General features: G+C 46.1%; 1 protein-coding gene across 1 annotated transcript; it reads left to right on the forward strand.

Moving 5' to 3' along the window:
- Nucleotides 1–23033: 23033 nt before the first annotated feature.
- On the forward strand, nucleotides 23034–41878 carry LOC144819650 (alveolar macrophage chemotactic factor-like). The gene is made up of 4 exons (XM_078677460.1): nucleotides 23034–23129; nucleotides 24507–24660; nucleotides 36325–36408; nucleotides 41450–41878. The coding sequence occupies exons 1-4, from the start codon at nucleotides 23063–23065 to the stop codon at nucleotides 41472–41474; spliced, it is 330 nt and encodes a 109-aa protein (XP_078533586.1). The 5' UTR covers nucleotides 23034–23062; the 3' UTR covers nucleotides 41475–41878.
- Nucleotides 41879–72089: the final 30211 nt, after the last annotated feature.

Raw genomic sequence — 72089 nt, forward strand, 5'->3', positions numbered from 1 at the left:
CATTGCAATACGTTTTTTTGTCATTTCCCCTGGTCCCAATCTGTACCTGAGGGGTCCCCCTATACTTTCTTTACATATTTACCCAGCTTGTTAGCTGAGGGGGCACTAATTGGTGCATATCTGCCTCAATTGATCGCACTAACCTATCCTTAATCAATATGGAAGGTATTAAAACATTGTCCTATTCTGAAGATCAGTTTAATAGAATTATTAATGGAACTGCATCAAAAAACGTATCATGTACACGTATAGATAAGACAGACGAAGAACAATGGCGTGTACTATGGAACCTTAAGAAAAAGGTAGTACGAGCCGAATTACATGCTGAATTCTTAGTCCATTATTGTAAACAGGGCATCATACCAAAAGGGTTGCAGGTAACGAACGAACCCGGGGTATTCGTAGATAACAGGAAGTTTATTGAGAACTGGACACTCATCGCGAACCGGTGCAGTCGCGATTGGATGCTTCTAATAATAGAGACGGCATTCGATATCTTAGTGGTAGAGCGCAAAGATATTGAAGAAATGGAAGCCAAATTTATGGATGACACAGCACTTACAGATGCCAAACAAAAACTAGAAGAAATCCAAAGAGATGTGTCCAGTTACAGTGATTATCTAGCTAATAAGAAAACGAATAAACTACGCAAAGACATCCAAAATTACAAACTAGAATATGTCTACCCTTATCTCCAACAAGATTATTACGACAGACCAAGGGACACACATTATCCCCGTCGGAATTGGCAGAATCGACCTCAACATCAGCCACCAAATAACGGTAGGAAAAGGGTACGTTTCTTTGATACATCTTATACTAGTTCTGAATCCGAAGCAGACTGCCCTGAAGAGGGTAGAACCTCAAAAGAAGCCCACTCAGGTGCCAATAAAGAGGGGTTCTCTTTTTTAGAATCTCGCCAACAAAACTTCAACCAGCCACGAGGGAAGGGAAGGGGTCGGGGCAATTTCAACCAAACTCCCCAATTCCTTCGACGTCCTCATACGAGGAGTCAGAAAAATTGGGACTAGCAAAATCCAAAAAAGCGCCAATCATTAACCTGTCCCAACATGAACTAGTAAATAGTGAAATGTCCCTTTTAGAGAAGGGATTAGGATATGCGGTCACTGCACCAATAGATAGATATTCCCTAGAAAGAGATCTACAGAGCTTCTTTAGGAAGATTCGCTTGGCGAGCTTCTTTGAAGGTAAAGACAAGCAGGTTAGTGCCAACAAATCAGGTTTGAAAAACAAATCAACCTGGACCCCAAATATCAACATGGTACCAAAGGATATAGAAGCCTTCGAACGAAGTGTAGACAAAAGTGTAGATGACCTTTTGAAACATAAACAATGGCCAAAACATAATCTGACCAGAGAAGAAAAAACTGCCCTTCGGACCCTGCAAAATAACACCAATCTAACTATCAAGCCGGCAGATAAAGGCGGAGGTATCGTTGTCATGGACACTTCTGATTATGACAATAGAATGCTTGTATTGCTAGCTAATAAACAACACTATAAACCATCTAATTTCACTGAATGGAGTAATCTTAAGACATCAATACAAACTCTTCTGTTACAAGCTAAGGATGACGATGTAATTTGTGAGGAAGAATATCTCTTCTTAAATAACACCAATCCCACCCTTCCTGCTTTGTACGGATTGCCTAAAGTTCACAAGAGCACCACAGACCCACCAATGAGACCGATTGTTTCAAGTATCGGTTCTCTTACTGAACCATTAAGTAAATATGTGGATGTATTTTTACACCCCCTCGTAACTTCTCAAAAGGCATACATAAAAGATACGACATCAATAATACAGAAGCTGGAAGGAATTGACTTTGACCCGGAAACTCAAATTCTCGTTACACTCGATATTGAGGCGCTGTATACAAATATTCCTCAAGACGCCACTATCGAAATGATTAAATCAATGCTGAGCAGGAATGATAGAGACCACAATGCACATGAAACCTTTATTATAGACTGTGTTTCAGTAGTACTTAAAAACAATATCTTCATTTTTAATAAAGACCTTTATAAACAGACAAAGGGCACCAGCATGGGAGCCACCTGTGCTCCGAGCCTGGCATGTCTTTACGTGTCCAGGTTCGAGGATCAACACATCTATAACGACCTTGCTCCCTTCACTGAAAATATCTCTGAGTGGTCCCGCTACATCGATGATGTTTTTTTCATATGGACCGGGACATCAGAGCTGTTGCAGGAATTCATTAGCTGGCTTAATTTAGGAGATTTCAAAAAAGAGAGGGTACCCCACTTTCACCAGGGAACAGGGTAAGAAGACAGTTAGTCAAAGGGGGGATCCCTGGAGTCGAATAGTCTACTTATCACACAGGCCTTTCTTGTAATACAAGGAGAGGTCACAGTATGTCATAGGTATTCAGACAAACATAAGGATGGGTTTCCACAAAGAAATAGTCTTGTTAAACAATCTAGATTTATTCGAATTGCATATAAATAAACAATAAAGACAAGATAAAATTCATCCAAAATAATTAAAAACCAAGATAAAGTATCTCGGTGGGTTAAGAATTATTATTAAACAATGTTACATCAACATAATATTATGATACACAATAAATGGAAAAGCAATCAAGATATATTCACAATAAACAACAAACAAAACATAATTACAATAAACCCCTCATATCTAAGTGGCCCACTTAATATTTCTGCCACTATATTTGACAAGATCCAATGGCCATAGACAGTTTGATTACTCTCTAGCTTTAGTGGAGAAACCTAATGCCCATCTAAAGCTCTATCTGGCCCTGGTTGGATTCTTTTGGATCAAAACAGTGCGTCGACGCGTTTCGGTGCTTATCACTCGATATCGTGGCACCTTCCTCAGGACTTCTTGTTTCTGGGGTTTCAGGGAACGGATGGATATACCGTATCTGTGAATATATTAGGAGACATATGCACTGTCAGATATTATGCAGTAACACCTTTTGTCTGTTTTGTTCTAAGGGTTGAACTATTGTGGTTGACATATACCCACTCTGACTTCACACTATTGGTTCTAACTGCTGTTATTCTTTCAACCATATGCAGTTCCTAGCAACCGTACACTTACTTATCTAGTACATATCATTACACAGTGATATTTGCATTGGTTCAAATGCCTATGATTTAACTTCTTTGCTCCTTAGCACACATTTACTTCACATATACTATACAGGCCCTCCAAGTCTTTTTCATTGTGGAAGACCAATTGGTAAGGAAGGAACTAATGAACCCATGGGCCAAAGAGAATAGAAAAGTATAGATTCTCACCCTTGGGGCCGTATTGTAGGCGCTCAAAAATGGGGTCTCCTTAAGGTCTCCCTCTATTGGTACTACACATATAGTCCTTGGGGCCCTTCTGTTGATGAAAAATAGAGCTTTTCTTAGGTTTTAGATAGAAATTCCCCTCGTTTGTACACTTGGGGATGGTTTTTTATTTTTCTATTTACCTCTCTCTTGTGACGAAAACTCCTTTTGATAGGGTTCCTTGGTTATTTGGTTGTCAGGCGACTGCCCACTTGTAGTATATCTATGATGGTAAAGTATATAGCACTTTTTCACTATACTATTTCATATACTCTATTTCTACATTCCCATCATTATTTTTAGAAGTAAGCTCTTACCTCAGATATTTTTAAAACTTGTTTAGAACGGGCATATGTAGTCGTTGGTCTGCTGCTGAACTGGATGTGTTCTGTTGAGTAAACATTGGAATAACATCGTCATGTTTCTCTTCTGTTCTATGCGAGGATGCGCTATTAACTCTATTGAGGCATGTATAATGTACCTGGTATTTTGCTATTTTTAATTTTTCTTATTATTTTAAGTGCCTGCTCTCAGTGTTACTTATGTCTCCTGCTTGGTGCCCACAGTGCTAAAAATGCCGGTTTAGTGCCCGCAATATCCGATTACCTGTATGTTACCTACGGGTCCCATCCTTCAGGTCCAAACATATTCATATGCAGGTAATTTGTTTTCACCGCCCCCACCCTGGTTAAGTATTACTACTCCAAGTATGAGGTGTGGACTTTGTAATGACAAAGTACCTCCTGTCTGCCTTTATCAAAGGGTCTGCTGTGCTATACTCTCGGATTTTACGGATAAAAGGTTCCCCTGCTGCCTGGAAAACAGAGAGGGGGCAGGAGAAGGAACCCGGGGATTAGATCTACACTTACCGTTTTGTAGCTGATCGATCGCTTCTGCCTCGTTCCTGCACTCGTCTGGAGTGTGTTGGTTTCGCGGGAGTTTTTATAACTCACTCTGATTGCTTAATTCCCTACACCTGTCAAGTGCGGAGCGCTGTGTGTGCGCTGCCGAACCCGCCGTGAGCCTGGGCGCCATCTTTAAATGGTATAATGTCCCCGCTTTTATATGGGAGGATCTGTCCGTGTGGCATCCCGCTACATTCGCGGTTAGCTCAGTGTGTCTCTTTTTATATTTTACTTTTTATTGAGACGGTGCACAATAATACTATTGGGAATGTTTCCCTCGCGCTATACGTCGACATAGTGAGGCATTATTTTCCGGTTCGTGTGCAGTGCTTTGTTGTTTTCACCAGCGCTGCCATTATTCGCTAGTAATCCCCTTTACAGTCTAGGGTGGGGGTATACTGGTTACCGGTACAAGGCTACCTGCGCAGGGCCCAGCCAATCGGTCGCCCAGGTCAGCCCCTAACTCTGGGCGCCATCTTGTAGTGGTGGTCAAAGTACTACGTCTCAATATCATTTGATGTGTGTATTTTCAAGGATTACAGGTTATCTTCAAGGGAATAACGTTATTCATTATAAGTAATCTCTTGGTGGTATACTAAATAAGAGCCTCCCATTCTTCCCTGGAGTTTAGACCTTTTTTAATGGTGTTGAATTTAACCATATACCATTGTTCCTGTAACTTTCGTCTCCTAGTACTGTCACCCGATCTGGTGAGTTCCCTGATCCTTTCCAAAATGACCCATCTGAGGTCCTTTATTTTATGTCCCTTTTCCTTCCAGTGAGCTACAAGGGGGGCGTTTTCTTTGTTGTTGTTAATCGCAGACTTATGTTCCCCTATCCTAAGCCTCACTTCTCTGCCTGTTTCACCTATATATGCCTGGTTGCATGGACACAGGATCATATATACTGCATTCTTTGTCTTGCAATTGTTTAGGGTGGTGATTGTGTGTTTCACACCATTATGTTCAACTGTTTTGGTGACTATACATAGCTCACAGATGCAGCAAGTACCACATTTGTTATTCCCTGTTGCTTTCTGTCCACTCAGGGTGGTTTGAATTCCTATCTTGTCCTCCCTGTACGTGTGCACCAGGTTCGACCTGAGGTTCTTGTTCTTCCTATACGCGTACATGGGACGTTCCAAAGGGGTCACGTCTGGGCCAGTATTTAAAATTTTCCAATTGTGGTTTATAATATTTTTAATTTGGTTGGCTATGACTGAATGTTGGCTTACCATCACTATTTTGTCTTGTGTTTTCTTCTTGTCCGTTTTGTTAATCAGACAATCCCTATTATAGTACTGTGCTCTTTTGAGAGAGTGACTTATCAGTTTTTTGGGGTAGCCCCGGTCCTTAAATTTCTTTTTCATTTCTTGGGCATGTTTGTGAAAATCTGTAAGATCTGTACAATTTCTTCTGAGACGAAGGAACTCGCCGAATGGTATCGAGTCCTTCTGACTCTTTGGATGGTAGCTAGAGTAATGAAGGATTGTATTCCTATCCGACTCTTTTTTGTATAGTTCCACTTTTAAATGTTGATCTTGACTCTTGATACATATGTCCAAGAAATTGACCTTGGACCTGCTGTGTACTGCTGTAAACCTCAGGTTTGGGTCCCCTAGGTTAAGCCAGCTGAGAAATTCTTCTAGGAGTTCTGTGCTACCCTGCCAGATAAAAAATATGTCATCAATGAAGCGAGCCCAATTTCGAATATTTTCGAAAAAGGGACTCACTTCATTGTACACGTGCTTCTTTTCAAATAGGCTCACGTATATACAAGCCAGGCTCGGCGCACATGTTGCGCCCATACTGGTCCCCTTCTTTTGGATATAGAGATCTTTTTTGAACAGAAAGATGTTGTTAAGCAAGACCATTGACACACACTGAACAATGAACTCTTTATTTCCACCTTGTATGTCTGTCTCTTCTAAAAGGTTCCTGACTGCCACTATGGTGTCTTTTTGTGGTATGTTTGTGTAGAGTGACTCTACATCGAGAGTCACCAACACTTCATTATCTTCGTTGAAAGGGATCCCTTCCACTTTGGATATCATATCCGCTGTGTCTCGAATATACGAGTTCTGTTCAGCTACTAGAGGCTTGAGGAATCTATCTGCGTATTGACTCAGTGGCTCCAACAAAGAATCAATGGATGCCACTATGGGTCTCAGTGGGGGGTCTTCTAGGTTCTTATGGACCTTAGGTAATCCATAGAATGCGGGGATTTTTGGGCTAGTGTTATTCAGAAATTTCCACTCCGCCTCCGTGATTTGATCCTCCTCCAGAGCTTTTTGGAGTAAAGTCTCTACATCTTTCTTCAGCATATTTAGTCTCGATTGAGAGACTTTTGAATAATGTAGGTCATTTGTAAGGAGGGTGAGTGCTCTCTGCTCGTAGTCAAGTGTGTCAAAGACCACTACTCCTCCCCCCTTATCCGCGGGTTTTATCGTTATGCTGTTATCTTCGGAAAGGGATTTAATGGCCTCTCTCTGGGCTTTGCTGATATTATGCTGTTGGAAATGATCTTTCTCTAGTAAGAGACCTATTTCTATTTTTACAATTGATTCGAAGGTCTCCAGGTTTTTGTCCACCATTCCTAAACTCGGGGTAAAGGTAGATTTCGTCCTAAGACCCGAATCTTGGGGTTGCTCTCTCAGTGGTCTGTCCTCAAAGAACCTGCGTAGTCGTATTTTGCGGAAAAAGGACCTTAGATCTTTCTCTAATTGAAATTTGTTAATACCTGTAGTTGGAACAAAGTTAAAGCCCATGCCTAGCACTTGCTTTTCTGTGTGTGTGAGTGTTCTTTTGGAGAGATTTATAATGGGGGTCCTCTCTAGTGCCAATAAACTTTGTTCCTGGTTCTCTTGTATTCTTGAGGGGCCGGGGTCTGTTGATACTCCTGATCCTGTTCTCTGGGGGCTGATCTCCTCGGGTATTGGCCTCTCCCTCTGCCTCGGAAATTCCCCCTGCTTTTCTGTGGGCGCTGATCTAAAAAAGGGGTTTCATACTCCCTGTTCTGGCCTCCATATTCTCCGTCCTCTCTACCCAGTTCCTCCTCCTCTATACTACTCTCAGATGTCCCCGAGAAGTGTATATGTCTGGGTTTCCTGGTTTGAAATCTCGTTTGAAATCTGGGTCTTGATCCCTCATTCCTATTGTACTCAGCCTTGTCTGTATAATAATCTTTTCTCAGAAATGGATAAACCACTTCCTGGCTAAACTTGTTGATGTCCTTTCTAAGTTTTTGAGTCTTCCTATTGGTAAGATATTCACCGTATCCCTTCATATCCTGGTTTATTTCTTCAAGCCTTTTTTTGGCTTCCTCTATAACATTGCTATCTAACAGGGCCCTCTCTAATTCCTCCATCTCTTTAATTTCTATCAATACTGTTGCTTGAGCGGTTTCAATAATAAGGAGCATAAGGTCCCTACTACATCTATTACAGATGAAAGTCCATGTTTCCAAGAACTTTGGGTTATCTACAAATAAGCCTGGCTCATTTCGTATTTGAAGGCCTATCGGTATTTTCCCTGCCCTCACATATTGTGTAATGAAATCCGCATGTAATTCTGTTCTAATAATCTTCTTTTTCAGATTGATAAGTTGGTTCCATTTTTCACCCCCATTGGGAATTATTGTGATATTATTGCTTCCTCTGTTAGAGCTTAAGATTTTGTTTAATTGTTCTTCACTGAAACCAAATGTCTTCAGTGTGTCCATTGTATGATTGGACCGGGACTATATAGTTTTATTGGAATAGGAAAAAACTGTGATAGTCTACACAAAAACCTAGACTCTCCAGCACAAGGCTGTACTTAACTGATTTCAAAAAAGAGAGGGTACCCCACTTTCACCAGGGAACAGGGTAAGAAGACAGTTAGTCAAAGGGGGGATCCCTGGAGTCGAATAGTCTACTTATCACACAGGCCTTTCTTGTAATACAAGGAGAGGTCACAGTATGTCATAGGTATTCAGACAAACATAAGGATGGGTTTCCACAAAGAAATAGTCTTGTTAAACAATCTAGATTTATTCGAATTGCATATAAATAAACAATAAAGACAAGATAAAATTCATCCAAAATAATTAAAAACCAAGATAAAGTATCTCGGTGGGTTAAGAATTATTATTAAACAATGTTACATCAACATAATATTATGATACACAATAAATGGAAAAGCAATCAAGATATATTCACAATAAACAACAAACAAAACATAATTACAATAAACCCCTCATATCTAAGTGGCCCACTTAATATTTCTGCCACTATATTTGACAAGATCCAATGGCCATAGACAGTTTGATTACTCTCTAGCTTTAGTGGAGAAACCTAATGCCCATCTAAAGCTCTATCTGGCCCTGGTTGGATTCTTTTGGATCAAAACAGTGCGTCGACGCGTTTCGGTGCTTATCACTCGATATCGTGGCACCTTCCTCAGGACTTCTTGTTTCTGGGGTTTCAGGGAACGGATGGATATACCGTATCTGTGAATATATTAGGAGACATATGCACTGTCAGATATTATGCATTAACACCTTTTGTCTGTTTTGTTCTAAGGGTTGAACTATTGTGGTTGACATATACCCACTCTGACTTCACACTATTGGTTCTAACTGCTGTTATTCTTTCAACCATATGCAGTTCCTAGCAACCGTACACAGTGATATTTGCATTGGTTCAAATGCCTATGATTTAACTTCTTTGCTCCTTAGCACACATTTACTTCACATATACTATACAGGTCCTTGGGGCCCTTCTGTTGATGAAAAATAGAGCTTTTCTTAGGTTTTAGATAGAACCCAAGGGTGAGAATCTATACTTTTCTATTCTCTTTGGCCCATGGGTTCATTAGTTCCTTCCTTACCAATTGGTCTTCCACAATGAAAAAGACTTGGAGGGCCTGTATAGTATATGTGAAGTAAATGTGTGCTAAGGAGCAAAGAAGTTAAATCATAGGCATTTGAACCAATGCAAATATCACTGTGTAATGATATGTACTAGATAAGTAAGTGTACGGTTGCTAGGAACTGCATATGGTTGAAAGAATAACAGCAGTTAGAACCAATAGTGTGAAGTCAGAGTGGGTATATGTCAACCACAATAGTTCAACCCTTAGAACAAAACAGACAAAAGGTGTTAATGCATAATATCTGACAGTGCATATGTCTCCTAATATATTCACAGATACGGTATATCCATCCGTTCCCTGAAACCCCAGAAACAAGAAGTCCTGAGGAAGGTGCCACGATATCGAGTGATAAGCACCGAAACGCGTCGACGCACTGTTTTGATCCAAAAGAATCCAACCAGGGCCAGATAGAGCTTTAGATGGGCATTAGGTTTCTCCACTAAAGCTAGAGAGTAATCAAACTGTCTATGGCCATTGGATCTTGTCAAATATAGTGGCAGAAATATTAAGTGGGCCACTTAGATATGAGGGGTTTATTGTAATTATGTTTTGTTTGTTGTTTATTGTGAATATATCTTGATTGCTTTTCCATTTATTGTGTATCATAATATTATGTTGATGTAACATTGTTTAATAATAATTCTTAACCCACCGAGATACTTTATCTTGGTTTTTAATTATTTTGGATGAATTTTATCTTGTCTTTATTGTTTATTTATATGCAATTCGAATAAATCTAGATTGTTTAACAAGACTATTTCTTTGTGGAAACCCATCCTTATGTTTGTCTGAATACCTATGACATACTGTGACCTCTCCTTGTATTACAAGAAAGGCCTGTGTGATAAGTAGACTATTCGACTCCAGGGATCCCCCCTTTGACTAACTTAATTTAGGAGATGCCAATTTAAAGTTTACCTCCCATGTAAACAAACAGCAGTGCGAATTCTTAGATTTAATAATAAAACATGTAGATGGACGCATCAATGTAGAATTGTTTTCCAAGCCTACGGATAAAAACACCATGCTTCATTTTAAGAGTAACCACCCCCCAAGTCAAATTAATAATATCCCTTTCGGTCAGTTTCTTAGATTAAAACGCAACTGCACTACCATCAAAGACTTTGACAAACATGCAAGTCTACTTCAACAGAAATTTATCGAGAGAGGATACCCGCGCCGCATGATAAGACATGCATATAAAAGAGCCAAATATTATAATCGAGAAAGTCTCTTGAGTGGCAAACAAAACTCCAATAGAGGTCCCCAACCGCTGGTTTTTGTTACAAATTTCAATCCTGTCAGTAATCAGTTAAAAAACATCATGAACAGAAACTGGCACCTTATCACGGACAGACAGCAAAAGAACTATCCAAAACCGATGTTCTCGTATCGCAGAAATCGTACGATTAGGAACAGCATAGTTCACACCTACAGAGACAATAACATCTGTACCCAACCGAGCATAAATAAAGCACCACTACCAACGGGCACCTTTGCGTGTTCAGGTTGCACAAACTGTAAGGATATTATTAAGGGCAACACGATCAAAATCAAGAACAACTCTGTAGAAATTAAAAGTTTCATGAACTGCCGCTCCAAAAATATTGTCTATATGATTCGGTGCCCATGCGACCTAATATATATTGGTGAAACGTCACGCGAAGTACGCATCCGAATGAATGAGCATAAATCAGCCATTAGGAATAACAAGAAAGGTGCACCACTCACAGACCACTGGCATACCTCAGGTCACAATATTAATGACTTCAGATGGTGTTGCCTGGAATCTGTTACTACCAGTCATAGAGGAGGCGACATAAATCAGAAAAGGAAAAAACGCGAGCAGTACTATATGTCGAGGTTCAATAGCGTAAGATCAGGACTTAACAGTCGTGAAGACTGGGAGCGCATTATTAACTAAACAAAACAAGGGGTCCAATGTAGTAATACAGTCAACTTAGATGGGAACACTTATCTAAACACTCCTTACTAGTAGTTGTGATAAATGTGATTTCATATAGAATGCTCTTTTGCAAGCAATATACATATAAAAAACATTTCTGGAATAGCTGCCAGGCTGGGAACCATCAGGTGATAGTCACGCTAGCCAAATCTACACATGTATGTGAACATAAAACTGCAGCGACAGTTGCCATATAACTCTAACATTTTAGTAACTTAATGCATAGAAACCAATGGCTCAAATATTAACAGTGACTGAATAATGGAACACAACTGCGCAGAGACGCTAACCCCAAATATAACCTATTGCATGTTTCAAAGCATGGATGCAATAAAGCTTGGATCTTTTATCCCTAATGCTCGAAATGCGTAAATTATACTAACAAACTATACTGTAAACTGTCGCTTTCTTCATAAACTGTAAAGACTTTGCTTAGACTGAAAGGGAACATTAAAGTTTTCCTTTTGAAAAATTAACTGGATCGCGATCACGTGACCAGCCTATGGCCACTCACATAGCCTCTTGTATCTACCAATAGAAAACTTGTTGTTATTTAAGGACTAACTAACACAATGCCAGCGTTTTCTACTGGAACTATCAGAATCCTGAACGCTGTAGACGGAGGAGCAGGGAGGCCAGCTCTTTTTATTCAGGTAAGAAAAACTGAATGGTCGAACAGCTAGGTGCATAAAATGATGCTATCAAATCTAGAAAGTTACCGCGCCAGTATTAAACTAATGCATCTATAATGGTTATTTTAAGTCCCTGTTGCACGCGCTCCTCGTTAGTTTAAAAGTAAACTGGACGGCACCGCACTGCAAGAGGAATGCGAGTACGATTAGAATAGCAATGCGGTGCCGACATAATCTCGCGTTGTAGTCCCACTGAAATACGGGATCTGCACCAACTAGCAAAATACATGTTAAAATGTAACAGGCCCCACGTACTAAATAATGTGTAAGTCTATAATAGGGGTTGGGTAAACAGCAAAGAGAGCTATACCGGGTAATTTAAAACCCCAATGATGCTGTCACAGACGGAAAGTAAGGAGGGTAATCTCGAGCGCCCACTGTCAATTACATAAATATCTCGCTGTGAAATCCGCTTGCTGTATAATCCACAAGGGAAGAATAAAATAGAATAGGGAGCAAATATTACAAGCCATATGACTATTTCAGAAACAATAGATGGCAACAAACTTATATATATTTTATTAATTTACAGATGTAATTGAAATCGCGAGCATTATAAAAACAGCCTATGAAGCACATGTATCAAGCGGCTGTAGCGATTACGCAAGAATTGCCATCGGTAAGTTGTATTCCTAATAGGTAATAGGCTAGGCAGCTACGAAATAGCTGTAAAAAGATGGAAAAATTATTGATAAAAAACAATAAAATAACTTGTTCCTTTTAACTTGCAGTGTATATTGATGCAATAGTGCACAAATCCTCTGGTGGCCCCTCCGATACAGCGAAAATTAATCAAAACTCACAACTGAGGTATTTATGTCACCCACTGATTTTTTGCTTAGCTTTTGTGTATAAACATAAGTGGGGATTAAACTTATCTCTGGTCTTTATCTGTACCCCTATAGTGAAAGGTTTTTATCTTATCCCGAATATATGGGACGTCACTCTCTTCATATGTGGACCCAAACCAGGACACATCTAGGCTTTGTCACCACAAAAGCCGGTTACTGAATAAATTGTGAATTCAATCACAAAAACTGAAGGTAAGACATCTTCACACGAGTGGCCGGTTTATTGATATACCCGCCCAGTAATAAATAAAGTAGATCTCTTATTCCGGAGACTCCCAGTAATATCATTATTTTTGTTACTTTTCTTAAGCAAATTCAATGGTACAACCATTAGCATAAAAAAAGACTGTTCCACACAACAATACTGTTTTTTAAGTTGACATCTCTCGCAATCGTTCATGAGAGCACACTATGATAGATCGTTGAAATGAAATGATGTGACATATTAGGTGACAGCTGCTTTATTGTTTTCTATGGATGTGCACATGTTTGTCATGATATTGTAGTAATATTGTGTTTCTTTTTAGAAACTGTCCTGATGAAGGTTTTTTAAACCGAAACGCCGCGTCGACCTGTGTTCCTTCGAACATTTTTAACAAATTTTGTGTATAAATTTTTTATGTATTTGCCGTATTTGTTGTGTACAATATACCTGTTTTTAAAAATTTAAGACAAATGTGTAATAAACTTATGTTTATTTTATATATACTAAATTTTGATTTAGAGTGCTTCTTGTCACATGAAACCATCTATACATTGATATGCTAATATGTCCATGATTGAAACAAAAGTTTGTTGTTATGAGAACTTACTCATTTGCAATATTGCATTTGAGTTCTAGTGGTTGTGTCCAGTAAAGGAATTTGCTTAGTGGGCATCCTACCTTGTAGGTACCCAATCTTTTGGTCATTCTCCAACGTAGGGACATTGCAATACGTTTTTTTGTCATTTCCCCTGGTCCCAATCTGTACCTGAGGGGTCCCCCTATACTTTCTTTACAATATTAGATTTGCCCAGGATCTTCGGATCTTCAAGGATTTTAAAATTGAAAGCGGAGTACGGCAGAGATGTATCCTGGCCCCATTTCTTTTTAATTCATACATTAATGACTTGGAAAAGGCTTTGGTAGAAACAGGGGCCGACTTTCCTTAGGTTGGGCGAAGAGGACTGCCCGTCCTGCCTTATGTGGACGATGCGGTCCTTATCGCAAGGACGGCAACGGGTCTTCAGATGCTTCTTGACACCTTTAGGAACTTCATGGTCGATCGTGACTTAGCCGTTAACAACTCCAAATCCTACATCATGCAGGTCGGGATTCAACCTAAGAAGCAGTACCCCTTTAAAGTGGCTGATGAGAAATTGCCTCTGACCCCGACATTCTCATATCTGGGTGTTTTAATAGATGACCATTTGAATTGGGGGACCCTTATCCAGAGGAAAAAGGGGGAGGTCATAAAGGCAAATGCAGCTATCTTCAACTTTGCCGCAAAAATGGGTAAGCGCCCAATTCCGGCCTTGTTGAAATTATACCAGGCCAAAAGTGTTGCTATTGCCAGTTATGGGAGTGAGCTATGGGGCTATGCTGTAAGTGACGCTCTCCAGGTGGGAGAATAATTTTTTTAAACAACTTCTTGGGGGGCCTAGAGGGTGTTCAAATTTGGTGGTACATGAAGAAACAGGGTTTCCATTTATTTCCGATATTCTGGCCTTGCGCCCTTTGTTATTTTGGCTAAAAACTTGGCTAAACAAAGACCTGGGGCCAGAAGTAGGTAAATCTAATTTACCGATTCATAAATACCGAATTTTACCGATTCGGTATTTATGAATCGGTAAATTAGATGTAGATAAAAAATCGGTAATTTCTACCGATTCGGTAAGATTCGGTATTTACCGAATCTGTAATTACAGAATCTGTATTTGCCATTGATTCCTATGGGCCTTGAAGCCCATAGGATTCAATAGCAAATACTGATTCTGTATTTACCGAATCGGTAAAAATACCGAATTGCCAAGGGGGACAGGGTGTCACTTTGACACCCTGTTGCATCCCTGTAACTGGCTTGTGCGCCATGTGGCACACATACATGCCCTTAGGGCATGTCTGTGTGCCACATGGCACAGGTGTACATGCACAGATGTGCATGTACACAGGGATTCGGTATTTACCATGTAATAGTATTACATGGTAAATACCGAATCCTAAAAGCCCTGTAGCACTGTTAACAGTGCTACCTACATTTGAAAATACATATTCGGTAAATTTACCGTTCGGTAAAATTACCGAATCGGTAAAATTCACAAATTCGGTAAATTTACCGATTCTGTAATTTTACCGATTCGGTAAAATTAACGATTCGGTAAAATTACCGAATATGTATGTTTCAAACACCCCTACATGTCAATGTCCAAATACCGGTCGGAAACGGCCGAAAATCAGTATTTTCGGCCGTTTCCGACCGGTATTGCCCTACATACATCTGGCCCCTAGTTCTTAATCACCAGATTTTGAGAGAAGTTTTGAGCCTTGAACACGTTACGCATTCCATGGTTAAAATATTTAAAAGGATATTTCGAAGAGCTGGGGCGTCCAGACTTTTTTTTTAAACCTGATTTTGTTACCACTGCTGATGTGGAATTTATAAGAAAGTCTTTTTCTTCTTTTAAAAGGCTCGATAGAGATGGGCTAGAACTGTGTAAACCGAGCGTCCGTAAATTTGTGATGCTAAAAACTACGCCATCCATTAAACCATATCTTTTATGGCCTTTGTCGTCCCATGAGCGTTTTTTACTAACTAGGCTTTGACTGGATTATTTTCACTTTTTACTTGTTGTTCCAAAAGGGAGTTGCAGAGGCCAAGTGCTAGCATCCTGTGGCTGCGACGGTGTGCCTCCACAGGACTTGCTGCATTTTATGTTTTTCTGTAGATTTTACGAAGTACATCGCAGGTTTTTTTTATCCCCCCTTTTAAAAAAGCTGAATTTTACACAGGTACGCCCAGCTCTCTTTTACCTACAAATGTTGAAACCAGAATGCATTCCACTCGTAGTAGGCTTTTTGAAATCCTCACTGAGATCCAGAAACTGTATGGAAAATTAATAAATCCCCAATTTCAGTAGGTAACCCATCACCTTTTAGCTTTGAATTAGTACATCCAACTACTGGCAGCCCGTTATCTCCCCCCTATTTTATTATTGATCCTGCTGTATATATATTTCTGTATTTTACTGGAGTGTCTATTACATTTTTCTTGTCATGAACTGTATGTTTTTATATTTGTAATGGTGCTGTACAACTTTTATGTTTTTTTCTTAAAACCGAAAAAAGTCTTTTGAAATTGAAACTGAATTGAAATTGACAGGCGGTCTGGTCTGGAGGGTTATCTTTAAAGCGGTAGCTTCAGTTAATATTTACCACACCTTCTGTGGGGCTCGGGTCTCTAAGGGTGTTTTAGGAGCTCTGAGATTTCTGTGACATACACAGGACAGGATTTGTCTGAAAGTGAATCTACTGGCTGCCCTCATGGGAGTCCGCAAGTTGGGACAAAGGGGGGCCTAAACAGCAGGACTGACTCTCATGAGAATAATTCCTATTTATAATAATAATAGTTAGCTCACGGTTTGATCCCTGACACCGGTGGCAGCTTAGCTCATCATCATGTGACTCTGGGCGATAGCACACTTAATTCTCCCCGACGTCTCCTTGTGCCTTGAAACCTTAAGGGGTGATGTGTTTGCGCTTTACAAATACAAATTATAAATACAGCTCTCATGATTGGTAACATAAGTTAATATCGCTTCCTTCCCTTCCCCTGGTTGGGGGATGCTGCAGTGATGTCAGACCACATGCGTGTGATGCTAGACTTAGCTGTGCAGAGATTGCCCTTTTTCTTGGCAGGAAAAGGCTCAATCACGTCTGGGATTGGGCAGCAGAACCGTCGACCACTTGTGCTCGGTGAGCTGACAAGTCCAGCTGCTCTCTGTGCGGACAGCAGCCTCTCATGACCGTCACTCAGTGATGTGAGGAGAGGTGCTTTGAAGAACACAAAGGGCCCGATTAGGATCGCGGTGAATCCGCATCCTCCGGGCCGGCGGAAGCCACCGCCGGCCCGGAGGAAGCGGATTCACCGCGGCGGACACAGAAAAGACCCCTCGCCAGATTAGGATGGCTGGGGGGTCATTTTTCCGTCCGCCGGCGGAAAAGCTCTAATATGGTGGCTGTGTCTGTCAGACACCGCCAGCCATATTAAGATGCCGGCAGAGACATGCTTTTCCACGGCGGGTTTTCCGCCGTAGAAAAGCATGTGGAGTTAGAGTATGGGGGCCCGTTGTGGGCCCCCAGGGGTGTTGGGGGGTGGGGGTTGCACATGGGGGGGGTACCTATGGTACCCCCCTGCCTTTGCATGCACGAAGCGGCAGGCACCACGCGGTGCCTGCCGCTTCATGCATGCAAAGAAAAACATGCACATTTAACCTTGTGGCGGGTGCTGCTTGAAGCAGCATCCGCCGCAATGTTAAATATAGGGGAAGTGACTGCCAGGGTGGCGGTCACATCCTAATTCCGAGGGAGGGAACGCCGCAGCCCCTGCGGACGGTCCCTCCACCTCGGGGGTAGCGGACGGATGCTGGTCCGTCTGCTATCCTAATCGGGCCCAAAGTCAGTGCCGACAATAGAGCCAAAAGGTGAGGTCGACGATTAGGGAAACTAAATGGGTGGCTTCGGAAGGTTAACAACAAACCAATGCCAAGATCACCATGCTGCCAAGTATCTATGGTTATGTCATCAGAGGTGACAGTTGAGCTGTAACTGTCAGTATCTGAGAGACAATCACGGCGAGTGCAGAAACACAGTGCCGACAAGACAGGGTAAGAAGCTCAGCAGAACACTCGTAATATCAAGTTGCTGCCATGTCCTATGGCCATGTTTCACTCCCAGTTTTAAATCATTTTGCACACTGGGAATTTAATCTCAAATTATTAATTAGAAAAATAAGAAAAACTACTAATCCCAGAGTGCAATGTACAATTGGTTGAAAAGCTAGAACTAGCTGATAATGTCACACACATTAAGGGGACAGATGGCATCTACACAGTGTATAACAGAAAGCTTTTCACAGTATGTGAAACAACAGCACCAAATATATGTGAGAACGAATAGTGTATAGTAAAGATGGAGGAAAGGGTGCTATGGAAGGGTATAGGGACTAACTGAAGAGCGAGAACCAATATGAACAAGAGAACACAGGAAAGTTTGAGGAGTTTGGAAGGACAGGATAGAGAAGTTAAGATATTAAAGCAAGAGTGGGATGAAGATAAGGGGGGAAAAGGTAAAAGAAGAGAGGGACAAGATGAAGGCAAGAGAAACAAACATTTACAATGCAACGGTTTTGCCTTTGTAAAAGTTAGAGCTATTGGCATTGTAAATGACAAATTTTTTATTTATGTGTTCGTTTTGAAAACAGATAAATAAATGGCATTGTCATTTACAATGGCAATAGCCTAATCTCTCGCAAATGCCACACACACACACCCACAGAGAGCCCCCCCACACAGAGCCCCTCCACACACTCCTCCAAAATCCCAAACCATCCCTCTCATACTGAGTGGGCGTGGCTCATTCGTGTTCTAAGTGTGATTCTTTGATTGTTCACGATCATTTCAGTGATGTAACATTGACGGCTGCTCCCCACGCTCTGAAAATTGCCTACAGTTTGCACACCACTGGTCCTTTTTCAACAAATGTGACATTTGCAGCAAAACAAAGCACAGGACGCAACAGGTTGATAGGCTGGGACATGCCATGTGACATCAAGGCGCCTAGAGTCTGATTCGAGCGCCGTGCAACCACACCTGTGCACCTACTGCACATACCAGGGTGACACCCAGGGGCCCACTACATGCCACCGGCTCCGCGGCACCCCGCACTAACACGTGGACGTCATGGATGGCGCTCGTGCGCCACTCCTGGCTACTACAGCCTTCGAGGCACCTTACATTCGGGGCCACTGTAATGACGTGTGTGATTGTGAGTGTGGTACGTTTCCTGCATAGTTACATTTGCATTCGCTTGCAGCATATTTCATCATATGTGGAATAATGAATAGAGTTCAACCAAAAAGTTTCAAAATGTAATATAACAAATATTACAAAACCGAGCATTGGGAAAGCCAACGGGTCTGGCTTTCCGTCCATGTCTGCCCATGATAGAGAGAGAGAAAACAAGAGAGAAAGATGGAGGGAGAGCGCAGGAGGAAAGAGAGGAAAAGGACGAGAAAGACAGAGAGAGCCAGAGAGGGAGAGAGAGGAGAAAGATGGAGGGAAAGGAGAAATGAGAGAGAGAAGGGACCGACAGAGCAGGGGGTGATAGGTTAGATAGAGATGGCGCGAAAGTTACAGAGCATGTGACAGACAGAGGAGAGAGAGAGGGGCGTGTCAGTATGACAGAGGGCAGCGAATGAGAGAGACGAACAGCCTGCCAGAGAGAGGGTGTTAGTGGGGATGGAGTAACAGATGGCGAGAGAGAGAGAGAGAGAGGAGAAAGATGGAGGGAAAGGAGAAATGAGAGAGCAACGAACAGAGGAAACCGCCTCCTTCCAAGCACCAAACCTGACCCCTCAAGGCTGCTGGGTACTTCCAAAAGCTATTTTCTGCGAGCGCACAACAAATGTTCTGTACGTCTTTGACTTGAGGATGAGGTGGACTTCTAAGTGCTTGAACAGAAGCAGCCACAGAAAGGGAGAGGCCAGGATGTGTGGGCAGAGTTGTTTTATGGAGAAGGGGCTCTGATCGAGATGACCGGACACGGAGAGAAAGAAGGCAAGCACCGCAGATATACACACCCTCAAATCACAAGGATGCACATACAAACCCAAGCACCCCAGATAAACATAAATTACACATGCGATCCCAAATTGCAAATGCATGCACAGCAGGAACCCGCAAATCCCCGAAGCAATTGTGCGCAGAAGAAACTACCGGCGGACCTATATTCACATGTCCATTAAAACAAGGGTAAGATCGACTTCCGCCAACCATGATTGAGGGGGTGGTGTGTTTAATGTGGAAGCCTGGTGGTGATTCTGTGGCTCCCTGCGCATACAGTCCCTTAACTATGCTCAAAACAGAACTAAAAGTTCTATGCAAGATACTTGCACCACGACTGGGTGAGCTTACGCGGGACCTGGTCCACGAGGATAAATGCGGCGGCATGCAGGCTCGCAATACTCAGCGCACACTTCGTAGGTTGATGATGCCCTGGAGAGAATCGCGATAATTTGCCGACAACGGACGGGGGTGTGGGGGAGGGGGGCGAAAGGAACGGCCAGCGGGAGGGGCGGGAAAGGAACCGACAGCGGGAGGGGGGACAGGAAAGGAAAGAAACCACTCACCTGGACTTCCTCGGCCGGCGGTCGCCCACCAAATGGCATAAACAAACCTCGACGAGCCCAAAAAAAAGCCCCGCCCACCGCCGCATGACGTGGCCAAAAGGGAAAAATTCTCGGGAACGCCCCCGAATCTGGTCCGGCCTTGACGGACAGATCCGGCTCCCAATGGCTAGCCTCCATTTATGGAGCTAGCCAATGGGAGCAGGTGGCGAGTAGGGGGCGAGTCCCTGTTCCCCACTGTAAGACATAAGATTTTGCTAGCGCATGCGTACTTCGTACGCATTGCCAAGCAAAACCTAAAACATACATAAAGAAAAACGGAAAAGGACTAGCAATTGAAACAGGAAGAGAATGTGAATTAATGGACGAGAAGGATGGGGATGCAAGTAGGAAAGAGAGAGGAGTGTGCTAAGAATGTTCTAGTCTGTAAAATAAAAGTATGGTCCGAGCCTCTGGGGCTTTGTTTTCTCATTGACTAGTTCAGGGATTGTTTTAGGAATAGATGAAAATGGAGACATTCCTGACCCATGAGAAAAGTGGTCAAATCTAGAAACGAATTCACAGATGGAATTACTTTCATCAGAAAGAAAGCATGGTGGAGAAAATATCACAAGTGGAATCTTCATTTTATGCTGTGTTTTTCTCGGTCTGCAGCGGGAGTAACCCAGCTGTTTAGCATCGCTGCTCCAAACTTTCACTGTGCTCCCTACCTCTGTTTGACTTTTAGCAGACTCAGATGCAGGAGTAAAGAGCACAGGGGTTGCTATAGTACTGGTGACAGGCTCCCTGCTGCACAGGGGTTGCTATAGTACTGGTGACAGGCTCCCTGCTGCAGCTTTGCTCTGCCTGTCAATGGCCTATAGGATGCAAGTCATTGCATCCTGAAGTTATGACATGCCAATGTAGGCCTCATGTGCGTCTAATGTTGCTGCCGCTTTCAAAGCCCTTCTAGACCATTACGATTTATGAAAAGGGCGTTGTTGTTACAAATAATCTCTTTACACTCCATTATACAACTCCACATACAATAAAGTGCCACTCAAAGTCATTGAAGTGTCACACATAAAATGATGGCAAATGTGAAAACTCACACATAACCAATCTCAAAACTTGGCAGCTATGCATTGAGATCGCGTGGCGCAGAGGATGGATGATGTTAAAATTATGCCCTCCCCTGAAAAAGTGTCTGCGGACGCCCATGCCTCTGGGGACCAATTTGGTTACAGGGCCGTTTTTGCAGCATAGCTGCAAAATCGGCCAAAACCGGCCCTGGCAAATAGCTTGGCCGCACCCCCAACCCCCTGGGGGGGCCTGCCAAGCACTTTGCCAGGGCCAGTTTTGGTTCCTAGTCCGGCCCTGGTTGTAAATTGAATACTCTCCTAAATGTGGAAGGGCACAAGTCCGCAGTGGTGCTCCTATGGCCACTTGGTGCTTGGCGGTTATGAGATGGCGCTGGGTATACTCTAGTCTTGATGTTTTCATGGGTGGCCCGACAACTTCAAACAATTTCCTCTAGCCGACAGCTCTCCGGGACCCGGGGCTGGGAGAGGGAGATGGCAAGCGGATCAGGGCTCCCTCCTTGGAGCGGGTAGCAGGGGCAGCTGGCAGATGTGTGGCCTGTGGCACGGCCCCAGCGATGCCTAGCTCACCTGTTCGCATGCAAGCAGTACAGCTCACTGCTGCTGCACGCCGCGCCCTGCTCTGACTTACGCCATATGTCTTTGTGATAAGCGCCTCAGTGGCTTCCAAATCCCAAGAGTAATGCGAAATAAAGATCAAAGAAGGGATGTAAGCGTGATGTGCCAAGTTTAGTGCCCAAGAGATCGCAAAGCGCTTTCAGGGTGCTGAAAGGCAACGTATTTAGTGATATACAAATAAATAAATAAATAAATAAATAAGAAAACAGATAAACAGTCATTTAACGGCCGTATTTGTAATGGTGTAGGTTCTAGTAATACAGCGACACACCACATCCCTGTCAATGCCAAAGAACGTAACAGCGCGAACGATGTTCATTTGAACTGTAAATTTAGAAACGATCTGTAACTAAACTAAAAGCAGCGCTTGTTATATAATCCTGCAGGCAATAGGGAAGTAGTAAATACGCTTTAATGGGTTGAGAGAGACGACCTCAGAGAAGGTGATTTTTGTGGCAAATCTTTACAAAAGATACTGCTGCAGGGCATGTCTAAAATGGTGGAACACATCACTTCTAATCCTGCGTTTGGTCAGAGGAGATTGAAACACTGACAGTCTTTGGATAGTATTTCTGCTCAGTGCAGACCCGCAATCTCCGCACTTGGTCTCAAGACCGCCGATAATAAACATAATTATTGACAGAGGGTGCAAGGTTGGAGAGCGTGCAGTGCAAACACTGCGGTGACAGTGAGATAGTGATATATACTACCTACATTACAATACATCATTTTAGCTTCCCACAACACGGAATGGTGACTATTCCCACAATCTCATGCGTTAGATTCGCATCTATCCACAGGGCCGGTTGATGATTTGCGAGGCCCTGGGCCAAAAGGGAATGTGGGAGGCCCTTCTAATTTACTTAAGTGACCAATTGCAAGAAAACCATTCAGAGTCACTGCGGGAGGCCCATTGTACAGAACGTTAGCGCCCCCATAGTGAACTCTCAACCCACAAGCAATTCTCACACCTCCAGCCTGATAGGTGTTAGAATTGCTTGTGGGCTGAGAGTTAACACTTTGGGGGCGCTAAAATTCTGTACAATGGGCCTCCCGCAGTGACTCTGAATGGTTTCCTTGCAATTGGGACAAGGGGCCTCTCACCATTCCCAGGGAGGGGGGCCCCTTCCATGGACCCTAATTTCAAGGAGATAGGGAAAGAACAGGGCAGAGGATAGGTTCGGGGCACCTGCTGGTGGGCTGAGTGGCCTGGTTTCAGTATAAATAGACGCATCTTGCCAGTCAGGCAAACACACCAGGCAGACTTTCCAATCTCCACCGGTGCAGGAGCAGAGAGGGAGCGCTCAGGCAGGCATGCTGGCCAAGCTGATCGTTGGGGTTCTGGCGGTTGTGTTGATTGAAGGTCAAAAAGAGTATGCAGGTAAGATGCATTTTTCCTAAATTATTTTTCAGTCCATAGTGGATGCCAATTGTATAGCATCTGCGTTTATATAGCTGATAAGGCGCTCAATCTTTTCTGTGTATGAGCTTCACACTGCTCCTTGGGAGCGTCAAGGCTGGAAGAATGTGTTTGCTACATGACATATGTGGGTGATGTAGATGCCGTGTGGGAGGACCAAGCTGTGCTCTGTGCTTGCTTTGTGTCATGGCTCCTATGCGTAGGGAATAAGGGATAGGAGTTTTATATAACATGCCTTCGGATATTTACCAGGATTTTTCATCTGTTCAATGCCCAAGGTTATTAACAACATTAGGCTGGGCTACTGGAATTATGCGATGGTGAGGGAGCGGCAATTTTCACATAGTTAAAGACTTGCCGTATAATCCACCAGCTGCCGCATAATCTGCAGCTTTTAACAAAAAAAAGTTCTTTATAACTCAAACGGTTAAAAAGATAGTAAAAACGCAGCAACACATGTTGCTGCAAAGTGGAGGCAATTTGGAAAAGGTTCACTTTCTTTAGCGTGTTGCTATGCGGGTGTTAAATTGGTACTAATGAGGTGGAAATATATCCCAGATAGTGCTAACAAGTGTAAAATGACAAAATAATGAAGCAATGCAATTACACAATGAGCCGCATAATGTGGCTCTCCCTTGCCGCATAATTTCAGTGATCCTGACTATAGGGAGACGTGTTTTACGTTTCTCTGTATAGTGGTTAATTTCCAGGGGTTACTGATAAGTAGAGTATGCTTCAGCTTTAAATGCTGAGCAATTGAAACAGACTTTGGTGAGTGCCACATAGCGAATTCTGAGAGATCAAGGTGAAAAGGCACTGACTTGCACTTTACAATAAATGATTCAAAATACACATTGATTAATGATCGATTAACCAGACTGCTAATAAAAGCAACAGTGGTACCAGAACAGGTATAGGAATGTACGGTTGGCGCCGCGCTGGCCAATCAGCTCAGTTCAAATAAGGGCATTAACAGGCAACAAAGGCCTATTCTCAAGGGCTAAATCAGGAAATATAATAATTTAAGGTTCAGCTTGTCCTGCTGTTTAGCTCTTCCCAAGATACTCGTTATGACATGCCAACCCAACCCCACAAACAAACAGTGCTTAGTATATAAAGTACAGAAAAGCAGAGAATTCATGTCAGCTTTTTAGAACTAAAATCTGAGCAGGAATTGTTTTTTAAACCCAGAAGGCATGTTCTAGTGGAGCATTAAGGGGGCATTTTCTTTAGACTAATTTCCAGTCTTCCTTGTTGAGAGGTATTTTGTCTACGTTATGAAGAAGAAACAATGTTCTCATGAGCAGTGTTGCTGTAACCCTTTATGGTTCATTTTAGAGCCGGAAAAGAAGGTATCCTTTGGTGAGTCTATAGCGGCAGAGAGGCTGCGCTGCCAGTGTGTCAAGACAGAGTCCAACTTCATTCGTCCTCGACAAATAAGAACAGTGGAGGTCATCCCAAGTGGGACGTACTGCGCGCAACAGGAAGTGATGTAAGCAGCAGCTCCAGCGTCATGCTTTTACAAACCGATGTGTGAATCTGATTCAGGAAATGGTAAAACTCCACCATTCACAAGAAAATCACAATTGACACACGTTAGTACTATCTACACCCCAGATGTTTACATATGGCTTGCTTTTTTCAACACGCTGAGCATGCCATACACTGGTGGCTGTATTACACAAAGTGCCCCTAGGGCGCAAGATGTGCTTACACTATTTGACTTTGGTATAACAGAAAGGGCTGCACACGCTTGCGCACCCCTTCTATAGTATGTAATGCACTGGGACACGTTTTGCAACCCATGCGATTCCATGGCGGTATGCTCTCAGTTGCATTGTGGCATGGCCTTATTCAAACTCATGAGTTTGCTCCTGCACTGGGGAAAGCACTTTTTGTGTCCAGTAATATGACACAAAAACAGTTGTCGTCACTCTTTGCATGGGCCACACCTGATGAACATGTGCTTAGAACAGACAAACATTGACAAAGTCAATCAGTCTCGCCTATGCAAGAGTTATTGGCTTTCCCAATGTGTTTTAGCCGTGTTGTACACCAGCATAGCTACTGTTTATAAAGGCTAAAAGTTTGTGGCATAGAGTAGAGTGCTGTGGAGTGAAGTGGTGTAGAGTGACATAGAATGGAGTGGAATGGAGTGGAGTGGTGTGCTCTAGAGTGGCATAGAGTGTTGTTGAGTGGAGTGTGATAGAGTAGTGTGTTATAGAGTGGAGTTTCGTAGAGTGGAGTGTCATACAGTGGAGTGTCATAGAATGGAGTGACATAGACTGGCATGTTGAGGTGCTTCGTAGAGTGGAGTGTCATAAAGTGGAGAGTCATTGAGTGGAATAGAGTGTGGTGCCATGGATTAGAGTGGAGTGAGGTGAGGTGGAGTGGTGTAGAGTGGCATAAAATGTTTTAGAGTGTAGTGGCATAACATGGAGTGGGGTAGAGGTGGAGTGGAGTAGAGTGTGGTAGATTGGAGAAGACTGTTGTGGAGTAGAGGGGTGTAGAGTGGAGGGGTGTGGATTGCTTATCATAGAGATGACTAAAGTGTCGTAGAGTGTAGTAAAGTGTTGCAGAGTGGAGTAAACTGGAGAAGAGTGGAGTTGCATAGAGTGGCATAGAGTAAAGTGGTGTAGAGTGAAGTAGAGTGGCATAAAGTGGAGTGGGGTATAGTGAAGTGGAGAGACGTAGAGTTGAGTAGAGTGTCACGGATAGGTGTGAAGTGGTGTAGAGTGGCGAGGCGTAGAGTGGAGTAGTATAGAGTGGAGGGGAGTAACGTGTTGTGACATAGAGTGGAATAGTGTGGCGTAGAGTGAAGGGGGTAGGGTGTTATGGAGTGGAGTGATGTAGAATGGAAGGGTCTAGAGTGGCATAGCATAGAGCGGAGTAAAGTGCCATAGAGTGGAAGAAAGTGTTGTAGAGTGCAGTACAGTGGAGTGCCGTAGAGTGGAGTGGAATGTCACAGAGTGGAGTGGAGATAAGTGTCATAGGGTGAAGTAGAATAGAATAGAGTAAAGTGGCGTAGAGTGTCATAGATTGGAGTGGCGTAGAGTGTCATAGAATGGAGTATAGTGGCATTGAGTCAAGTGGTAAGGAGGGGCCTAGAGTGTCATAGAGTGGCCCTAGAGTGGAGTGGCATTGAGGGGTGTAGTGTGGAGTAGAGTGGCGCAGATTGAAGTGGCTTACAGTGGAGTGGAGTGTAATGTCGTAGTGTAGTAGAGTAGAGTAGAGGATGTAGAGTGGAAGGTCGTAGAGAGGGTGGTGTGGAGTAGAATGGAGTAGAGTGCAGTTGAGTGATGCAGAGGAGTGGACTGGTGTAGAGTGTCACAGAATGGGGTAGAGTGGCGTGGAGTGGCATCAAGTGGAGTAGAGTGTCATAGAGTTGTGATGTAGAGTGAAGGGGCATAGCATAGAGTGGACTAAAGTGTCATAGGGTGGCATGCCATAGAGTGGAGTGGAGTGCTGTAGAATGGAGTGGCATAGTGCAGAGTGGAGTAAAGTGTCGTAGAGAGGAGTGTCATAGCATGGAGCAGCGTGTCATAGAGTGGAGTGATGTAGAGTGAAGGGGTGTAAAGTGACATAGCATAGAGTGGAGTAAAGTGTCAAAGAGTGGAGTAGAGTGGAGTGCCATTGAGTAGAGTAGAATGCTGTAGAGTGGTGTAGCATAGAGTGGAGTACATTATAATAGAGTCAAGTGGCGTATAGTGGAGTAAAGTGGTGTAGAGATACGTTTAGAGTGGAGTAGCATAGAATTGCATAGAGTGTCTTAGAGTGTTATAGACTGGAGTGTCGTGGAGTGGTGTAGAGTGCCATAGTGTGTAACAGAATGGAGTGTTGTAGATTGGAATGTTGTAGAGGGGAGTAGCCTAGAGTGGATTGGCCTAGAGTGAAGTGGCATATAGTGTTGTAGAGTGGAGCAGCATAGAGTGGAGCAGAGTGTCATAGAGTGGAGTATCTTGAATGGAGTGAAGTGGAGTGTCGTAGAACGGAGTGGCTTAGAGTGCAGTAGAGTGGCCAACAGTGCCACAAAGTGAAGTAGAGTGGAATGGAATAGAGTGGAGTGGCTTAGAGTGGAGAAGTGTGTTGTAGAGTGTTGTAAATTGAAGTGGAGTAGAGTGTTGTATGGGGCAGTATCATAGAGTGAAAAGGTATAGAGTGAAGTGGCGTAGAGTGGAGTGGTGCAGAGTGGAGCAGAGTAGTGTAGAGAGGAGTGGAGTTGTGTAGAGTGGAGTAGTTTGGTGTAGAATAGAGTAGAGTGGTGTAGAATATAGTAGAGAGTGAGTAGAGTGTTGTAGAGTGGAGTGGCCTAGGGTGCTGTGAAGTTTCGTAGAATGTAGTGGAGTGGCATAGTGTAAAGGTCTCTAGAATGTCAAAGTGTACTGTGAAGCAAAGTATTGTAGAGTGGACCGGCGTAAAGTGGAGTAGAGTGGAGTAGAGTTTCATAGCGTGAACTTGCCTAGAATTGACTAGCGCAGAGTGAAGTACGCATGGTGTGGTAGCGTACTGCCATTACAGAAAATACAATTTCAATTCAAATGACCATTACATTCACTCAGACATACAGTTTTACTGACAAAACTGTACACCACACAAATGATAACGTGTGAAAATGTTATCACCAAGTGTATTGGTTTGTTTTGATCGTATACAAATATTTGTTTCTTCCACACCTCTGAATTACAAAAAAATTGCTTAATTTGTGCTTTCCTAATTCTAATATTGTCTGACATATTTACACAGTTTATTTACAGACATTAACATTTTGCTGTGTGTTACAAAAAATAACATCCTACATCCTTTCAACTCACATGGGTGCCCAGCAAGATTGTCACATGAATCCTCTCACTTTGAAGTTGTAGAAAGAAAAGTAAACACCAAGTTCTCTCAGAAGACAGAGTCTGACATTTGACCTCTGTCTTTGAAAGCACAGCAAATATGACAAGATAAGAAGAACATATAAAGGCCAGTTTACAGAAAGCGAACACATGGGGAAGAATACAAGGAGCAAAGGTAAACAGGCTATGAGCCACAGGAGGGACAAAAACATCCTGGACAGTCCAATCAAAATAATGCCAGAAAATAGTAAGCAAGCAAATGTGAGTTACAAGCCACAAAGCCAATGGAAAGCAATGGGTGGAATGCATTCCCAGGGAAGCTTTTAGATTGTCCACAAGATGTCTTTGCAAACCATGCTTGGCCTAAAAATGACTGCTCTGGATTTGTGAAATCCTACACAAGGAGTCTCAAGTCAACAATATGCACAAGACTCTAGATGCACAGAAAGGCAAAACGCGTACCTTTAGGCACAAATAAGATTTGCACCAATAAACGTTGCTGCCAAAACACCACAAACAATGTATTTTGCTTTTGTGTGATTTACTGCAGTTTTATGCACATTGTTTATATAGGCCAAGGCTTGTAAAGGATTTGTCAAAAAGTACCAAAGGCTACGGCTGTTCAGAAATCCAGTGTATTTAACACGTGGACAGTTTCTTTTATGTACTTTTGCAAAACATGCATAATCTTTTCAGAACAATCTGAGTATTATGTAAATAAAAAAATTATTTATATCTGGGCAGATGCAACAGACTGTTACCTGCAAACTTAATGGTATACTGTTTGCCGATTGAGGGCATGGAATTAAATGAGTTCACAACAGACCATTTTGGGCATTTGGAGACTTTGCAAACAAATCTGCAAATCACCTCCTGCAGAAAATGCAAAAATACACTTAGCGGGACATTTCTAGCACATGAGGACTGTATTGCTCATAGACAGGAACAGTGTGTCTGGTTACACTCTACCCAGAACAGGCGAACATTCTGGCATTTCACATCTGAGTAGAGTGCCTCAAGTGAAAGAGGGAGTTGCGGTTTTCATTGCAAATTGCCTTTTCATCTAGAGGCAGAATGGTTTCTTGTGTGTAAAATCATAAATGGAGTGAAAATCTTGTTTTTGCCCACTAGCTGTTGGAGTGAGGATATATCTAAATGCTTCTATTACCAGTCGCGGCTGGTGCAGGTAAGAACAGTGGAGTGTGGGGGGGGTCGACGACAATGAGGGAAAATAAAATATAAAAAAACAAAAACCACTTCCCTTGATGCGGCGAGGACAAGGTAAGTGGCTTTCTTTTTTTTATCTTTCTTTCCCTTTTCTGTCGACTCCCTCCTCGCCCCACCCACGCCATACCTCTCTTATCTGCACTGGCCGCAACTGTCTACTAGACCAGTAAACGGTTTTGTTTTCAATTTGAATGCCAGGGTTTTCACTTAATGTTGCTCTTAAGAATTGGAATTTTGAGTTTTCTGATAATTCTTAGCAGGTCTAACCTTTTAAAATTTAATTTGGGGTGAAATGGGCAGTGTTTACCAGAACATACCAGTTTTGATGAAGTAAACACAAAAATCTGCCATATGAAAGTTAACAAGAGACAAAAATGAAAACAACAAAAAAAACAGCAAGATTCTCCGGAAATGCAGATGTTTTGTACTTTCAACAACGTTTCACACAATTAATATGTCATTTAACATAATGTAAAACTCAAATTTTTTGGGTGTGAGGTAAATTGATCAGTGTCTGAAGTGGTTACATTTTCAAGGGAAGACTAATTTCAAAAGTCGACCGGGGGCAAAATGGATATTTAACGCTAAACATTCAAATTGCAATTTGAAATGACACATAATGAAATTTAAAGTACGAATAACACAAACTGCTTTATAAACATTATGTAACTAACTATCATTGCAAATCCTGCATTGTGCCATATAGCACAAACGTTAGGACAGCAATGACTGCTAAAATAAAACTATCTAAAAAGAAGATGACTGTAATAGCTCACATTAATGGGACTGGTATTAAAACAGTGATCGCTGTATGTTTTCACAGAAAGTAATCACAAGCTACAGCACAGCTTTCCAAACTTTTTATGTTGGGGACACACTTTTTGGAGATGCATCATTTTGGGACACAGTAAGGCAGTGTAGCGAGCGAATGAGGGGATGTATGACGTTACAACGCATACTTTTACAACGCCTACCTTTACAACGCAATTTTTACAACGCAGGATCCATTACAACGAAGTACCGTTACAACGCATGTTTTTACAACGCAGATACCTTTACAACGCATACCATTACAACGTAAGTATTGGTAAGTATATAATATTTTTTTAAATGTAAATTAATTAAAATTAATATTTAATTTAATTTAAATTTAATTTAAATTTAATTTTACTTTATTTTTACCCTGTACCCCTGTACCCCAAAACCCAAACCTAGCCCTGAACCCTAAAAATACCCCTGTACCCAAAAACCCAAACCTAGCACTGAACCCTAAAAATACCCCTTTACCCCAAAACCCAAACCTAGCCCTGAACCCTAAAAAGACCCCTTTACCCAAAAACCCAAACCTAGCCCTGAACCCTAAAAATACCCCTTTACCCAAAAACCTAAACCTAGCCCTGAACCCTAAAAATACCCCTGTACCCAAAAACCCAAACCTAGCCCTGAACCCTAAAAATACCCCTTTACCCAAAAACCCAAACCTAGCCCTGAACCCTAAAAATACCCCTTTACCCAAAAACCCAAACCTAGCCCTGAACCCTAAAAATACCCCTTTACCCAAAAACCCCAAAAATACCCCTTTACCCAAAAACCCAATCCTATAACATTTTTACTATAATTATATACTTACCTATACTTACGTTGTAATGGTATGCGTTGTAAAGGTATTTGCATTGTAAAAAAATGCGTTGTAATGGTACTTCGTTGTAATGGATCCTGCGTTGTAAAAGTTGTGTTGTAAAAGTAGTCCGTTGTAAAAGTTGCGTTGTAACGGTTACATACCGAATGAAGCGTAGCAAGCCCAAACTACCTAAGGGTGGTTTTCTCACTCACTCTGTCTGTCTCCCTCTCTCTCTCCCTCTGTCTCCCTTCCCCCCTCTCCCTATATCTCCCTCCCTCTCTCTCCCTCTGTCTGTCTGTCTTTCTCTGTCTGTCTGTCTCCCTCTGTCTGTCTCTGTCTGTCGGTCTCTCTCTGTCTGTCTGTCTCTGTCTGTCTCCCTCTGTCTGTCTACCTCTCTCTGTCTCTCTCTGTCTGTCTCACTTCCTCTGTCTCCCTCCCTCTGTCTGTCTCGCTTCCTCTGTCTCTCTCCCTCTGTCTGTTGCCCTCTGTCTCCCTCCCTCTGTCTCCCTTCCTCTGTCTCCCACTCTGTCTCCCTCCCTCTGTCTCCCTTCCTCTCTCTCCCTCAGTCTCCCTCCCTCTCTCCCCCTCTGTCTCCCTCCCTTTGTCTCCCTCCCTCTCTCTCGCTATGTCTCCCTCCCTCTCTCTCCCTATGTCTCCCTCTGTCTGTCTCTGTCTGTCTGTCTGCCTGTCTCCCTCTGTCTGTCTGTCTTCCTCTGTCTGTCTGTCTCCCTTTGTCTGTCTACCTACCTCTGTCTCTCTGTCTGTCTCACTTACTCTGTCTCCCTCCCTCTGTCTGTCTCGCTTCCTCTGCCTTCCTCCCTCTGTCTGTTGCCCTCTGTCTCCCTCCCTCTGTCTCCCTTCCTCTGTCTCCCTTCCTCTGTGTCTCCCTCCCTCTGTCTCCCTCCTTCTGTCTCCCACTCTCTGTCTCCCACTCTCTGTCTCCCACTCTCTGTCTCCCTCCCTCTGTCTCCCTCCCTCTGTCTTCCTCCCTCTGTCTGTCTCCCTCTGTCTCCCCCCTCGCTCTCCCTATGTCTCCCTCCCTCCCTCTCTCTCCCTCTGTCTCCCTCCCTCTCTCTCCCTATGTCTCCCTCTGTCTGTCTCTGTCTGACTGTCTGCCTCTGTCTGTCTCTGTCTGTCTGTCTCCCTCTGTCTGTCTGTCTCCCTCTGTCTGTCTCTGACTGTCTCCCTCTGCCTGTCTCCCTCTGTCTGTCTACCTCCCTCTCTCCGTCTGTCTCGCGTCCTCTGTCTCCCTCCCTCTGTCTGTATGTCGCTCTCTGTCTTCCACCCTCTGTCTTCCACCCTCTGTCTCCCACCCTCTGTCTCCCACCCTCTGTCTCCCACTGTCTCTCTGTCTCCCACCCTCTGTCTCCCACCCTCTGTCTCTCACTCACTCCCTCTGTCTCCCTCTCTCTCACTCTCTCTGTCTCCCTCTCTCTCACTCCCTCTGTCTGTCTGTCTGTCCCTGTCTCTGTCTGTCCCTGTCTCCCTCTCCGTCTCTGTCTGTCTCTGACTCTGTCTGACTGCCCCTGTCTCTGCCTCTATTTGTCTCTGTCTGTCTCTGCCTCTGTCTGACTGCCCCTGTCTCTGCCTCTATTTCTCTCTGTCTGTCTCTGTCTCTGTCTGCATCTCTGTCTGTCCCTCCCTTTCTATACCTCTCTCTCCCTCCCTCTGTCTCACTCACTCTGTCTGTCTCCCTCTCTCTCTTTCTCCCTCTATCTCCCTCACTCTCTCTCCCTCTGTCTCCCTCCCTCCGCCTGTATCTTGTCTGTCTCCCTCCCACTGTCTCCCTCTGTCTGTCTGTCTCCCTCTCTCTCTATCTCCCTCCCTCTGTCCGTCTCCCTCCCTCTGTCTCTCTCCCTCCCTCTGTCTCCCTCCCTCTGTCTGTCTCCCTCTCTGTCTCCCTCTGTATCCTTCTCTCTGTATCCTTCTCTCTGTCTCAATCCCTCTGTATCCGTCCCTCTGTCTCCATCCCTGTCTCTATCTCCCTCTCTACGTTTCCCTCTCTCTCCCTGTCTTTCTCCCTCTATCTCACTGTCTCCCTCCTTCTGCCTGTCACCCTCTGGCACCTCACCCCAGCTTCCCGGGCACACACAGCTGCACCCCGGGCACACACAGCTGCACCCCGAGTACTACGCAGGTCTTTAAAGGACCATTTACTTGTTAATGGGGCTTTGTTGTGAATCTCCCGGCCCCCCTAGAGCAGAGTGTCTCAGAGTCTGCGCTGATGTGGCTGACTCCGAGACACTCTTTCAAAGGAATTCCTCCTAATTAGCAGTTATGTGCTAAGTTTCTCATCCTGCGACACACCCACCACTTGCAGGCGACACAGTACTGTGTCTGGACACACAGTTTGGAAAGCTCTAAGCTACAGGCTAAGGGGCCGATTCACAGGACTAACTTAAGACAAAATCCTAAACTTACTACTTTTGGTTTTCACAGAAGGCGTTTAGTAGTAGTAAAGTTAGGATTTTGTCTTAAGTTTGACTTAAGACAAATTTAAGACAGACTTAAGACAGACTTAAGACAGACTTAAGACAGACTTAAGACAAACTTAAGACAAACTGAAGACAGACTTAAGACAGACTTAAGACAAACTTAAGACACATTCCTAACTTAAGTCTGTCTTAAGTCTGCCTTAAGTCTGTCTTAAGTCTGTCTTCAGTTTGTCTTAAGTTTTTCTTAAGTCTGTCTTAAGTTTGTCTTAAGTTTGCCTTAAGTCTGTCTTAAGTCTGTCTTAAGTCTGTCTTCAGTCAAACTTAAGACAAAATCCTAACATTACTACTACTAAATGCCTTCTGTGAATACCAAAAGTAGTAAGTTTAGGATTTTGTCTTAGTTAGTTCTGTGAATTGGGCCCACAGACACGGAGAGAGCATAGCTTTAGAATGAATACTGTCAAATCACCGCAGAGTCTTCATTGCAAAAGTAAAATGTATACCACTGCTCGCGATACAAATTACACCACACTTATTCTCCCCTATATCTGGAAAAGAGCAAATACCTCTAAAGCCTCTATTGCCACATACAGAAACGTTCATGTAATATGCTTCTTAAGTGGCCAAATTAATCTTTCACAATCAAGGAATTTTTTTAAGTGAATACATTGCAAAAGAAATTTGGTTTTGCATTGTTTAAAAGTCATCAAATATACATATCAACTGTTTTAGGTGCTTGACTGCCAGGACATATCTCACGTAGATTGTCAGTTAGCATATATGATGTAATGTAAAGAAAGGAACTAGGAGATAGGCAGACACAGGTAGGCAGGAAGAGATGGCGGAAGCTGGATAAAAAGTGGAGTTCTCCACCCTGGTAGTTCCAGAGAGCATAGCCAGAATATGTTCTCACCATGAGTAAGTAAAGGAACTTCTCAGAGCAGATGGAAATTATGTAGTGTTCTATGATCATTAGCCAACATCAGGTTAGTACCCACAAAGATCCTGACTCTGTTCTACCCATTGTCCTATGTTTAAGGGCTAATGATTGCTCCGTGTTACCAGACACGTTGGCCCAGGTCAGGGCCGGCTTCAGCACTGGCGTCTACCGGTGCAAGAGTCTTTTTTGGCGTCTCCCCACAGTGACCTTCTCTACAGAGTCCTTCACCACCACCTCCAACAGTGTCCCTCATAGCTCCAAAGCCCCTCTCTCACAGGCATTTAATTTGTTTGATAGCGCTACTCATACCGGTATAGGGCGTGAGAGCACTTTACATCACACACACATTATACAGAGACAATGAATCATACGGGTGTAAATCAGTCTATCCAAAATGTCACACAGGACAATGAGGATTACAAGGTGTAGAATCATGTCATCCACTTTCGTAGGAAATATATTTTAAGAGTGTTTTTTTTCTGGAGAAGCACAATCTCAGGATTTAAAATGTACCACAGTGTTTGGGGATGGCTTTACTAACAAAAATGTATTTCTACCCAAACTAACCCATTTTAGCAACTTTCGGAAAATGAAAGATTGGGAAAAAACATAGCGTTCTAACCTAAACCATACAGTTTGCATGCAGCTTTTTGAGGACAGTTCATAGGTCACTTTATTGATATATAACAATTGTAACTTATGAAGTTCAAGTAACTAAAGGATCTATTTGAAAAAACCAGTAACGCACTGGGCTATCATACAATACTAGACAAAATTCCAGGAACATTACTCACCAGAGTTATCTTGCCATTTTTATTGTTGCCTGAAAACTTCTGGACACAGAAGGATTTAAATACAGCATCCTTCCACCCGAGCTCTGCTCCAGGTGCAGCTGTATGGTCACCAGGACCAAATAGCCAACTCTTTGTGCCAGGTTTCCATTGCTGTTGCAATGCAAACCAGTGAACAAGTGTTTTGGTGGTATGTGCTTTTCAATCAAACCACGAGTTGCACTGGGACGTTGGCCAAAGTAAACCTTTGCGCTACTTTGTGCCAAGGGGATGTTCCATGTTCCACAGGCTTTCCCAAGCAGCCACCAATGAGTTTTGCCGCCGATCGCTATCTACTAACTCCTGTAGAGAGGGACTTGCACAAAAAGCTTATCGAGACAGGAGTAACAGAGGATAAATATGTCCATTTCTCCTTACTTTTTGTATTTAGCTTGTCTGCTGCATAGTACAGCACACAAACATAGAGAGAAAGGCAATAAAGCATAATTTTTGTACTGGAAGAGTACCTCTCCAGTACAAAACCAGTGCCTGACAAAACACACACACCCTTGCACTATGTAGCAAGGGTATGAGTGTTGGTGCATGGCAGCTTAAAGGGCACATTATCACGGGTGAGATAAAGAAAACACCATATCTCAATAGATCTGGTGCTGTTTTTCATTCTCCTTTTCACACAACACAGCACAGCTCACCACCTTTGGAAGCTGTGTAGCGTCACATTTTAGTAAATGTATCCCATTTGCACCCAGCTTCTGAATTTTGCTTAACAATTCAATGGAGTTGTAGTTTTTATTTATTCTAACACACATAAAACAATTTTTAAAAATGAATCCCAAAAATGTTAAAGTTAGGATAGAGTGATATTGTTTCAACTAATTTGCAATATGCAGTGCGTGATTTACCACAAGTCTTCAGAAAAGATTTTGGAAGTTACAGTGAGGAAATCAATTGCAATTTCAAAAAAAATGAGTCATGCTCCCTGCTAGTCAAAGAAAAGAGTAACATAGGATATGCCAGCATGACTAAAATACCAAACCCATGCATCATTCTACAGCTGTAATTATTTTAGCCTGATTTTAATCATATATTCATTGTTGTACTTCAAATACAAAATAAAGACAGTTTCGGCGTTTGCTGTGAGATTTCAAGGTGCTCTTAAATCATAGATAATTGCTCAATACATTATTGTGCTGTACCCCAAAACTGTATGTGTTTGAATTACATGCAAGCAGAGTGACACTATGGAACTTGTGAAGGCTGACAGTAAAGAGCCTTATGCCTCATCCATTCTTTTGTATTCACAGACTCGTCCTAAAATCGGGGAAGGAAGTATGTGTTGATCCTAACGCCCCCTGGGTGAAAAAGATTCTCGAGAGGATCTTGCAAAGGTAGGAAATCCGATGCTTATATTATATAGTCCACAACCTTTAATTTCCTATTGAGACAGGAATATTACCAGATAGGTTGAGATAGTTGCCTAAATTGGCTGTGTGCGTAGAAATGTCATTGTTAGATAAACGATGAAGTATTTTTGGAACATATTTGTTTCAAGGTAATAAGTAAATAATAACATTTTGCCATACTGTTTTAGACTGCCCTACAGTAGCTGCAGAGGAATGAGCTGCTTTCCATTTTTTGTAATATTTTCGTACATTAAACGTTAGTAGGCAGTATATGAAAGCTCTAGATCAGTGGTTCCCAAACTTTTGACTCCTGAGGACCCCCACTGAATCACTACTGGAAGCCGTTGCCCCCCAAGCAATTTGTACAATTTAAGTTTCTTTTTAAAAATGCCTTTTGAAGCAGAGGCAATTTCAAGAGGGAGACAGCCTGAATTGGGTCTATTGGCATGGACATGTATGCATACAGCAGTGTATTATTTAGTGGTACAAGTCTCCTGCTGTCAGCCATAGCAGCACCTCTACATTCTCATTCCAGAGCCTTGGAGTGGTGACCCTTCCTTACAGCAACAGGTTGAATGATTGTGAATTATTAGCATTTTTACCTATTCACAGTTTAAGAAGGTCTAAAATATTATACAATTATGAAGCATTTTATAATAAACACATGCCCCAAGAAGCAACGAAAATTATGAAAATTCTAACAAGATAGTGCACAAAGCGATGAGTCCAGTGGACAGAGCAAATTGAAGGTCTATATAAGGAGTTCATCATGGAAGTGCAAGAGATGGCAGGAAGGTATCTGCACAGGAGGCATATTGTTTCAGCGCGATCATGGAACAATGCTATGCCAATTACCATAAACCCCTGTTAGACATAATCTGTAGTCACATACAGCAGAACAACATTTTACCACCAAGGGATGAGCAGTGCAGTTAAGGCATATTTCAGAGAGTCCTCGCCTGGCACCTGACATGACCCTCTCCTGTTAGTATGCCCACTGCCCCGTCCCTTGCCAACAACAAACTGCAAAGGCTACACAGAATAAGTGCTTGATATGTCAGAATATGAAAGTTTGACAGCACACATATTTCACCCAAGGGCTTGTGGAAAGTGAGTAATCAGACAGCAGCACGAAAATCCTACTGCTGATCGTGGCTGCATCTATTTTTACCTGCCTGCCAAGTAGCGGTAACCTATACACATGTGCCTTTCAACGCTTTATTGCTTTTATTGTATTGCCTGTATTTTCATTGTTGTGTCTGTGACTGCTGTTGTCTGTCTTCCCCCTCTGCCTGTACGTGGTCCGTGCCCCTTTTCCTCTGTTCCCCTTGCTGTCCCCGTGCTCTCTCTGCCCGGTCTTTCCTTCGGTACCCCTCGCTGCCCCGTGTCTCTGCCCGGTTTTCCCTTCTGTTCCCCTCGCTACCCCCGTGCCTCTCTGCCCGTTCTGCCTTCTGTTCTTAGCTGCCCCTATATTTCTGTATTCTGTATTTTGCCTCTGTGCCACTCGTTTTTTGTGCCCGTCTGCCCTCTGTGCCACTTGTTTTTCCCTTGTTTTTGTGCCCCTTTTGCCTTCTGTTCCACTAATTTATTGTGCCCTTCTGCCTTCTCTTCCACTCGTTATTTCCTTGTTTTTATGCCTTTCTGCCCTCTGTTCCACTCGTTTTTTGTGCCTTTCTTCCCTCTGTTCCACTCGTTTTTCCCTCGTTTTTTGTGCCTTTCTGCGCTCTGTTCCACTCGTTTTCCCTCTTTTTTTGTGCCTTTCTGCTCTCTGTGCCACTCATTTTTCCCTCGTTTTTTGTGCCTTTCTGCCCTCTGTTCCACTCGCTTTTCCCTCATTTTTTGTGCCCTTCTGCCCTCTGTTCCACTCGTTTTTTGTGCCTTTCTGCCCTCTGTGCCACTTGTTTTCCCCTCGTTTTTTGTGCCCTTCTGCCCTCTCTTCCACTCGCTTCCCCTAGTTTTTTGTGCCCTTCTGCCCTCTGCTCCACTCGTTTTTGTGCCCTTCTGCCCTATGTTCCACTTGTTTTTTGTGCCTTTCTACCCTCTGTTGCACTCGCTTTTCCCTAATTTTTTGTGCCCTTCTGCCCTCTGTTCCACCCGTTTTTTGTGCTTTTCTGCCCTCTGTTCCACTCGCTTTCCCCTCGTTTTTTGTGCCTTTCTGCACTCTGTTCCACTCACTTTCCCCTAATTTTTTGTGCCTTTCTGCCCTCTGTTCCACTCGCTTTCCCCTCATTTTTTGTGCCCTTCTGCCCTATGTTCCACTTGTTTTTTTGTGCCCTTCTGCCTTCTGTGCCACTCGTTTTTTTCTTATTTTTGTGCCCCTTTTGCCTTCTGTTCCACTCGTTTTTTGTGCCTTTCTGCCCTCTGTTCCACTCGTTTTAAGTGCACTTCTGCCCTCTGTTCCACCCGTTTTTTGTGCACTTCTGCCTTCTGTGCCACTCATTTTTCCTTGTTTTTGTGCCTCTTTTGCCTTCTGTTCCACTCGTTTTTTGTGCCTTTCTGCCCTCTGTTCCACTCGTTTTAAGTGCCCTTCTGCCCTCTGTTCCACCCGTTTTTTTGTGCACTTCTGCTTTCTGTGCCACTCATTCTTTCCTTGTTTTTGTGCCCCTTTTGCCTTCTGTTCCACTCGTTTTTTGTGCCTTTCTGCCCTCTGTTCCACTCGTTTTTTGTGCCTTTCTGCCCTCTGTGCCAATTGTTTTTCCCTCTTTTTTTGTGCCCTTCTGCCCTCTGTTCCACTCGTTTTTTTGTGCCCTTCTGCCCTCTGTGCCACTCGGTTTTCCCAAGTTTTTGTGCCTTTCTGCCCGCTGTTCCACTCGTTTTTCCCTCGTTTTTTTGTGCCCTTCTGCCCTCTGTTCCACAAATTTTTTTGTGCCCTTCTGCCTTCTGTGCCACTCGTTTTTTTCTTATTTTTGTGCCCCTTTTGCCTTCTGTTCCACTCGTTTTTTTGTGCCTTTCTGCCCACTGTTCCACTCGTTTTAAGTGCCCTTCTGCCCTCTGTTCCACCCGTTTTTTGTGCACTTCTGCCTTCTGTGCCACTTGTTTTGTGTGCCTTTCTGCCTCTGTGCCACTCGTTTTCCCCTTGTTTCTTGTGCCCTTCTGCCCTCTGTGCCACTCTTTTTTCCTTGTTTTTGTGGCCCTTTTGCCAATGTGGCCCCTGCGGCCTGCCCCCTGACTGCTCACTCGCTGCCCCCGCCTCCCGATTGTATTGTTGTGGTCTCGTCGCCCCTGGGCCATTATTCACAGCTCTTGTGTGCTAAATGGACGCATGGGCGTTTCGTTTTTCACTACGACGACAGGCACTCGAGTCCTGCGGACCCCCAGGGAATGTCTCACGGACCCCTGGGGGTCCACAGACCACAGTTTGGGAAACGCTGCTCTAGATAAAGTAAAGTTTGTCTGCTGCTTTGTTGACAGTGAGAAAGGAGTACTTCTGTGAGCATTAGCTATTATAGAAGTGTGGGGTGTTGATGTGTCAAACCATATGGAGAATATGTGACATTAGTATGCATGAGATACATCGCATGCCATTACAACACGGTCGTTACAACAACCGCATTGTGATATCGCATAAAATTACATCGCAAGTCGTTACGACTTCCTGTAGGGGGTGCACTGGTCTTAGGAATTGTATAATTTACTATTCCTACCCCAGTTTGTGCAACAGCAGGGAAGGTGTTGGATTGTAAATCCAACACCTTATGCCCCCTACAGCAAGTCGTTGTAACGACTTGCGATGTAATCGTATTCGATGTAACAACGCAGTCGTTGTAACGATCGCTTTGTAATGACATGCGATGTATCACATGCAAACTAAACAATGTCTCCCCCATATGAATGGATACTGTTGACATTCAATCATACATGTATTTAAAGCAGAACAAACAATCAATCTTCCAAAGTCAGTCCATAAAAGGGGTTTGAGCTCGTAAGGATTGAAGTGAGAACAGACCCTACGGAGAAACATATTCATGAAATCAATGCTTTAAAAGTCTCCATAGATACTAAATTATTCATATATAGCACTTTTCTGCCCATTTACTAGTTGTTAGTATCAATAGCATGCTCTGTGAATAAATGCTGAGTAGTAATACATGCAGGAGGGAAGGAAAAGTGGATCCTGACAATCCCTTCCTTGTGTCACAAATCCTCGACTTTTGTGCTGGTTATGACATGTGTTAGTGAGGAGATTAAAGGTGCAATGTTCACCCAAAGAAAGCATCCTATTGCTGAGGCTAAACCCCTGGTGCTACAGGACACTGGAGGAGAGAAGTCACCTCTTGACTGCACCAACGAGATGAGTGCATAGTAGTCTCCGTAAGTGGAGGTACGCTATAAAGGTACTGAGGAGTAATTTTACTATATACTAGTGTATGTGTCTACTGTGAGACTTTTTCACTAACAGGCTCATCAAACCATCATACACCGCTTTCAGGATGCTCTTAGAAGCAGCGAGCAGGTGGTGTTGTATTAAGTAGGGTGTTTTCGCATTGCTCAGTATTGTCTCCATGACAACAACCACGCTATTCATCCACTTGTCTCTGATACTCCTTCCACCAATGAGAAACATTCTTCACGGAATCACTTTATTCTGCCGTATTAGCAATCGACAGAGGTAGTGCTTAGTTTGTGAAAGAAAAAGGGCTGTTCTAGTGCCCCCAGTGTTGCTCCAAAGACTCTGGCTTGCGCTTTTGAAGGTTGGGGTGCCAAATACCAAGGCGGAGAGTCTTGATTCCACTTCATGCGTCTTAAAGCCACCACCAGCCTCTCTCCGACCCCTTAACTCATTTTTCCAGGTTCTGTTCAATCTCTGCTTTTCGCCTTTTCACTGTTTTTCCATCTTCCTCTTTATCTTTCTTTCCCCCGTTTTTGTTTTACCCTCTCTCTTGCTCTGGATGAAACCTTAATGAGAAGAATACATGGTGTTCCCCAAAAATGAGTGGACGTGGGCCCCACCTGCAACCACCGGTTCAAACTAAGCATTGTACAGCGGTCATGTAATAGTTCACCATCTCATTTTGTTCTCTTGTAGATCGAATTACTTCACTGGAAGTTGAAAACAACCCAAGGACTGGCCTTATCACCATGAGCCTGATCATAGCACCATGGAACCTGAAACATCTCAGAGCTTCTGTGCTTGGTTCGGTCTTCCACTGTAACTTGCTGCACTATCAACACGAATGAACTGGCAGCTCCCTGATAAATGGACCTGCTGTTTTATTGGTTCATCCCTTCGAACGTGTCATGTACTCTGGTGATGACCGCCAGTGTCCCGTGTTCATGGGCTACATCTACAGAAGCATGGGTGCAAACATACCCTAATACTTAGTATGGGGCCTTCAAAGATTACCACAGAAGTGCAATATGAAAGGTCTACAGCCAGACAATCGTATTCTAAAGTGTGGCGATGATGAACATTGAGGACATTAGTTTGTGTGTGTAGTAAAGTTACATTAAACCAGCTTGTGTATGGTTCACTTCCATGCTGCCTCTACACAAATTCCTATAGTCTCTTAGAGCAACTCACACACATTCCCTGTGGCACGATCATGAATTGCCTGTTTCCATCTGCATCTTGAAATCACACCTCACTGAAGGCCTGACTACAAGTCAGGTGGAGTGCTATCTCCTGGTGGGGAAACACTCAGCCTGAAAGCAATGGGTTAAGGGTTCCTAGTGTTACACCCATTTTTAGGGTCTCGCATTTTGCATGCAAGAAACTGTTAACAAAAAGGATTTGGAGCCAGGCCGTTGCTTACTAGTTTTTGGCTTGCGTGGCACTCTTCTTTACAGCCTCATAATTTGTCTAGGCAGGCTTAACATAATTTCCATGCATCTCTGTGGAGCTGGGACCAAGCACTGATTGATTCAACGTAATCAGTGCACATCTGCTGTTCCAGACATGATTGAGGTACTATTTTGTTCTGTTTAACTTTTAGTGCCCTTCAAATGTAAATGCAGGACAAACAAAACTGCAAAGATTTTTTTTCTATAGTTAACTTTATTTTATTTTGGCAAGTCTTCTTTTCACTCTTTAGCTTCATGCTTTCTTTTTGCTCATGGTCGCTGTTCTCAAAAGATGAAGATTATTTTATTGCAAAGCGACATTGTTTTTTGCTCATCTGTAATTTCTGAAATGATGCTTTAAAACATTATCACCCCACTCCACTCCACTATGATCCGCTCCATATGGATCCACACAAATCCACCCACTCCAATCCAAACCACTCACCGAATCCAATCCAATCCACCACACTCCTACCCTCCCAACCCACCCCACTCCAATCCAGAATAATCTGCCTCACTCCAATCAAAACAATCTGCCCCAATCCAATCTAAAACATTTTGCTTCACCTCAGTCTGCCCCAATCCAATCAAAAACAGGCTGCCTCACTCTAACCTGGTCCACCCTAATCTGCTGCTCTCCCATCCAAAACAATATGATCCATTCCACTCTGTCCAAACCCAAACCAAAACAATTGGCCTCACTAAATCTGCCTCACTACAATCCAAAACAATCTGCCCCACTCCTATCTGTCCCACTCTAATCTGCCCCATTATAATACAAAATAATTTGCTCACTAAATCTGCCTCACTAGAATTCAAAACAATCTGCCCCACTCCAATCCATCCCACTCTAATCTGCCCCACTCCAATACAAAACAATCTGCCTCACTCCAATCTGCCTCACTCCGATCTTCTCTAGTCCACCTCTTTCCAATCCAAAACAGTCTGCCCCACTCTAATCTGCCTCACTACAATCTTCCCCACTCCAATCCAAAACAATCTGTCCACTCCAATCTGCCTACTCCAACCTGCCGCACTACCATCCAAAACAATTGGCCCTACTCCAATCCTTCCGACTCCATCTTCCCCACTCCAATTCAAAACAATCTGCCCCACTCCAAACCAAAACAATATGCCCCACTCCAATCTTCCCCACTCTAATCGTCCCTACTCTAATCTGCCCCACTCCAATCTGCCACCACTCCATTCCAATCCACCCACTCCATCCCAATTCTCCCAAATACAATCCACCACAATCTATGCCACTCCAATTCACCACAATCCACCCCACCCCACTCCAATCCACCTCACACCTATCCAATGACCCAATCTAGGCCAATCCAATCTACCCCACTCTATTCCAACCCACCTCACCTCAATCCAATCCACCCCACTCCTTCCCCAATCCACCCCACTCCAAAGAAATCCACCCACTCCAATCTAAAACATTGCGCCCCACTCCAATCTGCGGCACACTAATCTGCTCCAATCCAAAACTATCTACCCACTACAATCCCAAACAATCAGCCCCATTCCAACCCAAAACAATCTGACCACTCCACTCCAATCCACTCCACCTCACCTCAATCCAATCCACCCCACTCCAATACAATCCAGCCCACTCCAATCCACCCACCCCAATACAATCCACCCCAATTCAGACAAATCTAACCCATCCTACCCCAATTCAATCCACCTCATACCAATCCACCTCACTCCATTCCACCCTTCTACAATCGAATCTACTACACTCTAATCCACCCACTCCAATCTAATTCGCCCCTTCGAGTCCACCCCACTCCAATCCACCTCACCCCACTCCACTGCAGTCGAACCCACTCTACTCTTCTCCAATCCACCACACTTTACCCCAATCCATCCACCACAGGTCAGTCCACTCAATCCAGTTGATTCAGCCCACCACATTCCAATCCACCGCACTCTAATCCAATTCAATTCAATCCACCCCATTACAATCCAATCTACCCCACTCCAATCCACCCCTGACCAGCCCAGTCCAATCCACCCCTCCACTCTAATATGCCACACTTCAAACCACCGTACTCTAATTCAATCCACCCCACCCCACGCCAATCCACCCTACCCCATACCAATCTAATCCACACCATTCCAATCCACCCCAATCCACCTCACCCTATTCCAATCCAGCTCTCTCTAATCCAATCCACCTCACCCAGTCCACCCACTCCAATCCACCCCACCCCACTCTACTCAATACAGTCCACTCCACTCCACTCAGACTCAATAAACTTCAATCTACTCCAATCTAATCCTCCCCACTATCTCAACCCACTCCAACCCCCTCCAGCCTTTTCCACCCCACTTCAGCCTCTTCCGCCTCACTTCACTCCATGGTATGGTACTCTACTCTACGACACTGCACTCTAGGACACTCTCTGCCACTGAACCACTGAACTCTACTCCCCCCTACTCTGCTCCACTCTACTCAACTCTACAATAATCTGCTCCAACAAATCCTGTCTACTGTACTCTACTCCCCCCATTCCACTCTAGGACACTCCATGCCACTGACGTTTAACCATGCTGAATAACAGCCACACTGGTGTACAACATGGCAAAGCCACATTGCAAAAGCCAATAGCTCTTGTATAGGCGAGACCTATGAGCTTTGCCAATGCTTTCTCTCTGTTGCAGAAACACCACACTAGATATTTTTGGCCAATAAATCCAGCAGCAGCAACCAAGCCACCCTGATTTTTTTCTCTAGCAAGGGGTAAACATTCAGTGCTGATTCCCTGCCATAATGATTGGAGTAGGGAATATTGAATTCCAAATATCGACGGGTCACAGTATTGTAACACAAATATTGAGGGACAAAGTACTGAACAGGGAAGTGCACGGAGGGAGGTAAGGATTTACTATTCTTAACTCCACATTTATGTTCTTTAAAAATATATATATATATCCTGTGTCTGTTTGTAGAAGGAACTCTGCATATATATATATATATACTAGCAGCCCGTCCCGACGTTGTCCGGGAGCAATTAGGCTTCAGGGCCCCCGCCCGCCCCGACGTTGTCCGTGGGTCCCCCGGAGCCTTCCTTCATATATTGCAGTATTATACCTCTATGTTTACTTTGTATGCTTTTGTAACCTGCACACGTAACTTTTTCCTCCTGTAATGCACCGTTTGGCTCACTTTTTTAATGCTCCGTTTGCTTCCTCTTGCTACCTGCACACGTCACTTTTTCCTCCTATACCTCTATGTTTACTTTCTACGCTTTTGTAACCTGCACACGTAACTTTTTCCTCCTGTAATGTACCGTTTGGCTCACTTTTGTAATGCTCCGTTTGCTTCCTCTTGCTCACGATGTACGCTTTTGTAACCTGCACACGTAACTTTTTCCTCCAGTAATGCACCGTTTGGCTCACTTTTTTAATGCTCCGTTTGTTTCCTCTTGCTCATGATTTTCATTTTTGCTTCATTTTTCCGCCGCTCACCGCTCCTAAAAAAGAAATAAATAACCTACCTCATCTGCCGCTCACTGCTCCTCCCCGCCTGTCCGCTGCTCCTCACCGCCTGTCCGCCGCTCCTCACCGCTCCTCCCCGCACCATGTCCGCCGGTCCTCCTCGCGCTCCTGGATGCCGCTCCTCCCCGCGCTCCTCACGTCGGGCACGCACGTCGCGGCCGGCGCTTCTTCCAAGGGACTACTTTTTTTTTCGGTAAATTTTTTAAATAACGTATATTTATTACGTTTATATAGCCTATGTCCATCTGCACACCCTGACGATTACAACGATGTATCGGGTGTGTGGATTGGCGCTGTGGTTCCCGAGTTTACCCGCCTCAAAGGTTCAAAGTTCTTCCTTTATAATAGTAGTATAGATATATGCATTCCAAGTAACTCTTCACAAAATCTCTTTTTTCAAGAAAGAAAGAGCGCGGACCACTGTGGCTAGTCAGCTGCAATTTTATTTGTTCTCCATAGGAAGTGCAGCAGCAGCCATCACGCGTTTCGTGCCTCAAGGCGGACTTGATCACATGTATACGTACAAATTCACTGAAAAAACCATAGTTTTTAGACATGTTATAGTTAAGAATTATCATTTAAAAAACCTTAGAAATTCACTGAAAAAAACATAGGTTTCAGGGGTGTTATAGTTAGCTGGACATTTCACTCATACAAAACCATTGACATTCCTCCGTTATAGCTAGTTGTACTAACTATAACTCGCGCGCCCTCAATCTACTGCTGATGATGTCACATATTACATCATTCATGACATGGTCAGTGACATCACTGATGACTACTTAGGAATGCTAATTCCTAACTATAACATGTCTGAAACCTATGGTTTTTTCAGTGAATTTCAAAGGTTTTTAAATGAAATTTTTTTAATATAATACATCTCCTTTTTGGTACTGATTTTCTAAATTTTAAACTGTTTATTTTTAAATATTTTATTTTTTAATTACATTATATATTTGTAATATAAATGGAAAAAAATGTTTTTTTAAATATTGAAACTAATGTTTTTTATTTGTTTTATACATTTTTGTAAAATATATTAATAATTTTTACTTTATTTTTATTTTTTCCATTTTTTTTTGGGAGTCGCGCACCCAAAGCGCACCTTTCTCGATCACTGCGCGGAACGTAGCCGCCATTTTAGGATTGTTGTCTAGGATCCGCGTAGGATGTGCGAAGGGTGCATATTTTCCTATGCGACCGGTACGTGACTCCAGGCGCATGCGCAACACAAACGTATTATTTTACGCACCGCTCGCTTGCGCATGATGTCATATACATGTTCGACGCGGTGGGTGCGCATTTCCCGCTACATTTTTTAATGTCTAAAATGATATATATATAAATATTTAATATACATATCAGGTGCAGACATTATCTAAGATAATCATAAAAATAATATACTTTTACTTTTAATAAACTTATATTAGTTTTAAATGCAATTTCGCGAAGTCGTGTTGGGTGCGTGCTGCCTGTGGGCAGGGTGCCGGGACCCCATGTGACCTAAAAAAAAAAGATTTGATTGGTTCATAACATTTCCTATTGTAACTATTTAAGGACCCCACCCATTTCAATCGTTCTTCTTAGACCTTCTTTGGAGGAACATCTGAGAGCTCAGAAGAACTTTGTTTTGCTGATTGCATAACTGATATTGCTTTCCATTCCAAAACAATGGCTTCTAGACAGCAGCAACCATCAGACTCTGAACACTCATCTGATGATGTATTTGTTCCTGAACCTCCATGCCCTCAGAGATACACCTCAGTGGTGTGGAAGTTTTTTTTGATACCTGAGGGACAAAAAAAGTCAACGCAGTTAAAGTCACCTGTAAGATCTGCAAAAGGGTCCTGTCAAGAGGTGACCTCACCAAAAAGTATTCTTGCGGGACCGCAAGCATGCTAAAGTGTAGTGTAGTTCCTATATTCTCAATAGGCTCTGCGCATTGGAATAATATATCCTACAGATGTGACGTAGGACTCGTGTCTACTAGGTCTCTATCGAATATACTAGACTTAATTGTGAGTGCCAGCTAACTCAGAGGTCACTAGAAACTCTCTTGAGTTCACAAGAAGGGATGAGTTTCTGACAACCGCATAAACATGACAACTTTGTTTCCCCAAGAATAAACTGATCTTTAGAGTCGTGGAAACAATAGATAGATATTTCACTCAGTCAATCGTGCATGCTTCGTTTCACCAGAGGTGCAGAGAAATAGATAGACGGGCGTTTTCAATAAAAGGATTTATTGAACAGTCTTCTTTCTCAAGTATAAGAAATGAACTGCTACAATCGTAAGACTGGTTGCAAAATATAATGCATACAGTAAAAAGAGTAGAATAAAATAATACCGTAAGAGCATTGTAAGGTTCCTAAACCATAGATAAATACATACATAAATAATAAAAGGTTAAAAAGTACTCAACTGGTGCTTCTAAAATACACCTACCCCGGTGTGCCTAACCTAAGTCTGGTACGAGGGAAGGAGTAAGTGAGGTGTAGCATAATTGTAGTATTATTTTGCCAAGAATCTGTCCAAGATTTCTCTTAGGGTCTAATCATCTCCCTACCTTGATTTTGAATGAAGAAAGTCAGGCTCAGGACTCAATTTCCCAACAACCTGCAAGGGTAGCTTGGAAACACTGGAGTTGGATTTCTCGGCAGGAGAATAGCCAGCGTCTCTCTCAGTGCGTCTGCTGGAGGGTCGGCTTCCTTCGGCACTTTCAGTAGCAGGGCACGTCGGGCAAGTAGGTAGTCGAACTGCTCCAAACCACTGTGTGTTTGCTATGGCAAGTTTGGGCATATTTATACCTTGAAGGTACCGAGTTTGACGTAAAGGTGGACATAATAACGTCATCAAAGAGTCTCAGTTCTTTGAAAACTCCACGAGTTCTTGGACAAGTCAGTTTTCGAGCAAGGGGAAGTCCCTAGCTGCTGAAGCCGAGTTTTCCAAGAAATCGTTGTAGATTTTCGGAATTAGTGGAAGTAGCCCTGCCGTATTTGGACTGCATGAGCTATGTCTAAATATGGTTATGATTCTTATGCCCATATAAGGATATGGTGATTTATACCTATATAAGAGCATGAATCAGGAAAATTACAATAGGGTCCTAAAATTTTATACAACACCCACTCCACGTTATCATGTTCATCTAAGTTCAAGTACTAAAACGTATAATCTAGAGCATAGGTACTCACAAAATTTCTCTCGGGGGCCAAATTTACAGTATGGTTTGTGGCAGAGGGCCGCACTGGTGGGGGCGGGGTCAGTGGGGGAGGGGGCGGGTCTAGAGCAAAACAAAAACTGTGACCATGAGGTTAAACACAGGCCCCTGCAGCGGACGCCTTCGTCCACTGAGCCACCAGACCTGGCACACACACATTTCTCTCTCTCTCTCTCTCTCTCTCTCTCTCTCTCTCTCTCTCTCTCTCTCTCTCTCTCACCCTCTGTCACTCTCACTCTGACTGTCTCTCTCTCTCTCTGTCTCACTCCCTCTCTCTCTCACCCTCTGCTACCCTCACTCTGTCTCTCTCTCTCTCTCCCTCCCTCTGTCTGTCTCCCTCCCTCCCTCTGTCTCTGTCTCCCTCTGTCTGTCTCCCTCTTTTAACCTACCTCGGTCTCTCTCCCTGTCTCCCTCTCTCTGTCTCCTTCCCTCTCTCTGTCTCCCTCCCTCTGTCTCCTTCCCTCTCTCTGTCTCCTTCCCTCCCTCTGTCTCCTTCCCTCCCTCTGTCTCCCTCCCTCTGTCTCTCTCCCTCCGTCTCCCTCTCCCTCTCCCTCTCTCTCACTCCCTCTGTCTCACTCCCTCTGTCTCACTCTCCCTCACCCCCTCTGTCTGCTTCCCTCTGTCTCCCTCCCTCTGTCACCTTTTTTAACCTCGCTCTGTCTCTCTCCCTCTGTCTCCCTCCCTCTGTCTCCCACCCTCTGTCTCCCTCTCCCTCTGTCTCCCTCTCCCTCTCTCGGTCTCCCTCCCTCTGTCTCCCTCCCTCTGTCTCCCTCCCTCTGTCTCCCTCTCTCTCACTCCCTCTGTCTTACTCTCCTTCCCTCTGTCTGCTTCCCTCTGTCTCCCTCCCTCTGTCACCCTCTTTAACCTCCCTATGTCTCTCTCCCTCTGTCTCTCTCCCTCTGTCTCTCTCCCTCTGTCTCCCACCCTCTGTCTCCCACCCTCTGTCTCCCTCTCCCTCGTCTCAGTCTGTCTCCCTCCCTCTGTCTCCCTCCCTCTGTCTGTCTACCTCCCTCTGTCTGTCTCCCTCTCTTTGTCTCCCTCGGTCTCCATCCCTCTCTCTCTGTCTCCCTCCCTCACTGTCTCCCTCCCTCTCTCTCTCCCCCTCCCTCCCTCCCTCTCTCCTCCCTCTCTGTTTCCATTTACAGACTTCTGGCTAGTAAACCTTTATGTAAAGGCAGTACACTTCTAAATGATAGCCGTTCAGGAAGTGATCCAGTATTGAAAGTGATGGGAGAGGGACTTCACGACCACCACTGATTTAAATGATGCATATTTTCACATTGCAGTGCATTCATTTCTCAGTTTTATCTTCTTTTTGTGGCAAGCGAACATATCCCCAATTTAGTCTTGCGTTGCGGAATAATGTCAACTATATGGGTGTTTACAAATTGTTTGGTAGTGATTGCGGCACATTTACATTGTGAAAGTGCCCTTGTATATCGTAAGTCCATAATTAGATGGCTGGTGTAAGAGAGCACAGCTCAAAAATGCCATTACTGGCTCAAAAACTTTGCTACTCAATCTTGGATTTAATACCACGGTCAAAAAGTCACATCTGCATTCCTAGCAAATACCGAATTTTCTGGATGCAACTCTCAATTTAACTATGGAAAAGGTTTCAACTTAAACCGAGCGACTATGGTTGTTTCTACTTTACTACATGTCACAATCTCTAACAGTGAGAAAAGTAAGAAACTTAATAGTAATGCTGGTGGCATGCATCGCGTTGGCTCTAAATACTCATTTTCAAATAATTTCCTTGCTGGAATCATTGGCACAGCAGAGGTTAGAAGCGACTGGAATCTAGAAAGACCTAGGGGCAGATTTATGTCGGACTTGCGCCACGTTTACGCTGCCGTTGCATTACACAACGGCGGCGTAAACGTGGCGCATCCCTGCGCCCCATTTACAACGTGACGCATCTAGGCAGATGCGTCACGTTGTAAAGCCCTGTGCCACATGTGGGTGTTCTGGCGCAGGGTGGGCGTTCCAGGGCAGGTGCGCCTCACAAAAGTGCCTGCGTGAAATCTAAAAGATTTCACGCAAGCACTTGTGCGACGCTGCTACATCAATTCCTTACGCCTGCTTGAAGCAGGCGTAAGGACTGACGCAGCATGTTAAGTATAGGGCACACCCGAGCACTGCTGGAGTCGCGTCGCGCTTGCGACCCAACTCCAGCGATGCGCCGCCCTTATGTCACGAGATGCGTCACGCATCTGCCTACCCTTGCGGCACAGCGCGCCGCATTGTAAATGCGGCGCATCCGCTGTGACGCAAGGGTAGTTTTGCGTGAGGCATTTGTTCTGGCACATCTCTGCTGATTTGCAGAGATGCGCCAGAACTCATAAATATCCCCCCAAGTGTTGTAGCACGGAGTAAGGTACAATCTAAAATTATTATACAGTAAGAATGTGATGCTGAGCAGAGTTTTGCAGACCCACATTCATTAGTAACTCTGTCACCCTCCTTTTGCCTCTCTCCCCGCCCCCCCTCTCCCCACCCCCTCTCCCTCCCTCTCCCTCCCTCTGTCACCTCACCTGGCGTGCATGTGTGTCAGCCAGGGCTGAGGCAGCTTGCCGGTTGCACCCGAGTACTTCATAGGTCTTTAATAGACCACTTACTTGTTAATGAGGCTTTGTTGTTTTTTGCCTCTTTTTAGCGCCCCTGAATCTCCCCTCTGACCTTCACTGGAGTAGCCCGGCCCCCATAGAGCGCTGCTGCAACCGCAGTGTTTGTGGACACTCTTTACATTTTAAAAAAAAAAACACACGGTGAAAGGGTCCGTCAATCCCCGCCCAGCACGAGGGCACAGCTCGGTAGAAAGAGGCCCTGGCACCGGGCGGTTTCAAAGGCTCCACAGAGAGGCCCTCAGCGCCCCACGGGGCTGCTGCCAGCCAACGCTCCGAGAAAAACAAACACAACTTTTGGAGGGCGTCGCGAATCATTCAATGTGCGTCTCGCTCGTTTCTGTAACACTCACTGCAAAGTAATAATCGTGCACACGGCAGGGTGGCCAGGGGTCCCACACACAGTGGGTATTACAGATGTCTGCATGGTCCGCAGGCCGCAGCGGAAGGCTTGCCGGGCCGCCGCTTGCCCGCGGGCCGTACTATGAGTACCCCTGATCTAGAGCATGTGTTTACAATCCCACCCAAGAATACAAAAAATGCATTTGAAAATGGTTGTACACATAAAATGAGCATTTGTACAGTACTCATTTTAAAAGAAATTTTTTCATTGTAAGCATACGATATGATATTAGCAATGTTAACAGAATGAATCACGAAAATTACATTTATGAAATGGCTCTTAGTTACAGAAGAAAAAGTCGAGACCACCCCATAGCAGAATATACAAACTGTTTCGGTTTTGGTATGCGTATCAGGTCAATATTGTTTCTAGGAAGTATTTAAAGAATTCTTGTTCTCTAAGAATAGTTCTACTTTAAGCAGATTACTTTGTGCCAAAGTTCAATTTTGGAAAAAAGTCAAATCAAATCGTAGAAAAATAGAGTCCCAAAGCTAGAAGTGTTTGTTTTGAAAAGTGAAGGTCGAATTAGAGTTCATAGAACTCTGTGTGCTAATTTTTCGAAAGTTATTCTCGGTGTCAGGAGAAAACATTAAATCGTCTAGGCTGGCAAAGAAATCGTATACCACAGTAGGGGAAAGTTGAACCACTTCATTAAGTAGATCAATCACACACAGATGAGAAGCATCGCCGTCAGCGTCAGTCGCATTAGCAATGTTCGCAGCAGATGGTACCTGTGTGCCTGTTGTGTACCTCACCTTCAGCTGGAATTGCTGGTGAGATCTCAATGAATGCCGTCATCAGGATCGGTAGCCGTGGGGGGCAACACAGTACATGACCCGTCACCAGACTCAGTAAACATCCGTTGGCATTGCTGATGGAAGTCTTAGACAGACATCTAACACGCATTCCTCTCCATAAAGCAGGGATCGTAGAACAGGTAAGATGCAATCTTACCAGTTTGGTCCAAATGACAGGAACAATGTGGTATTCAGATCTCTCAAATGAGCCAAGCTAAGGATCTGTGTTATTCTGTCACAATACTGCATGGCCAGGAGATCATTCTCCATGGTAATTTGGGTACCGCTGGTGGCTGGATTTGCCATAACGGAGCAGGAGGAATAAAAATAGGATCCCTGCTACGAGTCCCAAGACAAGAGGAAGGCCGCCGAACACAGAGTGAATGAAGTTAGGAAAAATGCCCAGGACTGCTTCAAAGGTTGCTAACAGTCCCGAAAAAATCGTCTTAAATACATGTACAATACTGCTGGTATCAGACATGTTTAAGATACGACCTAACATTTCTGCGAAATGTATCGGGCAGTTTGTTGATAATAATGCATGTATCTCTGCAGAAGACCTTGCAACTTGCAGATCATACGCATATCTAAACGAGGTCAGTGGCACGTTTTTTTGTAAAAGAATGGCTTTCATTCTGCTTAAAGTATCCATTCGTATAGAGATGTTCAGTGAAGGCCATAGTGGCGACTCCCGATCTGTCTAAGTTTTCGGAAACAATACTTGCATACAACAAGTGACCCTGGCTGACACACTAACGAGATAGGCTATTCCTGGCATCCTTCCACAACAGCTGTGATCATTCAGCATTATGTAGCTACCATTGGAAAGCTGCCTAAAAATTGGATCTATCACTGCTGTCGGGGAACCCTGCAGGTAGCATGATAAGTTGTTTGAAGAACCCTCACAGGCTCCATGTAAATTAATGCCTTGACACAGAAGTGTACCGCTTAATGTGGTTTTACAGTTTTTTCCACTGAGAAATACCTCCGTCTACCCACTACAACATTTGTGTGTGTATGGTAATTTAAATCCCCGGTCGACATTATGTATTCTTTACCGAACCTTTCATACAGGCCTGCTGGTATATGTTTTTAGCAAAATTGAAACTGGAAAATCGTCACTGGTATCGTGATGGTGCCATGTATTATCCATTCAACTGATGGTTTCTCAGAAACGGTCAATGGTAATCTCTCCAGTTTTTCTATGCTCAGCACCGTATAGTCTGCTGCCCTCTGTGCCAAAGAGATTTGTTTATCTGTAAGTTTAAATACAGTAAACAATGACGTAGTGTTGATTAGCCGCCAAGGCACATAGCCAGAACAAAGGTTTTATAACATCCAGCATTACAGCATTATAGAACGTAATTGAGACTGGTCATGTTGTAACATTAGCAAGTCCTGTTCCATTATGTCTATGGCAGAGGATACAATGCTGTCCAAAGAATACATTCTGGACGACAGAGTTGTTAAGCCATTGTCAACTACAGAGAGGGCTTTCTCTAAATTAATACGATCAATTTCTCGTATTCTTTCTGCTGTTTCCATTTGCATGACTTTTCATGCTTCATTGTAAGCAGGGTATATACCGGCGTATATGAAACTTTTTGATGTGGTTTGTGAGGACCAAGTAAGAATTCTCGCAAATCAACGCCATCTTTAAGTAAAGTTAAGTGTTGTTTTATCTCCTGAAGTGTAGATTTTTGTAACCATTCAAGGCACAGTTTTCCTACACTGTGTGTTGTCTCTGGATATATCTTGGAACAGATATTCGTGTCTGTGGGCCAGATTAACCATTTTTTCCATTCAGGATTTGTTCTGTTTTGTAGAAGAATATAATTTACGTCTACCTCCTCATTTGAAGTTAAATTACTGTCAGGTGTGGGCTTAGGTATGGACGGTTTGTTTAAATCTTTTATCTTAGCCATGCCAAGACAAGATGTCTGTTGAACAATTCCATTTAAGAACATTATTTGCTCTGGGATGATGCAGGCTCTGAATAATGCTTCTAAACCTTGTACCTGCCAGTCTTTTGTTCCCCAAACAGTTTTGTCTCAATGTTTTCTTTCCAAAAGTTAAAGCCTAATGTGGATAATTGAGCATAAAAGGCCGCAGAATAAATCTGTTTAGTATTTGTCAACATACTTTTCATGCCTGTCTTATCAACATTTTTGAAGTAAAAACTTCCTGGGTTTGTGACATTAAAACCTGTAAAATATGGAACTTTTCTATAGAATGTTTTAGAGCTAACTTTTGGAGGTGTCGGACAATGTTCCCATTGATTATAAGTTAAAACATTTCTAGGGGGGGCGTGGCCAAGATGGCGGCGGAGTAGGACGTGCTTCTTGTCCCCTCCGGCGCCGGGCCCAACATAGCCTTGACCAGCGTTGACCCCAGGGGCTCCTCTGGGCTGTGGGTCGCCCCGGAGCCTTCTAGGAGCAGTGACCGGCGGTGGTGAGAGCTTTGCCGCTCCTGGTGCCCGTGGACGGGGAGTGGGGCTGGCCGCTGATCTAGCGGGCCTGCGGCGCTGTGAGCTGCGGCGCCGGGAGGCGTTTGGGGAGCCCGGGAGGCCCAGCGGACACTAGAGGTCGGTGGATGGAGGTCGGAGGAGCCTGATCTGGTGCGGAGCACTGCGGGGGCTGAGAGGTGGTGAGATCGGGCCGGACCGAGGCTTTGGACCGGAGCCCCGAGAGGAGGCGGGGCCTATTGCCCGCGAGCGGCGGACCTGCAGCGCGACCGGCGGCCTACTCGAGGTCGGGGTCTGAGGCCTAGTCCGGGAGGCGGTGCACGCTGCTCTGGGACCCGGCTCTCTACGCGAGTGCCCAGATGTGGAGGTGAGCCGGTGGAGCCAGGAGGAGGCCGGTCCAGCACATCGGTAGCGGCGCCGGAGAGGGGGCGGAACCTTCTGGCCAAACATCGGACATCGCGCTGCGGCTGTCGGCGCACTCGAGGCCGGGGTCTGAGGCCTTGCTACCGGGCTGTGGACCTGCTGCTGGGGGCCTTGTCCGGACCCCCTGCTTTGTGGAGAGCGGTAGCGGCGGCCTGTGGGGACAGTGGTGGGTCCCCCCATGTTTGTTGGCTGAGTAGGGTATCCCATTTGGGACCCACGTGGTGTGGCTGGCCGGACCTGGGGCCTGAAGCCCGCAGCGGAAGCATGGGTCGTCGTAGCTGAGGGGCCCCTCGAGGTGAGAGACACAACGGTGAGGAGGCGGAGGACCAGTGGTGAGATTGTGGATAGCTGTGGACGTAGCGGCGGGAGCTGGAGCTGCGGGGACCCCTTACTGTGGTGGACTTGCTGGTGGGGAAGGCACACTTGGAGCTCGCTGCTGCGGCTGGGGCCTTGGCTACGCAGAGTGGGGCCGCGGTGGTGGCGCCGGCGTGCCCAATACCTGCAGCATTCCTGTAGTGGCCGCCTAGAGGCTACCTTGGGATCTTGGAACGGTGGGAGACGACTGGCGCACTCGTGTTCATCCTGCCTGTCCTCTTTCCTTCTGCTGGACGCTCTTCCGACTCTTGGGCACACGGCACTGGAGTGGTGATGGCCAATAATCCCCGCAAAGGGAAGGTGGGGTCTGCCAAGAACTCTCAGGCTCCGGCCTCCTCTGGCCAAAGCTCGTCATCGGGGAGATCTGACGATGAGGCCCCCGCAACTAAGGCCTTCATGAAGGAACTTTTTTGCCTCCATCAAGGATGAAATCTCGGAACTCCGCACCCAGCTAACTTCAGATCTCCGTGAGGTGAAGCAGGACGTCGACGGCATTGGGGAGAGGGTGGCCACCCTGGAAGATCACGACCTTAGCATGGCCAGTGATGTGCACTTGCTGCAGCAGGATGTGCTCCGCCTGATGGAACAGAATATAGACCTGCAGGCACATGCGGAAGATCTGGAGAACCGCTCCCGCCAGAACAACATCCGCATTCGAGCGGTTCCCTGGGACGGTAAGGCGGGGGATCTCCGGGAGTATGGGCAGGCGCTCTTTCTTCAGATTCTGGATGAGGAAGACGTGCAGGAGATCAGAATGGATCGGGTTCATAGAGTGGGCCTGCCCCGGCGGAACGGAGGTCCCCCTCCGGATATCCTGGTGTGTGTCCACGACTTTCAGGTCAAGGAAAGGATTCTGAGGAAGGCGCGTGCCATACCCTCCCTGCAGTTTAGAGATCATCGCCCTCAGCTCTATCAGGACTTGGCCGCGACGACACTCCAGAAGAGGCGCGAGTTCCGTCCTGTTACTGCCTACCTCCGAGAGCACAATGTCTCCTATTCCTGGGGGCACCCTTTCCGGATCATTTTTCGATGGCAGAATAGGTTGGTTCAGATTCGCTCTCTCAGGGAAGCGAAAGAGCTGTTGGGCCTTGAGGATGAGACCCCGACACCCGACCGCCGGAGCTCCTCACCACGGAGAAGACGCCGTTCATCGTCCTGGCACAGGGTGGGCCCGGAGAATCGCCGGAGGCCTGACCGCGCGACTAGCCTTCAGGAGCGAGGAAATGCTGTGGCTTCTGTGGCCTCCGCCACGCTTCCGTCGTCACAGCAGAGCTCTGGGGCGGCCTGATCTTCGCCTGGCTTGCCCCTTGGTGCCGGAGGGGCACGCACTTACAGGTAACGGGGCGATGAATGTACTTTCCGAGAAGACACCCTGGTCTTTGGCCCTGAGAGACTCGTTCTTGGGTCTCCAACTACGCCCCATGGGAGACTTTCTACAGGGGCCGTCCACCTTGGGACTCATTCTGTTATTGTTCTGGGTAGTTGGGGATTTGAGGGATAGGAAGGGGGCAGAATGGGGAATGGAGGGGTGCTGTTGGGTGGATGGGGACTGGGGGAGGGGGAGGGGGAAGGGTGGTGACGACGGGTGGTTGGTTGTGCGTGTCTGGACTGGTGTGAATGGAGTTTTCCTTGGCCTGGGAGGGTCTGGAGAGGGGGGTTGCCGTGAGGAAGGGGGTATACTGGACTTAGCTGCTGGGGAGCTGGGAGGCGCAATCTGCCCACATGCCTATTAGTTTGGGTACCTGGAATATAAAAGGCCTCAACTCGCCACAGAAGCGCCTGAAATTGTGGAAGTACCTCTTGGATCACCATTTAGATGTGGTGGGGCTCCAGGAGACCCACCTGGCCCGTAAGGATGAGCTCCGGCTCCGACATAAGCAGTTCCCCCTCATATACAGGTCTTCCGCTTCTACTAAGCATAGAGGGGTGGCCCTTCTGTTTAGGTCTTCTATACAGTTCCAACCTCTGGGAGTGAATAGCGATAAGGATGGCAGGTGGCTGATGGTTAAAGGGGTGCTTCATGGGCGTGTGTGTACGTTTGTAGTGGTGTATGTGCCGAATGCCCAGCAAAATAATTTTCTTCAGGGTTTGTTGGAGGCGGTGGGGGCCTTCGTCGAGGGTCATCTGGTGGTTATGGGGGACTTTAATATGGTATGGGATCAGGCTGTGGATAGCTCCCGTGCCCAGAGGTCTGACTCTGGAGTATTCTCTGCTGTGACTAAGCAAAAGATGGAGGAGTTGGGTCTTCTGGATAGGTGGCGTGCGGTGAATATGCAATCCAGGGACTATACTTTTTTCTCACACGTGCACCATACCTACTCACGCATTGACCATATTTTTGTGAATCAGGCCCTTAGGGGAGATGTCCGAGCCTCTGCGATCTTTCCTCTCTCTGTCTCAGATCATGGCCTCTTGACACTCCAGCTTCAGTGGTCGGTGGGGGGAGATGGGTATCGGAAATGGTACTTTCCGGCGGCTTTGGTGCGCGATGAGGCATCCTGTAGGGAGCTCAGGAAAGCCATTAGGGAATTCTTGGCGCTTAACCCGAGCTCGGACACCTCAGTGTTTAATATCTGGGATGCATGTAAGGCCTCACTGAGGGGTACCTGCATAGGGCTTAATGCAGCTCTTAATCGCCTGCGTAGGGGGGAGAGAGAAGCCTTGGAGGCTGAGCTTGAGAGACTTGAGAGGGCCCACAAACTGGCTCCGTCTCGCATGACCCTCCGTCCTCTGACGGCTATTAGAGGGAAGTTGAAGGCGCATTATGCCAACCGCTCTGAACTGACCCTTTTGCGGCTGCGCAGGGGCTCGTACGCTCAGGGGAACAAGGTGGGCCGCCATCTGGCTCGCCAGCTTCGAGAAAAAAGGGAGAGGGAATATATAGGAGGAGTCCCGGACCCGGGGGGCACAATTCGTCATCGGGACGGGGATAAGGCGGATATTTTTGGGCGATTCTACGAGACGCTTTATACTGGCGATTCTCTAGATGCGGAGGCGCAAGACGCCTTTTTATCCGGCCTCCCCCTCCCACAGGTCTCTGCCATCAGCAATGACCTTTTGGCTGCCCCCTTTACTAGGGAGGAAGTCCTTGGAGCGATTAAGGCCCTGAAACCCAATAAAGCCCCGGGGCCTGATGGGTACACGGCTTATTTTTACCAGTCGTTTGCCTCGGAACTTGTTGATTACCTGGTCTCCCTTTTCAATAGCATGGCGACGGCCGGGGAGACCACGGGCACTATGGCTGAGGCCCTGATATCTGTGATCCCCAAATCAGGGAAGGATCCCTCCAGCTGTGCTTCGTACCGCCCAATAGCCTTATTAAATGTGGATGCCAAGCTGTATTCCTCTCTCCTCGCCCGCCGGCTGCAGGATCTGATGCCGGCCCTTATACATCCGGACCAATCTGGTTTCATTAAGGGACGGCAGACTCACGATAACCTACGGAGAGTGATCCACCTGATTGAGAAGGCCTCTAGGTTCCGGATTCCTGCAGTGCTGGTAGGTCTGGATGCTGAGAAGGCCTTTGACCGGGTCGATTGGGGCTTTTTGTTCCGCACCCTGACTGCTTTCGGGTTTTCCCACCAATTCCTGACGATGTTGCGGGCCAATTTCCATCGTCCTACCTCGAGGGTGTTAATTAACGGGCACCGATCGGTTGCCTTTCCCCACTCTAGAGGTACGAGGCAGGGGTGCCCTCTTTCTCCTCTCCTCTTTGCTTTGAGTATTGAACCTCTGGCATTGGCGATTCGGGAGAATGACCGCATCAAAGGCATACCCTTCACAGGGGAGCAACACAAAATCTCTCTGTTTGCGGACGATGTCCTGCTATCTTTAGGTGACCCAGCTCAGTCCCTACCACCTGTCCATGAGGAGCTATCCAGTTTTGAAGCAGTGGCGGGGTTTCGGGTCAACTTTGACAAGTCACATGTCCTGAATTTGACCCTCCCCTCAGCGGAGGTGGACCGCCTACGCGGGATTACGACTTTGTCGTGGACCACCTCGTCCTTATCGTACCTGGGGGTACGCCTCACGCCAACTGTGGGCTCCCTCTTTGCGGCGAATTTCCCCCCCCCTGTTAGCCTCGGTGCGCAATGACCTTGATAGATGGAAGCCTAAGTTCCTGTCGTGGCTCGGTCGGATACATGCGCTTAAAATGGTCCTCCTCCCCAAGTTTCTTTACCTTTTCCAAGCTCTACCTATACCTTTGGACGCGGATTTCTTCCGCCGCCTGAAGACGATGATGCTGAAGTTTGTTTGGCAGGGGGGCCGGGCTCGGATACCCTTTATGACGCTTCGTCGGCCTAGGGAGGAGGGGGGGGGTTGGACTCCCAGACATGCTATTATATTACAAGGCCGCGCAGCTGCGAGTGATAGTGGAGTGGACCCAGCAGCTTTCTGAGAAGCATTGGCTACATATGGACCGAGCAGTGGCGGGTAGGTCTATCTGGGACCTGGCATGGAAGCCTAAAAAAGATCGCCCAAAGAATGCTTACATTAGCACGCCAACTAGCACGGTTTTAAAGGTGTGGGATACGGTCACTGGTGATGATCGGTGGACCACTTTGAGGAAAATTGAATTTTGCCCTGTTATGTGTCCCTACGTGCTCCCCCAACATGTAATATATGTGCATGAGTAATATGCATTTTCCCTCCATGGTCGAATATAAAGATGCTTTTACAGTTGTGTCCAACGTTAGTATGTCAGTTATCCAGTCCTCCTGAAAGCAACGTGAATTAGGCTTTTAGGCCTATGTTGCCAACGTCTTTACATGGTGCACAATAAATTCTCGAGTTGCACCCGTTTCTAGGCCTCACAGGGCCCGGACACGAGATTCAAGCCTCAAGTCTCCTGAACTGCTCCGAGAGATGCAGCCCCGCCCGCATCCCTGACCCTTCACTTACTTCCTGCCAAGCAGCGCGGTGCCCGGCTCGGCCTGACCTGCCTGCCAAGAATATGTTATGCCTACAGTTATCTGTTCAGCTCCCCGGCTTCACATTCCTAGCTAACGAGCAGCATAAACATATCCATCTACAGTCTAGTCTTCCTGTCTCCATGCAAGTGATTTACTGAATTAATATCCATAGAAGATCCATAGTTCACGCAATACATGAAGAATATATGCATACACTAGCCTTTAGTGACAAGTATCCTTTGCCCTGATGACTTTTAGATTCAAGCGACATGTACTCCAAACACAAGATATCAGATATGCTATAGGTACAGGTCGTTCTGACATCCCAGACTTTAGTCTCCTCTTCTAGTGCTAGAAGTCAGAGCCCCCAGCTCTCCCCAGTTACACGTCATGACCCGTTTGTGCGTACCAGTAGGTTAAAGGTTCCAGCTGCCCATGAAGCCCCCTCCATGTATCCACCCACTTATGACACTTTTGTGACGTCTACATCACACACCTTCGTGCACGCCCTGTGCACGCCTTCTTTTCACGCCCATATGTTCTTATCTTCTTCTTTTCACTTGTTACGCCTACTGTATTCAATGCAACTGTACTGTTTTACTATATATACTGTATGATATTAATGAGATATTAGCTGTCCCCTCTTTTTCCTGAGATTGTCCCTTCCTGAACCTTAGCCGGTGATGGAACCCGATGGTCCATTGGCTCGAGCCACTTAATTAAAGCCCGTATGACTCAGATACCACGGATTCTGCCTCTTATTTATTGAGCTATCCTTTTCAGTTAATGCATAAGAAAAATAGTACCGGTAATTATTTATTTATTTACCACATAATGGCGCCCAAATAGGGACGAGCCCCTTCCCCACGCGCCGGCGATGTAACGCAGGCCCCCTGACCCTTCTACAGCCGTGACGGACCCCTACTGTGCACCTGCAGGTTTTCCTGCCCAAATCTCCCTCAGGCCCACGGAGGAGACGGAGACTGCGGTCCGGCATCCAGACGAGGCGGTGAGGAAGGCGGAACGTCCCGACCAGAGCCCAAGCTGAGAGAGCAAGGTCCGAGGTATCCTGAGGCCCACCTGTTTCCGAAGCCCGAGGCGCATGCGTAGTGCGTAGCAGTAACCAGACGTCGTAGCAGTCCAGTCCAGTCCGAGGCCTTCAGTTTTGCTTCCCGGTGAGTACCGTTGCTGGGAACGTATCTAGACGGGTTCATTAATTTGTGCCCGGTCCGACGGGTTTGGGTACACAGATCCGGTCCGACGTGTTCACCTAGGTGGATACGGTATGACGTGTCTCTTTATGAGACCGGTATGTTCTGTACTGTTTTAGCAGTGCATCCAGTAATTCTAGTAATTCTGTTTTCTAGTATTGTTTCTCAAGAAGTTCCAGTATTATGTTTTCGATGTGTTATGTTTTCAATGTACTAGGTAGTATCTGTTCGAACTGTTATTAATGTGTATTGATGTCGTGGTATGAGTGATTTGTTCGCTATTGCATTACTGTGTTCATGGTGTATTGTGTTCAAGTTCAGGTACGTTCAAATATGCCTCTGTTTTCAAAGTTACATCAGATAGGGACCAGAAAAGCATTACTCGAAGAATCAGTTCCTGTCCCTCCTAGGGACAGTCCTGGACATTTCATGTATCATAAACATGGCTTAGATGCCATACTGTACTTAGACTTATGGGTAGACTATACCAAGGATCTCGAAGAGAAATATAGATGGCCTGTTTCAGGAACATGGGATGCCGAGTGCATCATGAGAGTAGAGGAAGCACTATGGAAAAAGAAAGCCAGACAATCCCAGAAGGATGCCATAGAATTGTGGCGTAAAGAATCGCATAAAAGAACAGAAAAGGAATTCAGGAAAGCAGAATTAAGTAGGGAATCCTCAGAAAAAGCCCAAGAAAGGGAACTACTAGAAGAAGGTGAACGAGTTAGAGCAGAGCAGTCAGACAGACAAAGAAATGCCCTTATTAAAGGTATGTATCCCCTTCTCGCCGAGGGTTTGCCTAAGGCGACCCCGGAAACACCCTGTAACTTACCGCCACCATTGGTCCCGACTAAGCTACGTCATAAACCGACCGCAGCTGAAATTTTCCTTTCTTCCTATTTAGACGACACTGTCCCAGAATATGCAAATCCGAATCCTACTCCGCCTATTCAACCTCAGCACCCTGTTAATAACGTAATTACTGTTCCTCCAGTCTTTGGTCCCGGGAATCCTTCTAATCCGCCAGTACCCCAGGACCAACCCACATCACGTACGCCTACTTTACCGGTTACATTACCAGCAGCTGCACATCCAGTATTAATTGACGATTCTAGTTCAGGAGGAGCAGGGGGAGGTATCCCTATCACCCCGCCTCAAGTAAAACGAATGACGCTGAGAGACGCAGCATTACAGCGTACGCCAAAAGTGGCTACATACGAAGCCCTCAAAAAGTACCTGACTGATTGTAGATATGATCCAGTGCCAGGCGAAGATCACATGATATTATATTCCGTACGTTTACGACGAGTTGCAAACTTTTTGACTACCATGCCAGATATGAAGGAACATCTAGACAGAATATATCATTTCATCCGAACAGGGGAGAAACCAGAAAGTATTCACGAGGCTATGACACACAGGAAAGTCGAGATTCAAAGTATGATTTTGCAGTTTTTGATAAATTGTTTAATAAGAGAACAAGATCATCCTGATAAAAACAAAGATGAGATGAAAGTCCTGACAAGATGGAGTGACAATATAGCAGAAGGAAAACACAGTAAACAAAATTGTATAGAAACCATGTACAGAAAGATTCGTAAAGAAATTCTAGACATACACGAAAGGGAGAAAGCAATGAGAGTAGCCGAGAAAGAGAATGACACTTCAGACGAAGATGTAGACACCGAGAATCCAAACAGAATAGCGTACGTAGGTAGGACGAGACCTTTTGACAGACACACACGCCTAGAATACAAGAAAGCTTTTCTTCCTCCTGTACCAGAACAGTGTTCTTTTGAGCATTTATTCCAGGCTACCGATAAAGTTCTGAAACTACGAATAGGTTACAGTGAGCTTAGTACCATGCATAAACAGGAACTAGCCCGGTCAGCAGTTCGATGGACTAGTGATTCTAGCACGTTTTCAGACGAAGTAGTGGCCCAAATGTTTCTGAAACTTTCCCCAGACCAACAGCGACTGGTGGGTATGTACATGATCCAGCACCTCATTACACTGTACGAAAGTCAGCATTCTGATCCAGGTCCTTTATATAATGTATTGAATGAGTTACTCCTAAATAGATGGAAAGGTCTAGGTACCGATTTGATTAATGTCATTTTAGAACAACGCCACAAATACAGAACGTTCCTGACTCCACATTTTGTTCCTGTTCCACCCCCATTCTACATAGACAGACAGAATCCTTTGCGAGAAGTGCATCCTGTTAAGGGAACGGGGGGTGAGCTCGAACGAGTATTTGTTTACACCCCTTTAACGAAAATAGAACTACTGGAAATGAAAAAGTTAGTGCCCTGTCACGATAAAGATCCAGCAGGGTTCCATCGTGAATTAAAAGACATGCTCCGTATGGGAGAATACACGTATCCTGATATCATCAAAATGTTAAAGGTTCTGCTGCCTGCGGGCATATATGAAAAACTCAAAGAAAAAGAATGGGAGGTGGGGGAGAAAAAGATTGACTGGACAGCATTAGAGAACGAAGATAACACACGAGTTCCTGGTACCGGTCTCGGGGAAAAAGCCAAAGCATTGCCCGAGTTGTTAATACAAGTCTTGCCAAGATTATTAAGCACGAAAAAGGAAGACTGGGATGCCATCTCAGCCTGCAAACAGAAACAAGACGAAGACACTAGTGATTTTTATTCCAGATTTGAGAAATGTTTCATTATTAATAGCGGCTTGAAAACAAGTAGTGAGTCGTATCCACATCTTTTTGTTACCAAACTAGTTGAGAATTCTTTACCACAAGTTAAAAATCGAGTACTGAAAGTCGAGAGTACCTGGCAAGCTAATACCCCGTCCCAAATGCTACAGATGTTACAGTACCACCAGAACCGAATCAGGGAAGAGCAAGAACACGAAAGGAGACGTATGAAAGACACGAAAATGAAAGTATTAGTGGCACAGTCTGTTCCACCAGATAGTCAGAAGAAGGGTACGAATCAAACTAGTCATTCTGCAGCTCCCGTTAAAGGGACATGCAACTACTGTAAACAGCCAGGTCACTATATAAACGAATGTGCAGTTCTGAAACACAACATAGCTACTGGTAAGACGAAAGAGAGACCGCGTCCTCCTAGACAGGAACATGTTCCGCAAAATACGCAACCACCGCAGAACGCACAACAGACAGTTACAGTACCGCAGCCTATAGCTGCCACACAACACGTTACACAGCAGATGTACCAGTACGCACAGTCAGATTATCCAGAATATCAGCAGTATTCATGAAACAGCCTAGAGAGGGAGGTTGGCTTGCCTCTCATCGAGGTTCCTGTAGATCAAGAGGGTCCCTATGTACACAGTCAAGTATTAGGGAAAGACAGAAAATTTCTGATTGATACAGGGGCAAGTAGGACTACCATCAGTCATGACGAGGTTCCAGGGGCTCCACTCTCAGGCTCAAGAAATGTTTCCCTGGGATTTTCAGGAAAGCCTATTGTTAACGAAATATCGAAACCAGTTTCCCTAGAAGTTGGTCCATTGTCCCGAACTACAGACTTGTTACTTACGAAATCATGTCCAGAAAATTTACTTGGTATTAAAACATTGAAAGAATTGGGTGCCGTAATTTGTTGTTCTCCGGAAGGAGTGAGATTGTGTTTACGTGATTTTTTTATTTCAACTTCTGTTTATTAAGCCTCAGTTCGAGACACACATAAGAAAAGGGTCACAGTGACACAGCGATAAGCCTACAACCCTCATGGGGCCGGCCGCGTGAAAGAATTCGTGGTGCGAAGTTTGCATAAATCGGAACGTCCAATCGCACTCATCGATCTGCACATCAAAGTCCAGCAAGATCCCACGAAGTCGATCAAGAAGGGGGTCAAAAAGCGCTGCCCGGCACACCCCAGTGATACCCCGCCTCACAAATCTTCCCGCGGAGCGGGCAAATGCAAACATATCAAACAGAAACAAGTAACCGGCCTCAGGGGCCCAACAGTCAACCAGAGGCCCAAGAGAAGGCCGTCAAAAGAGGAAAGCAGAGGTTAGAAGGTGAAGAGAAGAAGAGCAGGGGAGGAGTAGGGCGGAAGTAGAGGAGACAGTCGCTGCAGTGGGGGCGTTACAAATTGCGAGGAGCATAGGGGAGCGCCGCATCTTCCACCAATTGCAATGCTCGCAGCGATGGGGGCATATTCCTAGCGAATTCGCTCCTGCAAAGGTAAGCCACTAGTGGCCTCCAAACCTTTTCAAAGCGGGTCGTGCGAGACTGCAGCCTGGCCGAGAGCAATTCCATAGTAATGACATGCCACAGTCTGCCGAACCACACAGCTAGAGGGGGGGCCTCCACCTTCTTCCAGTATAGAGCAATAAGTTGCCTGGCGGCACCCAACATTTGCATCGCTAAGGTCCAATCACTGCGGGTCAGGGCCAGCAGGTCAACAGGCTTGAGTCCCAGCAGTATCGTGCTAGCAGCATCAGGCAGGGGAAATCCCAGCACCCCCCGAATGTGGCTCAACACCTCCTTCCAAAAGATAGCGATTACTGGGCAGGTCCACCAAATGTGCATGAAGTCACCTGGCACATGATCGCATCTCCAACAACCGGGCGACACAGAGGGAAACATCTTGTGCAGTCGTTGGGGCGTATAATACCACAGCGTCATTACCTTGTACGCATTTTCCTGTTGCGGCACACTGCGGTACACCTTAGGAACATCCCTCCAGAGGCGGGTCCACTGCGCCTGGTCAATATCAGCACCTAGAGTCTCCTGCCAACGACGTTGATACGGGTGTGCAGGGGGTGCGGAAGGATGTTGCAGAATCTGATAAATTTTTGATATAAGGCCCTTCGCGCCCGCACCGGAGCGGGCCAGCTTCTCGAATGGGGTGAAGGCCCGAGTGGCCCCCGGGTACATCGCATCCGACAGGGCCCAGTGACGCAACTGCAGAAACTGTAATTCAGCCTCTGGGGGAAGATGGAACTCCTCTCTACAATGGCCAAAGGACTTAATGGAGCTGCCGTCAAAGAGATCCGTAAGGACTTTGCAGTCTTCACGCGTCCACCTGCGAAAGGCGGTAGTGTGATTAGCCGGCGGGAACCACGGATTATCCTCTATGGGGGTGTGGGGTGAGGGGAAAGTCGTCAGGCCCCTTCGCACCGCCACCCTGTCCCACACGTCCAGGACCGTTCTAGTGGGAACCGCCAAATAAGCGCTAGGGGCCCTTCCCGCCCTATGGGTCCAAGCGAGGTTCCAGATCGTGCGACCCGTGACCGCCCGGTCCAGATGCAGCCACCCCTTCTCACTCCGTCGAACACCCCATTCAATGACAAACCGCAAGTGGGTGGCCCAGTAATAGTCCACCAGATTTGGGCATCCCAGCCCTCCACGATCCCGCGGGGCCATGAGGAGTGTCTGGGAGAAGCGGGGTCTCTTGCCCCCCCAGATGAATTTAGTACAGTCCCTTTGCAAGGCTCTAATCTTCAGCAGAGGGATGGGCGTAGGAAGGCATTGGAACAGGTAGAGTAGTTTGGGCAGGATAGACATTTTGACCGCATTCAATCTGCCCAGCCACGAGGGGGTAAGAGGTTTCCACCGTTGCAGGTCAGCGAGAACTGATTTGCGGCATTCCGCCCAGTTGAGTGCCGACCAGCCGTTCAAAGAGGGAGTCAGGGAGAGGCCGAGGTATCGGATATGCTGGTCCGTCCACCGGTAGGGGCACAGCACCTCCAGGGGGGGAACCTCGGTCGGAGGGATCGTGAGGTTAAGCACCCACGATTTATCGTGATTAATTTTTAAACCTGAGGCGCCTTCGAAGGAACAGAGCACCTCATGAAGCGCCGGCAAGGACCGTTGCGGTTCCGTTAGAGTGAGGATAAGGTCGTCTGCGTATAACGCCACCTTATGGGTCTGCCCCCCCATCTGAACGCCGCAGATGTCCGGGTGTCGCCTGATCAGGTCCGCCAGTGGTTCAATCGCCAGGGCGAACAGCAATGGCGAGAGAGGGCAGCCCTGCCGTGTCCCTCTGCCAATGGCAAACGGATCTGTCAACCTCCCATTCACCCTGACCCTTGCCCTCGGCTCCACATAAGGTGCCATGATCCTGGCTACCATCCTTGGGCCGAGACCTATCCTGCAGAGGACCGCCTGGAGGAACCCCCAATCCACGCGGTCAAACGCCTTCTCAGCGTCTAGTGACAGGAGGCACGCCGGAATGTGCCAATGATGCACCTTCCCTACCAAGTGTGCCAATCTCCGCACGTTGTCTGCCCCTTGGCGGCCCCGGATGAAGCCCACCTGATCAGGGTCCACGAGTTCCGGCATGTGGGGGTCAAGTCTCTTGGCCAGCATCTTCGTGTAAATTTTAAAATCAGTATTGAGCAGCGCAATCGGGCGATATGACGAGCAAAGCGCCGGATCTTTCCCAGGCTTAGGGATTAGAGCTATTTCCGCCATCCCCATGTCCGGGGAGGGACCCTGGCCACCATCGAAGGAAGCAAAAAGCCTGAGGAGGTAAGGACCTAGCTGCTCCCGGAAGATCCGGTAAAAAGAAAGCGGTAGGCCGTCAGGGCCCGGCGTCTTCCCCAAGTTCAGATCCTTGATGGCCTCAGTCACCTCGGTAAGTGAAAGCGGCTCCTCCAACCTACCCGCCACGTCGGGATGCAAGCGCGTCCCGCCGTAGTGTTCCAGGACCTCCTCCGGCGGGGTAGCGCCGGCTGGATCTGCCGTGTACAAGGAGGTGTAATAGTCCCTGAACGCCTGCAGTTTAGCCTCCATCGCCGTTGCCCGAGACCCGTCCGGGAGCAGCACGTTCGCTATGTGGGATCTGGCCGCCTTGACCCTCAGACGTCTCGCCAGAAGCTTCCCCACCTTGTCCCCACCGTCAAAATGTACGCGCTTTAATGCTAATAGAGATTTCTCCGCACGGTTCGCACGTAGCATGCGCAATTGCCCCCGCAGGTTCGCCAGATGCCTCCGCGCTTTCAGAGTGGACCCCTCTTGGTGTCGCGCCTCCGCCTCCCTCAAGGCCACCACCAGGCCCTCCTCCACTGCCCGTCTTTCTCGCGCTCTCGCTATCTCAAGAGAAGTGATATGACCCCGAATAGTAGCCTTGAAGGCGTCCCACACTACCGGGAACGGCGTTTCCGGCAGATCGTTAAACTCAAAGTAGGAGGCGATGGCCGTGCGGATGTCATCTACCGCCGCAGTATCTCTGAGGAGGTGAGGGGGCAGGCGCCACTTTCGTTCCCTGGGGGGACCACTCCGCAGGTCACGGAGGCGTAACTCCACGTGCGCATGGTCCGAGATGGAAATGTCCGACATGTCCACATCCACCACATCACATATCAGGTCATGCGATACGAACAAGTGATCGATGCGGGAATAAGAGCGATGCGCACTCGAATAAAAAGAGTAGTCCCGTTTGTCGGGGAAGAAGTAGCGCCAAGCGTCGAAGAGACCCAAGTCGCCCAACTGTTTACGCAGCGCTGAGGACATCGCCCCCGATCCATGAAAGGAGCCCGCACTCCGGTCCAGCGCAGGGCACCACACCAAATTAAGGTCGCCCCCTAAGATGAGCGAGGGTCCGCCCCGAAGGACGTGAGCATGTAAGAGGTCCCGAATGAAGCGATCCTGTGCCAGGTTGGGCGCATACACATTGCACAACGTAAGACGGCGAGAGCCTACCTCGACCGAAACCTTGAGGAAGCGTCCGTCACCACCCCGGAAGAGCTTGTCAGTGCCCCGCCTGATGCCAGCTTTGCACAAAACCGCCACCCCAGCTGTTTTCGTATCTGCCGAAGCCCAGAATTGGAGGGGGTATCTAGGGTGCGCCATGCGTTTTGTATCTGCCTGGAGAAGGTGGGTCTCCTGAATGAAAATGATGTCCGGGTCATGCTGCAGGAAGTAATGCCAGAGCTGTTGACGCTTATTGGGCGAGTTAAGGCCCTTAACATTGAGTGATAAAATCTTAAGGGGTCTGGCCGAATCACTCGCCATCATGGAGGTCCCCAAGGTCAGTACGCAGAGCTACGCGCAGCAGAGCACCCACCATCCCAGAGCCCCACCCAGAGGGCCCACCCCCGCCCTCCGCCCCAACCTCCACCCCCTGTCCCCCATAGCAAACAGAGAAAGGAAGAAAAGATAGAAAAAAGAGAAAAAGGAAAGTCGAACAAGAAAGCCAAACATTCAGCAATCTGAAGGACCAACGGCCTAGGCCGCAAAGACTAGGCCAACTGGGCCAAAGTGCACTGTCTCCGCAGTAGGGCATCCTACACCCTCGGGTTTGAATGTCCATCGGGATGTCACTCCCCAGGAGACAGCCTCGGTGGGACATGGCTGGCCGGGAACACTAGAGGGTATGGAGCCCCCACCCTCCTAGGCCCGGCAAAAGGAGTTCAGGAGTCCAAGCCACCCCCCTCCCGTCCCACAACCATCCCCGCCCTCCGGAGGGGGATAAGAGAACAGTACCTCAGGTAGAGCGACTTAGGTATGCTGTCCATCTCACGGTGTGGAGGACCGTCCCGTAGGCGAGCGGTCTGCACGGTCGATCTCCGCCTCTTCCAGCGCTCTAATGTGGGCAATGACCTCCTGCCTGGCTTGGCTCGTTGTTGGTACGTCAGCAGGTGTCGCACGCTGTCTCCTCGGCACCGTGGTCCAGTCCGGGGTAAGCTGTGTCCTCTTGCTCGGAGGGCGCCTGGAGGGGGTCCCCGGTGGAGAGCCTGCAATGTTGAGGAGTCGCGCCGCCTCATCGTAGGATCGCAGGGATTTACGCCTACCCTCCCATTGAAAGATAAGTGCAAAGGGGTGGCCCCACTGATACGAGATGTTCAGGGACCGCAGTTTCTCCGTCACTGGGCGGAAAGCGCGTCGCCTCTTCAAGGTGTTGGGCGCCAAATCCTGAAAGATCTGGATCCTGTGGCCCTTGTATTGCAGGTCCGGTTTGTCCCTAGCACGCTTCCAAATCTCCTCCTTCTCCACAAAAAAATGCACCCTCGTGATGATGTCAGGGAGGAGCCCCGATCTCCCTGCAGGCGCCGCCACTCGATGAGCCCGGTCCAGTGTGGGGGGTGATACGTCCTCGTCGCCCCGCACCTCGTGGAGGAGTTGCGCCACAAAGTCCATCATGTCCTCCCCTTCTTCTCCGAGCGGCACGCCACGGATGCGGAGGTTGTTCCGCCTGCCCCGGTTCTCCAAATCCTCCTGCTTGATTTGGAGTTCAATGTTCTGTTGCTCCAGGGCCGTTAGACGCTGCCATAGTTGTTCCTGGTCCTCGGTGCGCGTGTCCGCTGTCCTCTCCAGGCTGTCCACACGGTCCCCCAAGTCTGTGACGTCTTTCCGAAGTTCCGTGACACACGAGTGGACCTCCGACCGCAGGGACCCGATCTCCGTCTTAAGGTCGGTCATGAAGGCGGCCATGAACGCCTGTGTGACCGGGGGGGAATCCGCAATCTCCGCAGGTGGGCCACCACTGGCCGCCGGCGCTCCCGCTTTGCCCCACATGGCCGTCACCGGGTTTCCCTTGGAGGCCGGTGCAGAGTCCGCCCTGTTGGTCCTGTTCGTGCGCGTCATCCTTTGCGTGGGCTACAGGGCGTCTTCCAAGCCGCGTCAGGGGCCTCGTCCGCCGCAGGCTGCTCGGGCGAAAGCGCAAAGCGCAAAGGGAGGCGGCAGAAGGCACCCGCGCACAGACTCGCACTCAGGGGCCCCGGCCTCGCAACAGCACACCCCACGTGGCACAGCAGACAGTCCAGGGAGCCCTAGGCCACAGCTTCTCCGCCCCCTATGCACGTCCAGCCAGGTATAGCAGCAGGTCTAGCAGCAGGTCCCCTCGCGTTCCTCCAGCGGGGGCTCCTAGTCCTCCAGAGGGGGCCAGCACCAGGAAGGGACACACACAGTTGCCCCAGGCCCGCTTTCACCTCCTAGGGAAGAACCGCCGCGAAAGCGCGCTGATCCGGCGCCTCCCTGAAGGCAGGCG

This window comes from Lissotriton helveticus, chromosome 2_1 (genome assembly GCF_964261635.1).
Source record: "Lissotriton helveticus chromosome 2_1, aLisHel1.1, whole genome shotgun sequence".
NCBI classification, from domain to species: domain Eukaryota; kingdom Metazoa; phylum Chordata; class Amphibia; order Caudata; family Salamandridae; genus Lissotriton; species Lissotriton helveticus.

Coding starts and splice junctions, on each gene's coding strand:
- LOC144819650 (XM_078677460.1), top strand. CDS start 23,063: ATGCTGGCCAAGCTGATCGTTGGGGTTCTGGCGGTTGTGTTGATTGAA. Junction 23,130..24,506: donor AGGTCAAAAAGAGTATGCAG/GTAAGATGCATT, acceptor GGTTCATTTTAG/AGCCGGAAAAGAAGGTATCC. Junction 36,409..41,449: donor CTCGAGAGGATCTTGCAAAG/GTAGGAAATCCG, acceptor GTTCTCTTGTAG/ATCGAATTACTTCACTGGAA.